Raw genomic sequence first — 72,089 nt, forward strand, 5'->3', positions numbered from 1 at the left:
CCAAATTTACGATTAACAATTATTTTTATTTTTTGCTTTATAACTTCGTATGTAGTGCTGTGATGTAGCCTACGGGGTGTATAATTATTCTCGTGATTTTTGTTATGCAGACGTTTTACTGACATCATGGCAATACAAATTGCAACGTTAAGTGTCGTTTATATAACGTCATTTTAGTGTCTGTTGACAACTTGACGGACAGCACACTACTGTGTATTGGTGAGAATGATTCATCTGGTTGTCTTTGGACCCCTCTCTGGGAAACAATAATATAATCAATTATGCTTAGAGTAATATCAAACTTCCCGCCGTGCTGTACTGGTAGCGACAGATCTCGTCTTCAATGCTACAAACCAGTATTCCCCAATCTATGGCACAGGAGTACATGTTCCATCATTATGGAGTTCATATAAAAGTTAGAAAGGTACTAACAAATATTGGTAATGGTCAAGATTGTGGCTAATCATCAGATGAAAGAGTAGAAATATTTTTAAAACTCAAAAGGCAAACTTGGCCTGAAAGTTTGGAAAATCACGAATGAAGAGAAATAAGTCACCTCTTCATTTAAGTGGAAAGGTTACGTTAATATGTCAACGAATACATAGGCAGTTATTTACTAAAGAAAATTTGCTTTTCAGATATTCTTTATAATACAGATCAAGATATGTTTTTACCTAGACTTGGTTCACTTTTTCTAGACAAAGTTTGTATTTAGTATCTGTAGAGTACAAATATTTAAGAACGACTTAACATTGTGACACATTGTTTCAAATGCTCAATTTGTTTAACCACTTGTAATTATTACTATTTATATAATAATGCTACATTTCCATTGACTTATACCTGTTGATTATAACTGTGTTTTTCACAAAAACTTGTTTATCAATATCTCTATTGTGTTTTTATCGCTTCTGCATAATCGACTTTTAACGAGATGCGTTTGAACATATCTTCTCAGTTTCCTCAGAAATGGAAACCGGTTTCTCTTTTAAAAATAAACAATATAGTCTGAAAGTTTAACTAAAGGCTTTTCGAGCTGGAGCCCCGGATTTTGTCATAGCCAATAACATTGCAGTGAGTTGAAAACCTAATATTAAAAAAAAAAAAAAAAATCAACTGTTACGGGGATTCGAACCCACAACCTTCGGATGACGCGTCGAGTGCCTTAACCACCTGGTCATCGCCTGCTGGTAACTGGTTTAATCTTTCTAAATGTCGGTAATAGCCGACGATGCTCCAAAATGTATTTTCAGCAGTCTTGCTCTGTATGTTTCAATTTCACAAAATATTAATCGCTTTGTACTTCTAAACAAAACTGACGATTTCACCACTCAACAACTTAGTTTCTTGTTCAAATATTAACATCCGTTTTATCTGAACTTTTCGAAACTTTTATATGTAAATGCATATGCGAATATATGTATTTTTTTATTCACAAATAAAAAATCTCGTTATATGTAACTATAACCATATTGACATTGTGGATTTTGTTTTCTATAACTGTTTTACCTTACCAAATAAAAAATACAAACTTCACTGCTGAATTAATACAATGCAAGTAATTTAAGTCACATACTTAAAAATAATCGATATAAATGCTAGTTTTAGACATCTTTGATTTCTAATTTATAGAAAAAAATATATCTTCAATCTTTTTGTATGAATTTTTAGCATTTTTTTTCTGTTTATTCGATCAGTTTTTGTTAGTGAATGTGCACTGCCACGAATACCAGTATATGATTAGAAGTATATCCATGTTTAATTAAAACTATTGGTTAAGAGGTTTTAAGAAACCTTTTGAAGATTATCGCTGTTTATTATTATTCATTTAAATTCTTAAGAAAATGGTTCTGCATTGTCAACATATTACGTGGAAGTAGGACTACTTTAAGTTACCTATATTGGCTGATCCTCGGCAGAAAATATTAAGATACTAGACAAAATATCGTAAATAACAACAGTAAGTAACTGATGGTTCAATACCTTCTAATCATAATAATGTTTTAGGTTTCTTGTGAATAGGTTTATGACATTAAGCTCTCCGTGTCACTTTGTTAACTAACATAACTTAGAATTACTTTGGTTTTAAATTTCTAATAACTGATGTTAAAATATTGCAGGAATAAATGCTACAAATCTGTCCAGAACCATAGTTTGTCCTTCTATTGTTAAAATACTAAGTTTATTCAATTATGTGGTATCTCCACAGATTCAGATTTGTAAAGTCTGTTACTGCCTTTGCAAATCATTTGTTTTAAATATTTATTTGTAAATTTTAATCTAATTAGGAAATATCGAACAAATTGGTATGCCAGTTGTAGGTTACATTCTGTTATGTATCATTATTTTGTTAGTTTAGCTCGATTATTACCTGTTGTCTTACATATCATAACTGATATTTCATTATTTACTAAGTTTATGTGCTAATTTATGTATCTTCATGTATCTCGTACATTTTGGTGAATTCTTAAGGCTTAATTTTTGCCGCTCGGCAGGTGTTAGATAAGAGTTTTTAAACATAATACTCGAAGTAAGTTCTTCATCGCATTATTTTGGTTAATTTAGACATATTTTTAATGCATTGAGCCTTTTATGAATTTTTATTAATTTGCTTATTTAATTGTTTTTGTGTGTATTTTTCTTTCCACTGATTCTATAACCGAATGGTAACAGTAAAATGCAAAACTAATTTAAAATACGTTGTCAGAGTCGAGAGATCGGTTTTCATTGGTCACTCGCTGTGGTTTGGGAGGATTACATGTAGAGAAAGATGCGTTTGTACTAACGTAACGCTTTACTGTGGAACCAATGACAGAACGTCAGGGTAAATAACTGGTTTTGTATGTTGTAAGTAAAAGATACTAAAATGTCTGAGGTAACTTTATTACTATTAATATTTATAAAGTTTGAGCAATAATTTAAACTTCTATAGACTAGACAGAAGGTAAATAATCAACAGCACTTCTTGCCAACTGTTGGGCGATTATAATCTGACTGGTGAGTGAGATTTGACTGTTACCTTTATATCGCACCCAAGTATCTTAACTTTACTTTTTAAAGCAACCTATTATTAACCAGGTTAATTGTTTAGAGAAATTATGAAAACTTGGTTTACCTGTAAGTAATACTAAAAAAATAATTATTGTATCTACTCATGTACGGTTAAGGGTCATTTATTTCGGAAGTTGTTATGGCTACAAAACCTGTTTCTATTCACGTGAACTATATTACAGCAATCACTACTAATGTTAACAGCGAGATATTTAACACGCATATTTAGAAATAAAATACTGAGATAGTTCTTTTATTTAAAAATAAAATTTTACTGCTGTTTCTTATGTTTTATAGTGCTTTAAATAATACCAATAATCAAGTTATGTAGCATTATTTAAAGCGCTATAAAACAGACTTATCCTAGTTTCTTCTCATTTGAACCACACGCAGTGTCACATATCAACTCTATGTATAAAAAAAATTGTGATCACTTTACAAGAACCTTTGTTGCGCTAAATTTTTTTGTATCGTAATTTGCCCTATGGGCACCATATAGAGGTTAGAATCTGTGCTAAGGAACTGAAAATAGCTATTCATTAAGAACGGGCATGAAAATAACTGAATAATAAAAAAAACAGTTCTAAGAGACAGAACATTCTTCTGTCGTGGATTTAAAGCCAACTGTACTTGATAAACATGTTTTTTAATTAAAATCTTCCATTATGAAAAGAAAAACACAAAGGAAATGTTTGATAGTCATTTCTATGGGGTGGAGGGGTGGTGAATGGAATGCAATAGAAAAAAAAGAAGACAGAAATTGGGCATCACTCGGTCATGACATTTGTGAAAAGCTATTCACATTCTTAAGTCACGTGAAAGAAGTGACATATGACATGGTAGAAAAAGCAGCATGGCGTTTGTCGAATTCTTTTTAAGTAATTAATTGCTACGTTGTAAACCTTAAAAGGACATAGTATGGAATCTTACGGTAGGTGTCCTGTTATCTTTCATAAAGTGGTTAACTTTTAAATTTTTGCGTTTTTACCGTACAAAGATGTTAACAGAAACGAAGAAAAAACAAAAGTATTCTATAAGTTTTTTGTTGCGAATTACGTATGCACAGAAAACAATATTAAAATATAAAGCAGGATATGTGAAATAAATTAAATGTTTACTGTAATTTCTAAACTTGGCAATTATATAACTGATGTTATATAATTAGATTAGAATGATTAGAGAGAAAATGTGATATTTAAAATCATTATTCTTGAAAAGCTGCTTGATTTAGAAGAACAAATGTTACAAGAGACACACTGAGAACAGTCTGTTTTATCCAAGGAATTTTGGACGTCGCGCAAATTGTTTCGAAACCATATTTTACTAAATACCTAAATCACTTTTTTCGCAAACTACCATTGTTTTTCTTTCTTTCAACAAAGCGAGATTGTGGATTATTCAGTAAAATATGTATCAGCACACAGGTTATTACTGCTTATATTATATAATATTATTAAGGGCAAATAATACTTGCAGTAATAGAGATAAGTATGATATTATGATTGGGAATGGCGGGTAACTGTTCAAGTTTTCTGAAAAACGAATATGATTCTCAGTGTGCCGCCTGTAGGGCAAGTAATTTAAAATATATAATCACTTTTAAATACAAGAATTAAAACTGCTGTTTTGGTATTATATTATGTTTAAACTTCTATTAAAACTGAAGTAAAAAGAACTGATGGTTAGGCTACTCGACCAGCAATCTGAGGGTTATGGAATCAGAACCAGGCTCCGAACGTACTCACCCTTTCATCAGTGGGGGCTTTATAATGTGGCGGTAAAGATGCCACGATTCTTGTCCACCAGAGTTGAAGTGGTTAATGCCGACAGACTGCTTTGTCTCAGTTTAAAATTAGAGAGTAGTTTTATTAGAAACAAAAAACAAACACTTTAAGCTCCAAAAGTTTTTAATAGTCAACCAAAATACGCTTTCACAATTGATTATACACACATATCTTCCATTCAATGACACTGCTTTTGTATATAGTGTCAACAGTGTCATTAAAAATGCTATGTATTAGTTTAGCGTAATCATAAAGGGGTTTAAGATGCTGAAACCTGTTCTTGTCATCAGTGTAGTTTTGATCGAATATCCTAAACGAACGACTATTCTGATAAAAGAAATATTGAAGAGAGAAGCTCAATCAGATATAAATATCACATACACTCGTTTTTAAGAAAACATGTTCAAGTGAAAGTAGATTTGGAAAGAAAAAGATAATTTGAACGATATTATAAACAAGTGAAAAAATGAATCTTTGAAAGATTCCCAATTAACAACAAGTCATCTTTCAAGTTTTCTACACGAATATAAAACCTCAGAGTACCATATAACGATTAAAAATATAGCCAGATATTATCATTAGATCTGCAGTAATAAGACATGTTATTTCATGCTATTTTGGGGCTTGAAATTTTACCACGAAATTACTAATTTCTATATGCTTTGTGTGATTATAATTAACAAAACATGAACGTATCATCCATACTGTGTCGCACGCCCTTTTAAGATTTTAACGTGAATATAAATAAACAAACCACTCCAGATCCACTGGAACTTGAAGCTAAGTAGTAACGCACATGGTTTTCATAGTGTTCAACGGTTTTTTGTAGTTTTTTTTGGGAGGGGTACTTCTTGCAGTTTATCTACAAAGTCTACAACCGCCTTGTAATAAATACCTTGTTCGACAGAGGTAATCACACCCTTACACAGCTTCGCCAATACAGGCCCAAATGCGTGGAGTTTGTGTCACCCAGATAGCTCCCGAGTTCAACAGTCTCATGCTAAAGCAGTAAGTGTTTGAGCACTTGTAATCGGCCTTATCTGTTGTATATGTGCAGAATGTTCACTCTTGAATATTAATTAGTCCCATGAAAGATGTGATAGCAAGCGTTTTCCGAGCCTGGTTGTATAACGAATTTTTCTATATGATTCTATGAAAATAGATTATACCCGTGGCTTCAGCATCGTGAATGTTTAAAATATATGAAATCAATCATCGCTCATTAGCCCTGTCTTCTAAATCTATGCTTCGAATACTTATTTCATGTTTTCAAGCCGTTATCAATAAAGGTATTAAAAGAGACTTATAAACGTCACCCTCAACATGCATGAACATAGCTTGAAGCCACAACATAGTGTTAGAGATTATTTATCAAAAAGAAATTCTTAGTCACAATACAAAAAACAAGCAACTGATAACACGGACCATTTTAGTAATATGTATGTACACGTTTAAACACAAGGAAGCTAACTTTCAAATTAACTTAATCCCTTATAGTTTTGCTATTAGAGAATGTAAGTTTATTTTTATCGGTCATAGCCGCTGTTTGAACGTATGTGTCATTATTTACAAATTTTTTTAACTAACGACACATTATAATGTCTACGTTTAATGCTGTGTCTACAGAGAAATAGTCTGGTGCAAATAAAATGGTTTTACGAATAACATTTGTTTGTTTGTTTGTTTTTGAATTTCGCATAAAGCTACTCGAGGGCTATCTGTGCTAGCCGTCCCTAATTTAGCAGTGTAAGACTAGAGGGAAGACAGCTAGTCATCACCACCCATCGCCAACTCTTGGGCTACTCTTTTACCAACGAATAGTGGGATTGACCGTCACATTATAACGCCCCCACGGCTGAAAGGGCGAGCATGTTTGGCGCGACTGGGATGCGAACCCGCGTCCCTCGGATTACGAGTCGCACTCTTTAACGCTCTTGGCCATGCCGGGCCTTACAAATAGCGGCCATATACATATATATAATCATTTTTGAATTAAAATGCTTAATATTCACAAGCTTTGGACTCTGTCACCAGTATTTCCCACTGCGTAGTAAGCTTACACTGGAAGCATTTTGATTTGTCACTGCCTCGTCAGGAGACTCTGTTTGGAAAGATCTTTGGAAAGCAGCTCAGTTTGAGAGGATCGCGCGAAAAGAAAGCATCACGGTTTAAGAGCACTACGTGGAAATAAAACAACAAGTTTTGAATGGATACTGATGTATTAAAACTACTCAATGTGCAGGGACATGCAGAATTTAAGCAAAATATTTTGAGGGGTCATATGATAATAAATCTAAACAGTTTAGGAGAATCCTGTGATAGTAAACCGACAAAGTTTGGGAGGATCGCACAATAATAAATCAACACAATTAGGGAGGATCATTCAATAGTAAATCGGCACAGTTTGAAAGGAACGTATAATAGTAAATATATAGTAAATCTACACAATTTGAAACAATCATTTAAGAGTAAATCTACCCAGTTCGGGAGAATCATCTAATATTGAATCGACACAGTTTGGAAGGATCATTTAATAGTAAATCGACATAGTTTCAAATGATCGTGTAATAGTAAATCGATATAGTTTGGAAGGATCGTTTGATGATAAATCGACATAGTTTGGAAGGATCGTGTAATAATAATTCGACACAATTTGGGATGATCATGCGATAATAAAGTGTCGCAGTTTGAGAGAATCATACCGTTAGAAAACAACACAAAATCATGCAATATTTGTCTTTTTTTATTAATTATATTCCTGTAAAGTTAACGCAATTATATGGACTTTTAAACTAATTATTGGTGCCGAAGTTGGTATTCAAAACTAATAAAGCCACCTATTGAAGAAACATTTAATTTGGTTGTTGTAATTAAGCGGAAAGCGACACAATAAGCTATATGCGCTTTGCTCACTATGAGTACTGAAACACGAATTTTAGATCGCAACCCTACAGACTTACCGTTGAGCCACCGGGTAGGGAGGTATTTAAGAAAAAGACAACATTATTGAAATGGAACTTAAAACTTAGTTTTATCGCAATTATTTATTTTCATACAGTGGAAATGTAGTTCTAAAGTTTCATCTCTTAATGTTTTGAAATGACTGGTACAACGGGCCTAGCCCACATTACAAAGTATTAAATTTTTAATGTATTAAGCAATAGTTGTTGAGATGATTTCTAAGCAATCTGAATAAACTTATTACAGATTTAAGTGAAGTGTTCAACAAAACGTTCAAATTAATGCATGGTTAGAGTAGAAGTCTCTCTTCAATAGGACATAAATAATATATAGATACTGTAATTAAATAACTTATCGTAGATATTGGAAAGATTTAAAAACATGCAGGAAAAGCGTTGACAAACCCCTGGCTATTAAACCTTTAACTATACAAGTATGTGATTTAATAAGAAAGTCTTATATAAATATTTTGTTTCACTGTTTTATGAAACAACAAAGATTTTGTTTAGTAAATACACTTCGGCAGTTATCAATCACAGTGTATGCGATGGCCAAGAAAATCCTCTAGATGCATACGGTTACTTTCACCTGTGATCTGCACCTGGCTCGTGCTGTGTTAGACCTTTGTGTGTGTGTGTTTTATCTGACACCAAAAGATATGGTTGAAAACGACACAATTGGTTGATTGTCCCATCAAACACTTTCCATCGCTCCATCAATAATAGACCAGTGTAAGCACTACTGTCATGGCGACCGTGTTTGTTTGTTTTTCTTATTATTATTATTTTCCTTTTTTTTTGCCCCGGGCACTGTATTCCGCGTTCCTCTTCAAGAAAATGACGCAAGAGATCTTGGAATATGATTGGTTGGGCACGAGTTTTTTACTGTTTTGTATAATGGTGAAGGAAACAGGTATAAAAGAACGACGAGTTAGCACGACAGACAGTAACGTTGGTTACAATATTTGTCATTGGAGAAAAGTTCGCTTCTAGGGTCAAGCAAAGTGCTCTTGAAATAACGGTAAGATGAAACACTAATTCCTTTAATGCATTTTGTGTACAACTGACATTAAAATATCTCAATCCGAAAAGTTAGCTTTGAGACGGGTAGAATTTATTTTTTCTCATGTAACTTATAACTGAGTGTTTTAAAACAATGACTCGAGATGCTTAAAATATTAATGTGAAACCTTAACATTTGTTTACCTTGCAAGAAACTACAGTTAGACTATCATTAAAACTTTATGAATGAGCAATTTCAACTACAGTAATAATAAGCCATCAGAATGGATGCTGGGGATTCTGTGTTTGATTTATAGTTTTCAAGGGCGTATACCAAGCTATATAGAAACTATGAACCAGATGAACGTTATTTTAACTGAAACAATAAATAATGTAATGGTGTAGTCAATATGGTGATATATTTGTACATAATCAGTATTTTACCAGATGTAACAAAAATAATTTTACTGCATTTTGTCATATCATGATTAACAACGGCTCTCACTTTAGTTTCTAAAACAACATTAATGTTATTTTGGGTTAAAAGAGTTTCGTATAAGGTTAATCATTTAAAATATCAACAAACTACTCCTGTATATAATCTATGAAACAAACAGAATCATAAGAAAACTAAAACCATGATTAAAACATCAATGGACTGGTAATTTATAAATGAAGAAAAATCCACTTTAAAGCAACACAGAAAACTCAGAAACCAAATAAAAAACTGTGTTAAATCCATTTTTGTGAAATTTTGATCGCGCAAATCAAAGAAATAATTTCAATACAAACTAAAAGCAAGTAATAAAGATAAACTGACATAGTTTTAAGTACCTACAGTGCTCTGTGTAAGAAACAAGCGTGTACGTAAATTTGTAAAAAGAAATCTAAGAGGAAAAAGTCTTATTTGAGTTGATTGCAAGTCATACAAAATGTTAATAGTTAAATAATATTAACAATATACGTGTATAAACTAAATTTTTAAATCAAAATACATATCACAAATAGTCCAAGTTATGAATTTTTTTTATTTTTTACTAACACATTTCTTTGCCTCAGTCTTAACCGTTTTAACTTTCTTTATGATTTCCTTGGTTTTAACGTCCGCTTTCTTATACCGTTAACAAAACAAGAGTTAAGAGTAATTTTATTCGCATTGTTTAACTTAAACTCATTATGTTAGTGGAATTGAATACTGTCAGAATTATATTCACCATAACATAGCATCAAAGCACTCTTAAAAAATTATACGAAAGTCGAGATAGACACGCGCTAAACATTTTTAAATGAAACCTTTGCATGGGTTAGTTTGTTATCGATTACAATTAAATTAATCATTTATTCTTTTAGCAACACCTTAAGTTTAGTAAATTGTTTTGAAAAGAAAACAAAAAACACATTATAAAAGTCGATTTATCTGGTAAATGAGAATCATATCAGCAGGATTTGAAATATGTATAATTGGTAGAGTAGAAACAAATTCACTTACTAAGTTTTGTATTATGACAACAATAATCATTATTTACCTTTAGAGCGTTTTCAATAAGAAAACATTTTAGGAGTTTGCTTTCTACACTATATGCCCCCCTTCGTGTTAGCGGTAAGACTACGGAGTTACAGATACGATAAGATCTGGGGTTTAATTCAGAGGGTGCAAAGAACCCACTGTGTAGCTTTGTGCTAAAACAACATAAACAAACTACACCGCAGTGCGAAATATTGCCAATAATCTTGGGTAACAAATGATTTCTCTCTAGGATATTTGTTAAGGATACCGACAATAGTCGTCAGTTGAAAACACTGTTTGGAAAGTAATACAGTTATTCACTTTTAAGCAAACTGAACGTTATAGTTCTTAATATATGTTAAATTGAAAAAATATTCTTTATGATACAAAGATTTTAAAGTTTGTAGTTATTATAAACTTTAAATTGGTACGATGTATAATCCTACCATTGTTGTCTAAATACCTTTTATTTAATTATTATTTTAAGACAGCTAAATCCAAAGTGAATTACATGAAAACCTCAAAAACTACATTTTAGTTTTGTTAGTGCTAAGTTATCTTGATTACGAAATTACTTCGAATTGTTATTAAGGCACTTTTATGGGCTGAGGAACCACAAACAATGGGGCGCGAGAAGACCCGGCAGTAGAGCTCTGCATTTCGTAGCTAACTAGCAGTGTTCCATTCTGTGCAATACCACAAGCTATTCCGTTCACCGTTACCTGTGGTTACTTTATAAGAGCACAGTCAATCCTTAAACGTATGGGGTTGCTGACTGCTTTCTTCAGAACTTAAAAATTAGGAGCGATGATAAATAGCTGTGGTATTTTTGTCATAAATACAAAATACCAGTATTAACTATCATAACCGGCATACTTACGCTTAGAAGTGTAGATAGCCCACGTGTAGCTTTGTGCGAAATTCAAAAATAAATCTAAAATTATGTATATTTAACAAATACTGTATGATCAGTTGGTGTCCGTTATATATGTTGGAACACGTTATTGTATAAATCACAATGAAAATAGATCCTCTATATGTAAGTTATATTAAAAATGGGGCCTGGCATGGCCAGATGATTAAGGCACTCGATTCGTAATCTGAGGGGCGCGGGTTCGAAACCCAATCGCACCAAACATGGTCGCCCTTTCAGCGATGGGTGATGATGACTAGCTGCCTTCCCTCTAGTGAGTCTAGTCTTACACTACTAAAGTAGGAACAGCTAGCGCAGATAGCCCTCGTCTAACTTTGCGCGGAATTCAAAACAAAACAAGTCAATCTATTAAAAATACTACCTATTTGTAAAAGAATAATATAAATATGGACTATGGATAATACGGACTCTTGTCTTGTTACACGTAGCTAAATGAGGTATTTCAACTAAATTTTCACTATTTTCTGTTTAATAACTCTGACAAAAACTCGGTGAAAAGACAATATCGTACTCGTAACTTTTGATTTACTTGTTTTTTATGTTTTTCACATTCATATATCATCAGTCTTCAACAACAAACTATCACAAAACATTAGACAAATGAACAAAAATTTACTCTGTATTTTAACTCATGTGTCTTAACTGAATTGGTAAGATTGCAACATCAGTTAGAAAGTACTACGATAATCTACAAATTAGTGATACTGCGTTCATAACTTGCTGTTCATGTTTATTCTGAGATTTCAGAGGAAGAATATATGCAGCATACATATTTAAATTCCTGATCTGAAGAATCTTTAGTGCTTCCAAAAATGTTCTTTACATTTTAACTTTAATATTTTGCCATAAGTATGTTGTGAAAGTGACTCAAAGGTTTTTCTGATGAACTAAAATTAATGTAACCCTTGTAGTAACAAATATTTTTACAGAAAAAAATATAGAGCAAAGCATTCATAACTGTTTTGCTTGTTAAATGCAACATTTTAATTTTTTTTTTTTTTTACATTACGTACACTCGTAACGAGGATCAATTTTAGATTTATTCACACTAACTTTGTTACTCTCACTTTAGATTGTTATTAAGAGCAGTAAGTCGGCAGGATAGTTGAATCCTGTCGTTTAGAATATACTTATTTCCACTTTTAAACTTGATATCATATAAACATTTCTCTATCTTTTAAAATACAAAATATTACAAACTGATGGAAATAAACAACCGTCTATGTTCATGATTATTGATCTGATAAGATCGAATTCGAGCTGAAGATGACTTCGATGCTTTGTATTTAGTTATGAACAATGTTATTAATTTATTATACACTGCAATATATTCATGTCCAGCAAGAAATTTGACGGCTTTTGATCCAGTCATGTGTTTTCAAATTGAAAAAAAGTAAATAATTTTAGAAAGCTGTATGTATTACCTGTTTCAAAGGCAATAAGCACAAAAAAACTGCAAAATAGGTTAATCACAATATGAGGGTGAAGAATTAATTTGCATTATAATACGTGAGGATAAAAGAATTGCGTCATAATGTAAAGGATTTCTCACTCTTTCTAACATAGAGTAATATAAAGGTTGTTACTAATACTTAAAAACATTGCACAGTTTATCTGTTTTGAAATTAGTAATAGTATTACTTGCAGATAGCTAGATGGGTGGTAATTGTACTTTATCACGATTTTCCACGGTAGTCCTTGGGATTTCTGTAGAACGAAGTATTTTCTTTTTTCTGTTTTCAATTATTTTATTAAACATTTCTATAGTTTTTTTTCTTAATTTTACAGTTGACAACGTAGTAACACAACGTATTGACTACTAAATTAGGCCTCCCGTCGATCTTCAATGTTTTATGTTATCAAATAAAATGGATGTGAATGAATCCTTTTGAACTTTGACCATTGCAATAAGTAAGTCTCGTCAATCACAGATAAAGAAAATGAGAATTTATATCTTTATTTAGTAACCGTGGTTGCATAACGAAACGATTAACCTTGTCTGTATTTAAACGCATAATATGTGTACAACGAGGGACTGTTTGGTCCTTGAAAAAGTGAAAATTTAGAACATCATTTATTTTTCCGGGAATCATTGATTCTCCTCTTTAACTCTAACAGAGTGCCTGCTACTACCAGTACCAAAGATAAAACATGACATAAGTCAATTACTCTATTAGAAAAATATAACTGTTTTAACTGTAGCTCACATTTTCCCAATCCTGTATTTTTTCGTCCTGTTGTCTTTAGAATATAGAACAAAGAACAAATAACGTGGTTAAATACTAAACATCAAACGCCTTTTTTGTCTTTGGAACTATAGTTATTTGTTCTTAATGATTACGTTACAAAGAACTATGTTTTCCGCTGGGACAGCAGTAAGTCTTCGGATTTACAATGCTAAAATCAGTGGTTCGATTTCTCTTGGTAGAAACAGCAAATAGTCTAATGTGGCTTTACTATAAGAAAACACACAAAGAACTAGTCGTTTATCTTATTATTACATGTTTGGTTAAATCAAGTGCAACATTTTAAACGTCACATATTGTGCTTTGGCATATTTCAAACCCTTTAAAAATAACTTAAATACAAAGATTCGTCGTGCTTTTTGAACTTTACACGACGAAGTATATAATTTAGATGATTTTAGAAAAATCATTTTATGTCAGTGAAGACCCATATTGACTCAGCGACAGGTCTGAAGATTTACGACGCTAAAAATTTGATACTTGTAAAGGGTAAATCGCAAATAGCCCATCGTGTAGATTTGTTCTTAAAACTACCAGACTTGCCACTCAAGTATTTAATTTAATGATCATAGACAAACAATAGAACGCGTAACGGAACATACTACATGTTTCAACAATACATTGGTTTGTCTTCTTGTGAAAAAACAAAACAAATAATGTTCTGTCAAAACACGTAAAATATTACATCATAAATAAATCCCATCACTCTACTTGTATGGTTAGGTGGTTAGGGCGCTCGACTCCTAGAAAGGGGAGTGTGGGTTCGAATCCCCGTCACACCAAACATACGCGTCATTTTATCCTTGGGGACGCTATTATGTGACGATTAATCCTACTATTTGTTGGTAAATGATTAGCCCAAGATTTGACAATGAATTTTCCTCTTGTCTTACACTGTTAAATTAAAGAGAGCTAGCGCAGATAGTCCTAGTGTAGCTTTGTGCGAAAATCAAAACAAACAAACAGCTTGCTTACAAATCGAAGTTGTGTTTCCTTATTTGAGTATTTAATTAAGTGTGAATGTTAAGAATATTATAAAGCAAAACTTACAATAAGTGGAAAACAAAACTCGAGAGGAAATTAGTTTATGAAGTTTAAAAAACTTATACAAACTAAAGCAGTTTATTTTAAAATTTGCAATATCTAAATACATTGTGTTATGATTGAAACAACATAATAATAATTAAATTTGAGAAAAAATACTTTCTATTTTAACAGCATTTTAGCACATTTTCGTGCACTTTTATACGCACTATGGGACGTTTGTTCTGAATTTTAATGAAACATCTGAAGCGAATAATAAATCTTACTTTTTATCAAAGGACTCGTTATGTTCGTGGGTGGTAGCATCATCCAGCTGTGCGTCTAACTAGAGAAATTCTTGTTTTCCGGGTCAGACGTATATTTACTATGTAAATGAAAAGGGTGAAGTTTTACTTCCTATCAGAAGGGTATTCACCTTAAATATAAAATATCTGCTCGTTTTACTACTTTTATCCATAAGGTTTGATTTCAACTGAAGGTACTAATTATTAATTTTATGGGTCTAAGATCTTCCAGCTTGCAACCCATTGTTGAACCCATACAAAAATTACTTTCAAGCAGGAATTCTTATCTACACTGGTAGAAATTCTGTGAATAGTTAACTGAAATATGCTCGACCCACTTATTCAATTCCTCTTTCTTTTTGTTCTCTCTACAGACTCTTTCTTCTCATCATTACCCGCGGCCATTTTGTAACTGGTAAACTGTTGCACTTGTACACTTTGTATGAATACTATACTCTGCAATGGAAGGTAAGCTAGAAATGGGTCATACGCCACTTGCAGGCTACTCGACTTGATATTTCTATTTCTTGCTACATGTCAATAAGGGGCACTGATCAAGTTTGTTTCTCACTTTTTTCTTACTACAGTATCTGGAGTAGAGTCCAACGGTCATCGACAGACATGTGGCGCCACATATCGGTCATTGCTCTATCTTGCTTAGGTAGGAATCTACACATGTTTTATATCACTGGCTCCTCACAATAATATTTAGAAAATTACTATACAAAACAGTGTGTTTCGAATTATAATAATTTGTGCCTTTAAAATATTTTTAACTTACTGTTTTATGAATAACCTGTCTCATAATATATCATACTGAGTCCTTGATCTCATGAGAATAGATATACTCGTATAGCAGTTCTAATAGGACGTTACAAAGTATTACCTTAAATTTACATTTAGCAATTTATTCACAAAAGATATTACAGAAAAATGTAAAATAAGTTTAAAAGTAATAAAATTAGTTTAGTAATTTGCATATGATATAAAGCATGAAGTAAATTTGTAGTATTTTTTATTTATGAAGTGAGTAGTTTCCTAACAGATATCTGCCACTTGATGGCCCAGAGGTAAGTTTGAGAATTTAAGAACTTTTCACGATAAAAGTCGGGGTTGGCTCTGTGATGAGCAATACACAAATGACCTAATGGTTAATTCTGGGGTTAGCCACAAAATACAAACAAGCAAAACAAATCTTAATCAAAATAAAATAGTTTTGATAATCAAAACTAAAAGCTTTCTATGGTGAAGATAAAAACCTGTAATACTTCGAGTAATTTTAAGGCATTTCTTCGAAGTTTCAAACCACGCTAAATTTTCATTTATTCAGAGGTAAGCATTTTACTATAAATTGAGATATCTACGTTACTAAAATATTGGGTACTTTTAACAAAATTCGTTTCCACCTTCGGTGTAAGGTGCTATTACACATTGGTAGAACGTTCGGTTTCAGACTTCAATTTCATGGCTCAAACCTGCAATATAATGCTGAACACTCCTCTGCACTTTTAGCTGATAAGTTTGTGATAAAAGTGACAATCATTCACATTATTCGGTTAAGAGTAGCTGTGTAGGCAACGGTTGATACTGCCTGGTTGCCCTACCTTTGGCCAGAGGTCATAAATCAGGGGCCCGGCATGACCAGGTGGTTAAGGCACTCGACTCGTAAGCTGAGGGTCGCGGGTTCGAATCCCCGTCGCACCAAATATTCTCGCCCTTTCAGCCGTGAAGGCGTTATAATGTGACAGTCAATCCCACTATTCGTTGTTAAAAGAGTAGCCGAAGAGTTGGCGGTAGGTGGTGATGACTAGTTTCCTTCTTTTTAGTCTTACACTGCTAAATTAGGGACGGCTAGCGCAGATAACCCTCGTGTAGCAATGCGCGAATTTCAAAACAAACCATACCAAACCATAAATCAGGAACGGCTGTACATGTACCGTGGGGTTTCTGAAAAAGACGTTTAACCCATATGTAACATACGGTGCCGTAGATTTTACAGTAGGCAAATGCTTAGTTGCAATGGAAAAGTAATTGCGTATTGTTTCGACCTTCATTGTAAGAATTTCAATGTGAAATAAAACTCATGAAAGCATTCCCATTTCGTAATATAAATATTAGCAGGTATTTTGAAACAAAATGTAACATACTAATTTGCATAATGTTTTTAGAAGTCAACACGAAACACTCGAAAATATTCTTGATGACGAGAAACACTCAGGAAATAATAATGTATCTTTGCAACTTTCTTTTTTGTTAACTTTAAGATGACCAAGGAAGGTCGAAACGTTGTTTTCTGCTTATCAATAAAAATGTTAATACCCATACCAACCGTTCTAAGATACGCAAGAAAATATTCCATAGTTACTCGATAATCCTCGTAAATTATTTACAGAAAAAAAAAATCACTTTCATCAGCAGAAATCAATCCACATACATGTCTTGACGTGGTTCACATTATAAAATTACAAATCGTCAACATTTTAAGTGTCTCATCATATTTTAGTAGGTCCTATGATGGGATAGCGGTAAGTCTACAGACTTACAACGCTAAAATCCGACGTTCTATCGCTTGCGGTAGACACAGCAGATTGTCCACGGGGGTCTCTGCTTTAAAAACTCAATTCTTTAAAGTAGATGAAACTTCTCCACTTTCCTCAACAGAACTTCATCCATCGTTTAATGAGTAGAAAATAATAATATAATTTGTTATTAATCAATAGTGCATATTTGTATGTCTCTTGTTTGGGGAAGGTAATTATGCTGATAGTTAATTTTATAGGTAAATCAGTTTGTATAAATTGATCTTTTTTATAGTATTAAATTAACGTTCTTTAAATCAATAGTACATCGATTTTATGATACAAGTTCGATCATTAATTAACATAAATTTAAATAATTAATGAAGAAATTTTCCATATGATTTTCCCTGAGTAGTATGACAACTCTACGTGACGTTTTTGGCACAACTGGTAATAACAAGATTGTTTAAACAAATTAAAGTAGTAAAACATTACCTGTCTCGGTAGCATTTTCGTCGTTTAAACAATGTGTTTAAATTATGTTCTCTAAAATGAATATATAAATACATGCGCAGTTATGTATAGCATTGGACAAATTAATAGTATTATGAATATGTTATGATATATCCCCAAGTATTATGTTATTTAATGAAAAGAACAAATAAAGCAAACCATCATTTCGATGTCAAACGTTATCATTATTTTCACAGAATAAGTTTGTAGTCCTTTCAAACTAACAATGTTACTTATGTCTTAGAAATAAAGCTCGAGGCTTTTACAGAAAACTTAATGATAAAAAATAATATTACGCTGTATATTCACAACGTCAGCTTACTTAATGACCGGTCAGCGTTCGGTAAGAGCGTTACAATTGTAATTGTCAATTCCACTATACGGTTATGAACAGTGATACAGGTGACTGTTGACTGGCTGATCTTCTTTATATCAAGAGTCGTACCTAAATTAAGGCTGAACTGGCCGTTAAGCCTTTTTTCAGCGTTGGTTGAAAATACCAAACTCAGAATCTGATCCAGCAGAGCAGCCAGTTTTTGGACAAGCGTCAGGCAACATTACAAAACGAACAAAATAATTTAGTTTTCTGTCCCTAGATCAGACATTTAAAAGATATAAAAACTTAATCTGTTTAAATATGTATCTTTCTTAATGAAGGTGGGAGCAAAATTAATAGCACAGTATGGTAAGCCTAGCATGTTTAATTATATAATGTCTTAAAATAGTGTTTGTGCGGATACATTAACAGCTCATTTATGCTCATATAAAAATTAAAAAAAAATGTGTACGATATTGAAGCTACTTTTTTTTAAACCTAATCATCGATGATGAAGAACGAATAACTTTGTTTAAAAATATACAGTCTCGAACAACACTCAACATATCTAACATCAATACACAGGAATTAGAAATGCATCGTTTTGTCGATTAGGTTTATTAATTGTGTATATTTTCTTTTCTTATAAAAGGTTGAATATGTGTATATTCCAAAATATTTTTTTTAACTGGACTAAAATAGTGTATATCTTCATTTCAGTTCTTGTAGTTGTGTGTGAGGTGTCTCTCAGTAGAGTAAGTATCCTTTTTATTTTTAAGTTTAAAAACAATACAGTGCAACTGTTGGAATAGATGCAACTCAATTTAAAGTGGATAAGAATACAAGAGTATAACAAATTATTTATTCCCATAAATTAATAATGTTAATAAATGTTACAAATTTGGTTTCTGACGTCATAGAATTCGCGATCAACGTGAACAGAAAAATATGAAAAAAGTGCCAAATTATCTCATTATTATAATTTCAGTATTAATAACTTAATAAAATAGACACAAATATACAAATTCCTAATCAAAATAAAGTGTTGTACCATGAAAATAATACTAAACGTATAGTTCATAAGGCTAATTACTTTGTAAATATAATTCAATTATATAAATGAAACAAATCGTAGTTGGTGAATATAACCGTACATGAAAAGAACTCACGACATTTCTAACAAGATCATGATCAAAATGCTGCTCTCTATCATATCTATCAATTGAAATTATGTAATCAAAGTAAATATAAAATAGAATAACTGACATGCAATTCGTACAGGTCCATATTCTGATTAAAGCCACATAAGATGTATCATTTCAAAGTGCTAACTTACATTATCTCCTAATTCAACATTCAGTAAAAAAAAAATAAAGTTATGATGTGATTTTTTTTTTCTTTCCAGGTTAAGAGATGGGAAGAATTTCCGGATGTAGAATTTAAGTTCGACTGTAGTAATCGAGCAGTGGGATTTTATGCCGACCAAGACTTTGATTGTAAAATATTCCACATGTGTGATGTATATGGTCGTCGGGTGCCTTACATATGTCCGAACAACACGATGTTTAATCAGCAGTACCGTGTGTGTGACTGGAGTTACAGCGTGGACTGCAGCCAAGCACCAAAATGGTTTTACTTGAACGAACTTACTTACGAACGTCCTCCCCCCAAACACGTATAAGTATCAAATCTGTGTAGAGTTTCTCTTACGATCATTTATCGTGTTACACTACTACTGCAGTACTGAATTATATGCGTCTGTTTAGAACTGCTTGAAATAGTTCAATTCATAATATTCTTGTTAAAGGCTGTTCTTTGGGAGGGGGTTCTACACTGTTTTATACAAATACTGAGAGAAATAGTTTAATTTGAACATCAGTATCGAGAAAAACAATCTAAATCCTGTTGAAACGGAAAAAAAAATAGCACGTGCTCACGTGAGCAGGCTAAAAGATCGTGTTTTATGTTCTAAGAATGCATGTAGTAGGTTTATATGTTTTCCAAGATGTTTCTTGTATATATCGCAGTCATCATATGAAATAAAACCTACTTCAGTTTGTCGAACCACTAAATAAGTGTGTATATATCTTAAGCTTGTATATGAAAAACGTGGTGCATATGTTTTCAAATCTTTGTAATAAATCGTTTGGAAATGTTAATGTAGTTACTTGAACGAAAAATTATTGAACTCACATACTATTTACCTGTACGTAACACAATTACCCTTATAAAATACATTTTGTTTTAGCAGTACGGTTTGTATGGGTTCTTTGTTAAACTGAAGATAAGCTAAGAATGTCGAAACGTTGTTCTCTGCTTTAGTAGTAAAAGTGTTAATACCCAATACCAGCCGTCTTGAGATACATTTTCACTCTAAGTGGGTTTATCGTCATCACGAGAATACATTTTCGTTAAGACTTAATTCTTCAGGTTGGTGGAATATTTTGATTGAAACATTGTTTGTTTGTTTTTTTGAGTTTCGCACAAAGCTACTCGAGGGCTATCTGTGCTAGGCGTTCCTAATTTAGCAGCGTAAGACTAAAGGGATTAACACGCTTGGCCATGCCGGGCCTGATTGAAACATATCAGCTAATGACACTAAAACGTTTTATAATATCTATATAAAGCTAATGTCCTCTTGTCCATGAAATTCCCACATTTAAAGTCCAACCTAAATTAAACTTTACACGATTTTTGTACATCATGAGTGGAAATTACCAACAATTTTTATTACAACTGGCTCTCTTATAAAAAACTTTTATTTAGTGCATATGTCCACCTTTTACGAGGTAAACCAATAAATATATCGTAATAAAGTGATAAATGTTATAAAATAGACCCTCAACAACATTAAAAAATAATAAGACATTATTTTATTACATTTTTTTCTCCTAAATCGCTTATTTAATTTAGAAATGGTACTTCTTTCCTTTTTTGATGATGCACATTAATTTTGGACATTTGACAATGTCAAAGAAATTAATGTCTTTAGTAAAAATTCTAAAACTCTAGTAAAGTTAGTTTAATGTACAATTTTAAAACTGGATCCTCCTAGTGGAGAGTTATTGTGATATTTCAAAAGAAACGAGAATTTTTCTGCTGGACAATCCGAACGTACATACACTATGAATTGAATTGTTCTGTGACCGAAGGAATCGCAAGTCCTTCGTACGAAGTTCGTTGCATACAAATTTGCAGTAACTCAATCTTCGTAAGTTATATAAGTCTTCATTTTTTACTTCAGTACGAATATGAACTGATGAACGACCTCGAAAATCAAGATAACAAAAATTGACAGAGGAAAATGTGACTTATCGCAAATAAAGTCTGGAACTTTGAAAAAGAAAATAAAACTTCGGGATACAAATTGCAGAAAGAACGAACGAAGAAGAAATAGCCTTGCTCAGCAAAACAAACTCGATTAAGAGAAGCACATGAAGTTGTTCGTCAAGATGTAGTTAGAAGAAGTCAGCAGAACAGTTTAACGACAAAGAAGCAAATCGTTCAGTTTACCGAGTTCCTGACCGAACAACCGCCCATAGAGCGTCATTTAAACTAATATATATATATAAGACAATAAATGCTTGGTTCCTGTATCAATGTGAAGTTCGGTTTTATGAAACAATACGTGTATGTGAAAAAAAATTAAAAAGATTTGGTTTGTTTTAAATTTCGCCCAAAGTTACATGAAGGCTATTTGCGTTAGCCGTCCGTGATAAGTAGTGAAAGACTAGAGGGAAGGCACTAGTCATCACCACCCACTGACAAATCTTGAGCTGCTTTTTTACCAAAGAATAGTGGGGTTGACCGTTATATTATGATGTTCTTACAGCTGAAAGGGTAAGCATGTTTGATGGGGCGGGGATTTAAACCCGCGACACTCAGATTTTGAGTCTAGCGCCCTAATCATGGACCTGGCCATGCCGAGAAGTCAGTTAGTCATCAGCACCAACTGCAAACATTTCGACTACTCTTTTACCAACAAAAATGGATGGCTGATTACAGTTTAATATTACTTTGATTAAAATTAATTAGGTTCATACTTAAAACTGAATCGACGCAATTGAAAAATACATGTGTTTGTTTGAAACCTGAGTTGCGATATTTCATCTAATATCGTTATCAATGAGAGTTACCAAAATCAAGATAGATTTTTAGTTTGATGTCATTTAGATATATAATATGATATACTTTTGGTCAGTTTCGACCTGGCATGAACTGGTCGTTAGGGCACTCGACTTGCTATTTGCCGGTCACGTCAACGAACAAGCTCAACCTTTCGTGGGAAAAGAGTATTCCAAGAGTTGGTGGCGTGTGGTGTTGAATAGCTGACTCCCCTGCAGTATATATATATATATATATCATATATATATCACTGATAAACGAAGGAGAGGCCTTATTCTTCACTCAACACCTCTCTCATACAACTGTCTCTCTCAGTTACAAATCCTCTACCATACATACTTGTCATTTGAGAATAAGCCATTCCTTTAGTTAGGAGTGTTCATTTCAAGTCACATACTCGAGATATCAAGCAAAGGATAAATATGATAGCAAAGACAGAAAACTCTTTGTGGTCACGATGCATAAGTTTCTCCTTTCTTTATGGTTTCCGATATTCTAAGGGTAAACTAATTTCTGTACAATTAACACATAGGTCTGCTTACAATAGGATATTCATGCAAAATAACTGCTGTGTAAATATAGATCTAAGTACGACTGAATTGAATTTTAAAAAGTAAGTAAAGTGTAAGTGAGATATTAAGTGTAAAACAACTATATTTAAAATGCTAACCTACAACACAGCATGCATACTTGCATAGACACTGGACAGTTACCTTCCTACTGCTTCAGTAAATAAATCAACACTTACAAGGTATTTTCCAACATTCAACTCACATCTCCAACCAAGTAGACCCTTTTGTAGTTTGACTAAAACCAATACTCAGTACATAAAAATAACACCAGCTTTTACCCATAAATAACAAGCAAAACCATGCGACCGGTTGTTCTCTTACAAGATCTAGTGAACGAGTTTGCTGTCAATGACCTGTTTTACACAATGTGTCAAGTTGCAACAATAATCACATTGACAAAGTAAATATCACCTACTAATACTAAGGAACAACAAAAAACACAAAGGTAACAAGAACGAAATAACAGTTATTCTGGACCAAGAGTTTATTCAAAATATTCATAGAATCAAACTAAACAAAATATTTAAAATTCCTTTGTTACAGATGGTGGAAAATGCGTGATGTGCTAAAAAATCCCATGTATAAGTTCGTCAAAGTTGTTTCAATTACCAGCACATAATAACGATTTTTTTATTTTAAGTAACACATTGTAATTATTATAAAAAAATCTACAATTATTTTATATGTTTTCAATGATAAAAATCAAATATCGTGTATTTTTATTCGCTTTTTTAATTGTTGTTAAGCATGGAAAATGATTTGCTGCAAGTTAGAAAAACCTTCACGTTTTTATACAATATTTAGATAAATATCAACCATAAAGATTCTCAGCGGCACAGCGATATTTCTGCGAGCATTTACTAGAAATCGGGTTTCGATACCCGTAGTTATTAGAGCACAAATAGCCCATTATGTAGTTTTGTGCTTAACTTCAAACAAAGAAAAATCAAACATAAAATTATGAAATCATCCGAGGTGTTTATAATAAATCTCATCATAATACAAAATTAAGTGTTATAGTACACACTATTAGTGAGCTTATAATTGTATAAACCAGTTGTTTTGGTTCGTAGTTGCCAATTTTTATTATAAGTAAAATAAATAAAGCGCGTAATTGTCTCCTTATCCACTTAAACAAACGACTATACCCTTAGCGTGTGTGTATTTTCTTATAGCAAAGCCACATCAGGCTATCTTCCGAGTCCACCGAGGGGAATCAAACCCCTAATTTTAGCGTTGTAAATCCGTAGACTTACCGCTGTACCAGCGGAGGACATACCTTTAGTGTTAATAAAACAATGCATTTTGCTTAAATTTAATTTGATTGTTTACAAACGCAATCACACGTATTTTTTTCAAACAGCCACAACTAATAACTATACTTCTTACAAACGACTTTATCTAAAACTTTAAATACATAAAATAATCCTTAATTAATTTACTATGAAATAGTCACAGAAAACACGCGAATGTAGAAATATCAATGAAAGTTAAAACTTTTCACTTTAATTGTAATTTACAAAACTGAAAACATTCCTTAACGTATACTGCGCAAATCACACAAATAAATGATTTTTCTTGGCCACCCCTGACTCTTGCTGTTAGTTAGCAATGTTATGATCTCTTGCATCTCACAGAAATAACGTCAGGTCTTGTTTCAACAACATACCTCACTCTCAGTTTGAAACATTTTTTGAAACGATTTTAGAGACTCGCCACATTCTTACAATCTACGATGTCACGATCGGACGTTTTCCATCTGATGACCATGAATATTGATAATAGTTTCCAAGCGTGATTTCGTTGAAAACGTTCACTTAAGACTGTCATGCCCAAAGTGTACTCTCCTCCCTAATTGCTTTTTATAATTCATCCAGTGTACGAGGACAATGTTTACCAGAGCCAGTTTCAATAAAGAGTCAAATCATACAGAAATCTATACATGCTACGCCCTGCTACTTCATTATAACAACATACATAGAGCAACATGAATACTCGTTTCGTTCTACAGCTGCTTGAGACGTGCAATTTCTGAACAGATATGTGGTTTGTTTGTTTGTTTGTTTGTTTGTGAATTTCGCGCAAAGCTATACGAGGGCTATCTGCACTGACCGTCCCTGGTTTAGCAGTGTAAGACCAGAGGGAAGGCAGTTAGTCATCACCACCCACCGCCAACTCTTGGGCTACTTTTTGCCAACGAATGGTGAAATTTTTTACTTGCTTATTCAAAATCATTTTAATAGAACTTACTCATCGTTCTGCGTAACCACAATTTTGCGTTAACGTATAGATTAGCAAATAACATCTTACAAACAGAAAATTAACAACGTCTTAGAGCTTCTTACAAACTTAACTTGAGCAATCCTCTTGTAATTTCCAATGTTATTTGGGATGCTAGATTCAGAAGTGAAGCTTTAAAAATCATTAATACTTTAACTGGAAGTTACACCAATTCAAACCATCCTGTACGTTTTATAAAAGTATCATATATGAAAATATTTACCTTCAGTAAAAGATAATAGCATTTTTTTTTGCATAATTTCTAAATGTTTAATTCTCTTACGCTTATTTTAATGGACATTGAATGATGTCATATTACACGATAAACTTATTGACATAAAATCAGATGCTGGCTTAGAGGCTTGTATTGTTGAAACTTTATACCTGACCATGTATTAAACACTATAATTACAAACAACGTTTATTTTAAAATGCAATCCACGCAGATGATATTGAGTAAATAAAAGAAGTTATTTCAAACCTTTGTGTTCATTGTTATGTAACTATGCATATATAATAAAAGTATAACGAAAAAACTTGCTATTTTACATCAGTCAAAAGTAACCTTTTTCATTGTTCACGCTTCAAAATAACCACTATTATTTTCAATGCAAAAATCAAGCCGAAATTTCTCTAGCTATTATTAGTCTGCTTGAGGTTTATCTAAAGTTGAAACTTAACATTATATTATATTAGGCATATTATTATAACAGACAGTCTTGCATTATCTCATTTACCTATCTGCTATGTCTCATGACACCTGTCTTCGTAACATTAGTTGATGAATATGGATTTTTAGATATCGTACTTTAAAAATTATTTCCTTACATTTTTTTCTATTTGTACTTCGAACGCGGTTTCCTCAGCAAAATGGTTCATAAGCAAATGCTTTGTTGAAAAAATTGAAATCGTGAATTACACCTGAAACTGTCTATGGAGTTGTAACGTTTAACTATTCCTCTCACGAAGACGTTCATAAACGAATTGAAATAAAGAAAGAACAAGGTCCCAGTTCGAAGAAAAACAAGAAATTGTTAGCACAACATGTAGTTACATATAAAATATCTATAAGACGTAAAATAAAATTAGCATCTTTTTATGAATTTACACTCCACGAAATGTACCATTTGTTTATTATAGAAATTTAAAAAACTTAAGGGTAAAAATAATGAAAAATATATTATATTAAATTGTTAGAAAAATAATGGCGAACTTTTATATCAAAATTTTAGTCATTTATAAGGACAAGAAACCTCTCTTTTTACCACATCATATATACCATTGAAAAACTAAAGTTTTCTTCTATTCATAAGTATTTTATTCTTTTCTAAAACTTTATTTCCAATATTTCAGATCCTAACAATTAATGATGGAAACAAATTATATATCATTTTTTGCTTTAATCTAAACTTGCTCATAATCCACCGCAAACAGTATATTTTCGCGTTTTTATAGCAAAGCTATGTTGCGCTATCTGCTATGTCCACCAAAAGGAACCTAACTCCTGAATTTAGCGTTGTAAATCCGTAGACTTACCGTTGACCCAGCGGGGGGACTCATCGCAAACAGCTCGCAATATCAACTCAGGATGGTGCGAAGGAACCATCTCTGAACGTACAGTCCAGAATATATGAGTTGGTTCCAAAAGTTTCGTAATGGAGATGCGAGTCTTGAATATAAGGACGTTCTTCTGCTATTGGAATCGACCAAATGGGCCCGACATGACCAGATCGTTAAGGCACTTTAATCGTAATCCAAGGGTTGCAGGTTCGAATCCCAGTCACACCAATCATGCTTGCCTTTTCAACCGTGGGGGAGTTATAATGTTTCGATCAGTCTCACTATTCGTTGGTAAAAGAGTAGCTCAAGAGTTTGCGATGAGTGGTGATTACTAGCTGCCTTCCCTCTAGTCTTACACTGCTAAATTAGGGACGGCTAGCGCAGATAGCCTTCGAATAGCTTTGAACAAACTTACAAAACAAACAAACAATCAACCAACTGAGAACATTAGTGAGAAAAAACCCACGCCAAACTGTTCGAGAAATGGCACAAGAACTGGATGTTGAAATTTCAACAATTTTGGACAATCTCGAACAAATTGGAAAAGCAAAAAAAGCTCGACAAATGGGTTCCACACGAACTCAGTGTAAATGGGAAAAAAATCGACATTTTAAACTGTTCTCTATACTGATTTTGTGCAATAGAAATGACACATTTATTGATCAAATTGTCACCTGTGATGTAAAGTAGATCCAAAACGACAACAGTAACTATCTGCGTAGTGGCTCAATTGTGACGAAGTTTTAAAACACTTTCCAAAGTCAAAATTGCTCCAACAGAGGATTATGGTCACTGTATGGTGGTTTGTGACCAGTATTATCCATTACAGCATGCTCAACCAGGGTCAGAATATCACTACAAAGATTTATTGTTTAGAATTGGAAGAAATGCATAGAAAGTTGCTTGAAAAATGCCAGCACCAGTCAATCGAAGAGAAATAATCTTGCTTCAAAATAATGCTCGCCCCTCCCCAGTGGCTCAGCGGTATGTATGCGGACTTACAACGCTAAAACCGTGTTTTGATACCCGTGGTGGGCAGAGCACAGATAACCCATTGTGTAGTTTGTGCTTAATTCAAAACAACAAGATAATGCTCGGTCACACGTTGCTCAAATTACAATTCAACAGCTAAACAAATTGGGCTATGAAACATTGCCTCTTCCTCATTACTCCCCAGACTTCTTCAAGCATTTGGGCAACTTTTTACAGGGCAAAAGATTCAAACACAGAGCAGCAGCAAAAAATGGTTTTAAATATTTTTTTTTTAGTTTTAGGACTTCATAGTTTTATTATCATGGCATAAATAATATTGTTTCCCGTTAGCAAAAGTGTATATATTCACTACGTTCCTATTTTAATTAATAAAGTTCCTCTTGAATTTTTTTATTTCTTATTAAAGTTAAAATTTAAAATCCACCATTATTTTTCAAGAACATCTTAAAGCGCACCGGTTTGGTTTCGTTTGTTTTAAATTTCGCGCAAAGCTACACGAGGGCTATCTGTGCTAGCCGTTCCTAATTTAGAATTGTAAGACTAGAGGGGAAAACAGTTAATTATCACCAGCCACCGCCAACTCTTGGTCTACTCTTTTGCTAACGAATAGTTTGATTGGCCTATTGATATTTACATTATAATGCCCCCACGGCTGAAAGGACGAGCATGTTTGATGTGATGGGGGAAGCGCACGTGGACAATTAAAAATATCTTCTTAAGTTTCCATTTAATCAGGCTATTATTTTATAACTATTCAAAAGCTGCTTTATTGTTTAAAATATGGGTGAAATATAATGTTTGAATAGTTGAAAGAACAATCTCTGGTCATACTTTCATAATTCAAAACCTTAAGTGACTATTACCAATGTAACGTTTTAGATTCTTCGCCGTTCTTGCAATGTTTTGACAGTCGATAACTTGTTTCTACAACCCATTATTTAGGAAATCAAACATTTTCCTCTCTTTTTTTTTTACATCCGTAGTCTACAATAATTATCAGTGATACTAAAAACACACTAAGTAGAGAAGAGCTGAATGTTTTGTTTTACTGTATACAACGGTGATTGGTATTTTCATATAACACAAGCAACTAGTCATCACCTCCCATCGTTAACTATTCAGCTACTCTTTAACAACGAAAAGTGGAAGTGCTCGTAACATTTTAACACCCCAACGTTAAAGGGGCGGGCATTTTGATGTGACGGGGACTCGAACCCGCGACCCGCAGGTTACGAGTCAAGCGCCGTAACCAGCAAGCCATGTTGGGCCATGTTATTAATTACAATGAATGTTGTAACAAATGTTAAAATATCTAGAAAACAAAGCAAAAGCTATGAGTAATTCTTATAGATGTCACCAATTATATTAAATCCATAAACTTATTTTTTCATAAAAGATTCATAAATAAATATAGCGAAATTTAACGATGTCGTAGATCTTTTACGCTTGAATTTCATTATATTTAAGTTCCCCGCAAATCATTTCGTGCAAATCTGCTTAGATTAAATATGTTACAATTTAACTAATTTTACAAGGATTACATTTATACATTAGAGACAAAATAGGAAATGCTACAAGACAACATTAATTAAATTAAAGTACAAATACACTGAGTAAGAATGAATCTTTAGTAGTTAATTAAAAAATAGTGCATTGTTCCTTTTCTTGTTGGATCTTATTGTTAATGTTTCTGTCTAAAACTCAGTAGGGCGGGAATTTTTCATAAAATACCAGTTGTAACGATAGTCCAAATCCTTTGGGTTAATTTTATTAAAAGATGAAGTAAAGTTCTTTAAAAATCAAAATAATTACTGTAATCTTAAATCGATTTCAGTTATAATATATACATGTGTGTGTGTACTTTTTTCGCCAAATTTACGTTTATCGTTTTTCGTTTCTCAGTAAAAATTAATTTGGTAAAGAAATGAATTATTTTGCTGTTAGGCACAACAGCTTTCAAATAGGCGAGTAAACTCATATCATGGAAACGTTGTTAAATATTTCTCAGCTTAATGATACTGCGAGATGAGTTAAAATGAATCAGAATTATTTAAGGTTTACACAATTAAAGATATTCAGGTAAGACTTTGTTGTGTGTATTATTTTATGACAAGTATTTGGTTTAATGACTTAAACAATAACCTCAATATACTCTTTTTATATCTTAAAAGAGACATAAATAAACGTCATAAATAAACGTTGGAATTATTGTTATTTAATGACAGGCTATATCTAAGTTGAATGGCAGCAGTACCGTCACTGATCTTGCTACATAAACAAGAAAAAGGGGCGACCTTGAGCGGCTGTCACGTGTAGTACATATTAGGGATTGGTATTACATTCCTTCATGAAGCCCAAACAAAAGTACATAAACACGTATTAACTATATTCCTGATCCGCCTTGGTTCTAAAATTGATGATTCGCTTCCATTGAATTAAGATTAACTTAAAAGTATGTAAGAAGCTATAACTGGTTCATTCGATACTTTTTTAGGCTAAAATACAAGTTACAAGAATTTTGTCACACCCTTTGCTTCTATTTTTTTTATTACACCAGAAGAGGAGACAGTTAAAGATAACCCAATTAAGTTTTTGTGATCACCTAATTTTTATTAGCAATGTTCAAAAAGCTAAAAATATTTGTTCTTTATCTTTAATGCTTTAAGAGCAGACCTTAGTTATAAACTCCAAAACATCCAGTTGTTCGAACAAAGATAATTCCACATGGCTGAAGTTTGTTTAATTTCGCGCAAAGCTACACGAGAGCTATCTGCGCTAGCTGTTCCTAATTTTGCAGTTAAAAGCTACAGGGAAAGCAGCTAGTCATCACTACCCACTGCCAACTCTTGGGCTACTCTTTTACCAAAGAATAGTGGGATTGTTCGTGACAAATAACGCCCCCACGGCTAAAAGGACAAGCATATTTGGTGTGACGGGGATTCGAACTCGTGACCCTCAGGTTACTAGTCTAGTGCCTTAGCCACCTGGCCATGTCGGATCGTGCTGAAGTAACCAATAAACAAAATTGTAACTTTTTAGTCAGTAGCAAAAGCTCCTTGAACATTTTGAGATAAAACAAAGATATTTTATATATTTGTACCCCAGAGGGACAGCGATAAGTTTACAGACTTAAATTGCTATAATCTAAGGTTCGATACCTGACTTTCGACACAGTGGATAACCCCATACAGCTTTACTCTGACAAAAAGTAACAATTTCGTTTTCTTGAATCTGTTGAGTTTTTCATAGTTTAGTTCTGTTTATTTTCGAAGATAAGAAATCAAAATTAAAACTGTTGTAGTCACTTTATTTGTCTTTATTTTACATCACCATATATTTTAAAATCTCACCACTTTCTCTTGTATCTAAATGTATAAATTATTAATATTCTCGATAATCTGGAAAGAAAAAGAAAAAATAGAGCATAAAACTTAAGTCAATGATAGAACTGATATAAATTTCTTCGCCTGCAGTGTGCTGAGAATATACCAATCTACATAGTTCAATAACTTTCACAACTAAACAGTTTTTCCAAACGTGAAATACTTTGCGAATATGATCCTCTTAAGATTTTATTTCTCAATAACGCGTTATTTTAGTGCTACCCTAAAATGTGAGTACAGTGAATATTCTAAATAATGTGCCTAAGATGTTGGATTTGTTTGTTTGTTTGTTTTGGAATTTCGCACAAAGCTACTCGAGGGCTATCTGTGCTAGCCGTCCCTAATTTAGCAGTGTAAGACTAGAGGGAAGGCAGCTAGTCATCACCACCCACCGCCAACTCTTGGGCTACTCTTCTACCAACGAATAGTGGGATTGACCGTCACATTATACACCCCCACGGCTGGGAGGGCGCGCATGTTTAGCGCGACGCGGGCGAGAACACGCGACCCTCGGATTACGAGTCGCACGCCTTACGCGCTAGGCCATGCCGGGCCTAGAAGATGTTGGAGATACTAACGCATGAACCGTTTGGAAACTAAATTAAGCTTCTTGTCATCATCTACATGAGGCCCGACATGACCACGTGGATAAAGCATTTGAAGCGTAGTCTGAAGGTCGCAGGTTCAAATTCCCGTCTCACCAAACATGCTCGCCCTTTCAGCCGTGGGGGCATTATAATGTTACGGTCAATCCCACTATTCGTTGGTAAAAGAGTAGCCCAAGAGTTGGCGGTGGGTAGTGATGACTAGCTGCCTTTCCTCTAGACTTACACTGCTAAATTAGGGACGGCTAGCGCAGATAGCCATAGTGTAGCTTTGCGCGAAATTCAAACCATTTTTATTTTTTACATTACTTTTTAACAAATGGTACATACAGAACGTTCAAGTATTATGTAACGTTTTTTTCAAATGACATAACTTATAAAAAAAGTATGTCAATGCAATGTGTAATTAAAACTCATTGTGAAGAGCAAATTAGGCTCAAAATATCACATAAAATAAGTTCTCGGACGAAATTTTGTTTAGGAGACGATTACCATGAGGTCTATGGTGATCGATTACCATGAGGTTTATTGTAATCGATTATCATGAGATTTGTTGTAATTAACTATCGTGAGGTTTATGGTAATCGATTATCGTGAGGTTTATTGTAAACGATTATCGTGAGGTTTATTGTAATCAATTACCGTGAGGTTTATTGTAATCGATTACCGTGAGGTTTATTGTAATCGACTACCGTGAGGTTTGTTGTAATCGATTACCATAAGATTTATTGTAATTACTATCTAGAAAATTATTGTGAAATTATTACAGTATCAATGAGCAGCAATATCAACAACAGATCGTTATTAATGTATTAGAGGTTGAAGTGTTAATATTACATAACATTCCTAAACAAAATTTAAATCATTACTGATCCTGTGAAACCAATCACAATCCAATAGCTAATATCATATGAAAGCATTCACAGGATTGTCTGCCATAGTGAAATCAGGTGCAACATTCAAAAAATGAACGGAACAGATTTAACAAAGAAAGGCCTTTGCGTTAAGGTTTAACCAAGTCCACAAGAATAATATGAGTTAACAAGTCTTGTTTTTGTTAATTTATTTGTTTTATTACTCGAGACGAAATATGTATTCGATCAAAACCTTACACTCTATGCTTTTTATGCTAGTTGTTTAACGTTACGGAGTGTGACTCCAGGTGTTCACAGGCCGTCTGCAACAAAATCAACAACACCGTGGGTAAGTTATAAGAGTAACAATCAAATCCCACAATTCGTTTAGAGTAGCCTAAGGGAGGGTAGAAGGTGCTGTTGACCAAATAAATTTCCTCTCGTCCTTAAAAACAAAAGCAGGATGAATAGGGCAGAAAGACCCTGTATTTCTTGGTGCAAATATCCGAGACAAACAACTTTCCAGTTTAGATTCTTTTCCTATTATAATAATAACTCGACAACGAAGACAAATGTCAGCTATTCCAATCGTCAAAACATTGTATCTGCAAAAAAATAAGTATGTTAAAAAAAACTATGATTTATGGTTATTAAACAATGTTCTGTCTGTGCAATTCAAATGAAAGGCTGTTCAAGCGAATTAAAAAAACAACATGTATTTTGATTTTTCATGAGTAAAAACTAATCAATCAATTTTTTTTCATTTCTTGATTTTAGTGAAGAATTACTCCATTTAAATTCTAATACGTTATTTTAAAGTAGTTTTCTTCTATTTTACGGTAAATATCTGAACACTTCTCTCTCAAGTACACGATTTTCCTTAAGATATTATTTACTCAAATACGTGAAATAAAATTGTTAGGGGTAAGAAAAAAATGATTAGAAAACTATAAATAGATAAGCCTAAGCGAGTTTAATTAAGTATTAAAATTGTATTTAGAGTTTAAATTGCTCATTGTAGAAGGCGTAATATTTTATAGAGGCATAAATGTGTTTGTGTCTTTTTATAGTAAAGCCACATTGGGCTATCTGCTGAGTCCACCTTGGGAAATCGAACAGAGGCATAAATAAAACAAACCAACAATGATTGCACTGTTCATTTATAAAAGAGTCCGAAATTCTATAAAGTGTGCTTCGTCTGTCAAGTTTTTGTGTAGTAGAAACTATTAAGTGCTTAACCCCCCAGTGGCACAGCAGTATGTCTGCGGACCCAAATCGCTAAAAACCGCGTTTCTTTATCCATTGTGGACAGAGCACAGATAGCCCACTCCGTAGCCTTGTGCTTAATTATAAACAAACAAAGTGCTTAATACATTGACGATGTATTTGTTGTCTGTTTATGAGGCTTTTTATTTATTTGTATTTTTTAAATGCGACTTTTTAAATCAAATATATTTGAATTCTTCGAGTACTTATTTTATTCTTATGAACATTCTAACGACGTTAGTAACGTTTTTGTCACTTTTTACTTACTGCTGAGTTATCTATATATTAAAAGTTTACTTTGCCTTAATTTTTAAAATTAAAAATTAAAATTGTGGAAAATAGCTTTGTGCTTTTTGATATATGTTTCAATTTTCCTATAAATGAATTTGTATATCTTCCTAATGCAACCCTTTCTGTACTACTATTTTAGTCACTATGTAAACTGCATTTTCTAGGTATCGTGCAGCTATGATGATGTATCGAATGTCTTGCAAACTGAGTGATAAATGGACATGCCTGCAGGTGGTGTGGCAACAGGCAGTTTAAAAACACTGCCAACGTCCTTTGAATATCGTATCCACCCTGAAGACGTCTGCTGGTTAATGTGGTTTAGATGCACACCTAGTAAGCCTTAATCCCCGAGCTTCCCCTTGCCCCTGTCACATTTGTAGGGTGTGTCAACGTTAATTTATCCATTGTTGAGCGCCTTCGAGCTGTCTCACAAGATTAATTATTACCCAGTAAAAATATGCAATGTATACATTTACTAGAAATATTAAAAATACAGTAGTAATGTGCAAGAAGAAACACTTTTAAGTGCAGTGTCTAGTATTGTTTTTATTGTTTAAACTAAGCTGACATTGGGTTGTTTCAAAACTAATGCTCCAAACTGTGTTTAAAAAAAAAAAAAAACTTGTTCATTAAGTGAAAAACTCACTTGAGAAGAGACATGTTATTATGATTCAGTTCTTAGTATTGTTAAGCACATGTTGAAATCTGTCATCAACGTTAAAAGGTCTATTTATTACAAGCTTATTACACCTACATAAAGTGATATTCTTAACTAATATTTCTATTTCTCACAAAAAACATAACATTAGTCAAAGTTTTTTCTTATTCTTAATTTTACTTTTTTGAAAACAAAATAACTTCGAAATTTCTTTTTAAAAAAGTAGATATATATATAAGGTTCAAAGACTTTTCCGAAGGACTTTGAAAATTTCTTTAAAAAAGTATATATATAAGGTTCAAGGACTTTTCCGAAGGTTATAGTGAAGGTTAATCGTATTTTAAATGGACTGCAGCTTTGAGGGTATGTTTTAGCAGACCAAAAGCACGCAAGACTGCTATCATATTGATTGTTTGCTCGTATTTTTCATCAAAACAGATGATGATTTTAGACGTGGCTAGAAAGTCGCACGCGAATTGTATCAATTACTTGAACATCATTAAGATTCTGTATTTCAACTTTAATTAGTTTAAAAATAACATTATACAAATATCTTTCTTTCGAAGTGGATATGGTATGGTTCTTAATCTCAGTCCTATCTATCCTAGAGATATCTGGACTGTCGAATGGTCGGAACTTTGCCATGATCTAAATATATATAGGTGCTAAACTTAAAGCTACAGCTCACACCTAGGACGGCATGCTACTGCAGTAGTTTACACGAGTTGTTTTTATGTGTGCAATTTTGTTTTCGGGTTTTAAACTTGAGCTTCATAATGAGAAGAAGATTATGAAACAAACAAAAATAGTAATACCTTCTTTTCAAAATTGAAACCTACCTTTGTTTACTTGTTACTGAGCATGGAATAACATAATGGGTTATGTTTTTTACTCGTCGTGAGCATCGAAATCCCATTTTTAGTGTTATAAGTCCTCAGACTTGCTGCTGAGCGATCGTGTGGTCAGTACCCTAGATGAATTGCTTTTTCTTTTTTCATAAGAGGAAACATCATTATTTTTATAACATATGCCTCATAATTATGTATAATTATTACTTTTCATACTTATTGAATTATCTTTTTATTATTTCTACATCTAAGTCATTTAATTATATGTCTACTGGTTTGTTTTAAGTTGTTTTGAACTACTGACCAGAGGGAAGACAGCGATCAGACCCACAACTATTCTTATGCCTAAGACACTTGAGTAGGGCTGACAGTTACTGTCAGGCGGTGTGTCGAGATTTTGAGTATCTGATAGAACGTGCTGCATCCTCAGCAATGGTTTCCAAGGTAAAGCATGGCCATATCAGTGCAGACAAACTGGCCCCAAATAACGGACTGGAGATCCTCTGGAAATGAAACATGGGATTTAAGTTGTATGTTGTTCATCCATTTTGTTGATTATTCTTAGGAACAAAGTTACCGCAGCAGCACAATGTAGCAGAAATAAATAACACTATCTAACACAAATTTTGTTCCTGTATAGTATGTATTATTTCTTAATTACTTATGTTGTAAAAGTACAAAAAATGGCCATTATTTCCTTCAAACTTCACTTTTGTGACCTGGATAATGAAATTTAGAAATTAACCTATTTTCTTTGTTAAAACGGGCAAATTTGCACATTTTTATTTACATAAGGTCTGAATAAAACAACATATGAATCAAGATTTACATGTATTTATACTAAAGTTATACAAAAATGTTTAGAAGTGAGTAGTTTTTCGAGATTTGTCACTTTAATATAAATCACGTTCAGGTATCAGCCCCCAAATATAGTCTCCCATCATGTTTTCGTTATATGCTCCTTCGTAGCGGCGTTCATGTTGGTGGAAGCGCTCACCTTGCTTCTCTGATTATGCTTCCATGTTTTCCTTAAATTTATCAAGATGAGCGTCAGGGATAATGACTTTCAGGAACATCCTGCAGCCCATTTTGCCGTAGTTCTTCACCAGAACCTCAACCAGTTCCACATAATTTTCGGCCTTGTGATAACCTAAGAAGTCCCGAACCACTGCGACAAAGCTGCCCCAAGCTTTTTTTTCCTTCCTACTGAGTTTCTTAGGGAATTCTGTGCACTCCAGGATCTTCTTTATTTGTGATCCAACGAAGATACCAGCTTTGGCCTTTGTCTCAGACTACTTAGGAAAGAAGTCTTGAAGGTATTTGAGTCCTTATCAAGAGCTGTGACAAATTGTTTCATAAGACCCAATTTTATGTACAATGGTGGGAACAACATCTTCTTGAGGTCTACTAGTGGCTCACACTTGACACTGTGCCTCCCCACAGAGAACTCGGTCCGTTGTAGCCAGTGCTTCCTGTTATAGTGCGCTACGATGTTCCTGCTGTTCCAAAGGCAAAGATAACAGGAAAACTTGATAAAGCCTCCTTGAATAGGTCTAGTGTTCACTTAGGCCTAGAACTAAACTGAAGTGGTGAGTGATGAGCCCCTGTATATATATTACTATGGAAAGTTCTAGAAAATTCTAAAAGGTTCTTGAAAATTCTCGTAAGTTCTACAACATTCTAGAAAGTTTCTGAAAATTTTTGTAAGTTCGAGAAGATTCTCTATCAGCTATTCAGCACTGAATCTACGTAGAATTTTCTGGAAAATGGGTAAATTTGAAAATTTCATTACCCAGGTGACAAAAGCAAAGTTTAAAGAGAAAAATAGGTCTTTTTCCATTAACTTTAGGCACAAGCAATTGGGAAATAATACTTTCTGCCCAGGAGCAAGAAAAAGTAAAAATTTTGTTATATAGTATAATCGTCGTCGAACAATATTTCGCCACCCAAGTAATCACAAAACTTCACAACGAACTATATGTGTTGTGCCTATCATAACTACCAAAACTCCATTTTGGCGTTATAAGCGGCCCATGGCCAGGTGGTGAGGACACTCTACTCGTACTCTGATGGTCACGGGTTCGAATCCTTGTCACATCAAACATGCTTGCCCTTTCAGCCGTAATAGCATCATAAAGTTGGGTCAATTCCACTATTCTTTGGTAGAGAGCAGTCCAAGAGTTGGCGGTGGGTGGCGATGACTAGCTGCCTTTCCTCTAGTCTTACACATGAAAATTAGGGACGGCTAGCGCATATAGCCCTTGTGAATTTACGCGAAATTCAAAAAACAAACAAACATTATAAGCCCTTACGCTTGGAGCTAAACCATTTAAAGCAGAATAGACCTATTGCACTTACAACGCTCGCATATCTAAGAGAATGAATATATGTTCAGAGCATAATATAGCTCGAGACTTGGACTATTCAATCTACAGTTTAACACACTAAACACTGGGATACGTCCGACCTTCACTTTAACAATATTAGTTTATTTAACAAAAACAATATTAGTTTATGTAACAAAAACGAAAATATTTAATAATATTAGGAAATAGAGTAAACTATGTCTCCTTAAAATATACCCAGTTAAACTTATATTTCTGAAAGCTTGCTAACTATCTGTCTTAGTATTCCTAAATGTCATTTGTTTAACAGCAAATGATGGTTAACGATATTATGTTTTAAAAAATACAACAGTAACCTGATAAATCATGCACTTTGTATATATATTGCTAGTAATATTATAGCGGTACAAAACTTTAGCACTGCATTATTAGATTGACAGTTATTATCACGTCCACTTTGCATTATGCTTTTTGTGATTACAACGAATGAGAAGTTGAATATGCACTGAAGTTGTAGTCAAAAAGTATAGATGAAAACATCAACATCAATTCAAAAATTCCCGCTGATTACCTTATTGACAAAAGGAGGTCAGGTCACTGATATTTAATGAGTGAGATGGAAGCTTTTTTTTTAAAGCCCTCCAGCTTAATTAAGATATATATTTAATAATTCTGTTGTGACTGTCTTATCTATATTACACAGAACTTCATCTGCTAAATAGAAAAAAAAACATAGGTGAGGAATTAGCCTTGTAAAGCTTGCAGAACGTCGCTGGTAGCTAAGTGAACGTATGTGTAGTTTTTTATACATCATTCATACATTTTATTTTGTGCACAATCTATAATTACTAACTTACATCACTTAGACATTTTATTAGCTTTCGTGACGTATAAAAATGTAACCTAAAAATAACTAAAAATAACTTAGGGTCTTAAAGTTTTATTATATGATCCCTCGTGATCATTTGTTTAAATCGGCTCGTTCTTTTTTGTTTGATATTGTTTTGTTGTTGGTGTTTTTTTCTTGTTTTTTGTCTCTTTGCTTACTCTGCATCACATTTTTCTACTTCTCTTGAAGTTAATGCTTAATAGTTCTCAGTGTTTAAGTTCTAATGCGATGGCATCGTCCTCTAGAATTGGTCATAAATAAGCACTATTGACTTATAGTATGAATAAAGTATGCTATAGTTGCTGTGTAACAAAAAAAAAAATTAATCAGGTTTCAAAGACGAAATAAATTTTGTTGTTTGTTTCTTTGGAATGTACATGTGATTCTGCTTAGACTCATTTTTATTTTCCTTTGCTTTGACTGATGGATTGTGCAATCAGTTTTACAGTTCATTAAACACTGTTTTCAAAGGTAATTCAATTTTGATCCGAGATAACAACAGGTATTCGAGTCTAGGGACCACCAGTAGGCCGAATCACAGCGGGAAAGATACTAATCAACAACACTTACCTCAGATGTAAAGTAATCTCAAAAACGTGAAGGAAAGATTATTATCAAAGTCTGTTTTATTCTGCCGCATGGTTATAAAAACAAATTTAATGGGAAATTTGATGCAGTTAATCCGCATAGATATATATATATATATACATAAAAATAAGAAGTATTAATCTCCGTGTAAATAACCACATTGCTATTTAAAGTAACAATAATAACGTAACAGTTATGAAGCCTCTCTGACTTCAAACACCATCTCAATGTTGTAAACTTTACGTCACCAGTTAAAATAGAATATTGTTTGTTTGTTTGTTTTAAAGCAAAGCTACATTGTTTCTTTGTTTTGTTTTTGAATTTCGTGCAAAACTACACGAGAGCTATCTGCGTTAACCATCCCCAATTTAGTAGTGTAAGACCACAGGGAAGTCAGCTGGTCTTCACCACCCATTGCTAACTCTTGGGCTACTCTTTTACCAACTAATAATGGGATTGACCGTAACGTTATAGCGTCCTCACGGTTAAAAGGGTGAGCATGTTTGTTGTAACGGGAATTATAATCCGCGAACATCAGATTGCGAGTCGAGCGTCCTAACCACCTGGCTATGCCATGCCACATTGAAATATCTGCTGTGTTTGGAGTTCGGCGGAGGGAATCAAATTCTGAATTTTAGCGTTGCAAGTTGTAATATATACCGCTGTTTCATCGGTGAGCCTCTCAGTGACACAGTGGTATGTCTTCAGGCTCACACCGCGATAAATCGGGTTTCAATACCCATGGTGAGCAGAGCACAGATCGCCTATTGTATAGCTTTGTGCTTAATTACAAACAAACAAAGCCGTCGATGAACAACAACAAAAAACAGAAATACCAACAGCTCTTCTGTTTCAGAATTTAACATAAATATACATAAGGGTTATTTGCGTATCTAATCTAGAACTAGTAGACTAGAAAACAGGCAGTTAGTGAAAATAACTCATTACCTGAATTTGACAATCACCTTTACAGCGCACACCCACGGTCACAAAGTGCGGATTGCGTTTTCAAAGCAATGAAACGTGAATCATGGCTCCTAAAATTCACAGTCAAAAAATGCTAACTACAAGATCCTTACAGCAAGCTTAAATATCTAAAAAAAAAAGTTAAAGTAAATTGAAATTGATTTTAGTTTGTTTCAATGTTACAAAACAATAGCATTAGGCTTAATGTTGATTTTTAATACTGCATTATTTATTCAATCCCTTAGGGTTTTTTTCCGAGAATAATAGTGTATAATAATATTTCTAGCTCATTCAGTGTGTCGACAACGCGTTTTGCTCAATTCCAGAACTCATCAGACCGGTTGGGATAGAAGAATCATCGTACCAAATGCTATTGTATCACTCAGCAGCCGTAATAAGAAAGAAATACTATTGTGTTGTTATAAAGCAACATTGTCACTGATAGACAAACTGAACATGAATAACGTGCTTGCACGAGTCATGGAAAAATCCATTGTTTATTAACTCCTGCAAGCTGATGAAAGAAGTAGCACAAGATAGTTTATTTTGTCTCGTAAAGAGGTATAGTTGTTGTCGTATTCATACTTAACATAAAAGTATTGTATTTATAACAAACAAGGGAACATACATATATATATGTATATACTTATTTATTACATTAGTTACTCTGTATTTTGATAGTTTTTATTTCACTTGGTTACTTGACTAAAATTTGTCGTTGCTCTAATATGCCTCTCTTTACATACACAAAAATAGAATATCTGATTGGAAATAAGAAGATATAGTTATATATGTAAAACCGGCTGGTATGGATAAAGAAGGCACTATGTGGAGGAGCGAACAATGTTTTGACCTTCTTTGTGAACCTGACGATGACCGAAGAAGGTCGAAACGTTGTTCGCTCCTCTACACAGTGCCTTCTTTATCGTCACGGATTAAGCAGGAATATTATTTCATTTAATCGCACTTTAAAATAAAATAATATATTTCTTTGGGCACAAAAATTAAAGCCTTAGCTGCATCTTTTTCTGATGAAAAAAACACTCGGTCATGATATATTTGACAACGTAAAATCGTACATGATGAAGATTCGGTAATATCTTAACGTGGATTTCGGTAGTAATCACCCCTGCTGTTTAAGTGCTTTAGCCTTTTGCAATCAAGTATCGAAACAATTAATCAAAATCAGTTTACAAAGCCACAATTTAACTATTACGATGGATTTACTGACATGCAGTGACTGATTGACTACCAGAGGCAGATTTCCATTATCTTCCTTCTTAGATCTCATCCAGGTCGTAGTCTCTACCGAGGCGACTTATGTAGCACACGTATACATAGATACAACACATTTTAAAACTTGACAATCTGTAATTGTTTTACATACTGCGAAAAAAGAAGTAAAACAATTAGCTCTCATTCTACGTTGCCATATGTTTCCAGTTTTAATTGTATTTTTCTTTAGTGTTTTAATTCAATTTTATCATTGTACTAAGCAATGGCATTTGTTACTAAGCCTCAAAAATATGATCTTTATGATAATAGCAACCCAATATTAGGAAATGTATAATAATTTTCTCATGGGAAAGGTTAAAAATGTAAGAATAGTTCAATCATCCATACGCAAAAAGTATGATAGATGAGGTTTAGAAATCGTGTTTGACCCTGTCACCATCTCTTGTGTACTAAATTACAATATTAAATGCTTGATTTCGAGTTTTAATATCCGTAAGGCGGTGCTTTTTGTAACATTATCGAAATATAAAAGGTAGAAAAATATCATCTGGTGAACCACCCGAAACGTGCTTAGAGTAATATATCTCATACGTTTCGTGATTGCACGTATGATTATGCTAAAATTGATTACCATGCTGCTCTATATGTAAAACAGTTTCCATTGAAAGCTTGTGATGATTTAAGGGCTGGTGATGAGAGAATAAAAGTCATATTATGAAGACAGTGTGCTACTTACCATAGGCAAATATCATAACTGTACACTAAAAAAAATGTCTATGTTATTTTCTATTGAGATGTATTAAGTAAAATATCGGGCCCGGCATGGCCTAGCGCGTAAGGCGTGCGACTCGTAATCCGAGGGTCGTGTAGCTTTGCGCAAAATTCAAAACAAACGCTTTTTTTTTTTTTTCTGTTGTTCTTGAAAACGAGCAGTACACTGATCAGGGAAGGCTTTCAAACGTAACATGAAATTACTCTAGGACACTTGTATAAAATTATAATGGCCTGGCATGGCCAAGCGTGCAACTCGTAATCCGAGGGTCGCGGGTTCGCGCCCGCGTCACGCTAAACATGCTCGCCCTCCCAGCCGTGGGGGTGTATAATGTTACGGTCAATCCCACTATTCGTTGGTAAAGTAGCCCAAGAGTTAGCGGTGGTGATGATGAGCTGCCTTCCCTCTAGTCTTACACTGCTAAAGTAGGGACGGCTAGCACAGATAGCCCTCGAGTAGCTTTGTGCGAAATTTCCAAACAAACAAACAGTAAAATATTGAGTTAGTCAATTTATCAACAAAAATTTTGAAACTTTGCGACATTGTTAACCCTGCTATATAGGTATATAGTATAAACGCGTATGAGGATGTATCTCAAACATGTCTTTTCCTTTATTTGTTCCTCAACCTACAAGAGAATACTTTATATAGATGTTTCATTTGATTTTCTAAATCAGAAGTATTTACTCATTCTACTAGATGTCGCTACAAAATGTGAAATTATATATTTTCAAATGAAAAAGGTGTTGGTAAGTGCAGACAGCACTGTTTAAGGGTTTTTCTCTCATGAATTAAGTTTTTCTTGTCGTAATGATTCATATTAAAGCTAAGAGCAATATATTTCTTGAGTACATTTGTAATTTAACTAAGAGAGGGTAAAACAGTTCAGCAAAAGTTATAATACGTTTGACAAGTGTAAAATGTATTAACTGCCCTAGACATTTGTCATTTGTTTTTATGTTGGTCTAAGCTCTTATTACCACATCCTAAACACTGAATATTATAATGTTGTACATGTGTTCAATAGCACTTAAAATGTTTTTATGTGATATATCTTCCCTCAACATACGGTTTATATATTTTGTTTCGCTAAAAACTAGATATATGCTCGTCAATAGATTAACTAACTGCATAACATTTGAATAAGCCCGACTTCAATAGTGAACCTATTTCGTTGAAAACGTATATTTGAATGCTGTTGCTTGTCAATCATTCTACTTATAACAAGGTTATGTATCAAAAAATGAATCAAAAAAGATTTTTATGTTAGCAAAATACCTAGGAAAACGCTAACATTTTTATTCTACATTACGATGAAATTTATTATAGTTTATTATAATTAATATTCTTAGAATTGTCATTGTTCGTTTTTACATTTTGAATAAAAAAAAAGTCGTCTTGACCTGAAAATGTCCTGAGGAGGTCGAAACGCTGTTAGTTCTCAACCATAACATCAACTTGTTTTTCTTTACTCATTACAAAACAGTAAAAACAGGTATATGGATTCAAGGTTTTATCCAATTTGAGAAACTTATTTTCGCTTTTACAATTTTATCACAAAAACTAACGACTTCATATGATACTTCTGAGGTAACAAGCAGATTGGGTTACTTTCATAAATAACTTGATAATGTTAAAACTACGTTTGAGGAAAATGGTTATTTTAACGGATTCTTTAATAAAGCATGTGAAACTCGATTTTTAAGCAAGTGAAATAGAACTTTCGAAAGTTACTACGATCAACTGTAAGGGAAGCATCACAAAAGTTAATCCCATATTCACTCTGTGTTCAATGTAAATTTAAACACTCGTAAGAATTAAAAGAAAGTTAGCTCATTCAGAAGATTTGACCTTTTAATCACTATGTGAATTATAAATACTTGACTTCCCTCAAATTAGTTGGTAAATGTTGTCATTGGCATTATTAGATGTTGCTTACCAATTTGAACGTGGTTACTGTATGCAACACTCTATAGATAAAATAAATGGGTGGTTTTAGACTTGCATGGTTTAACTTTTGAGTAAGAAAGTGAGTGCAAGATGAAAACTGTTGGAATATGTTTTAACAGAGGGTGACTTATTGAACAAATAAGACCAATGATGAACGGAATCTCAGGTAACTGAATGCATTTTATTTATAATGTAGTTGTCAGAATATTATGTGAATGAAGAATGTTTTTATAGCCGGAAGTATTAATATATATAAATATCGATAAATAATTAGAGTTAAAAATGGAAATAAATAATAACATATGACAAATCCCTACTCTAATTCTGATTTTAAATGACTAGACTAAAATTCGTAAATATTACGTTTCACTTATTTGAACTAGTTTACCGTATAACGGTTGTTTATGCAATTGATTATATAAATAGCGCCTCAACGTTACTATGTCTCTTGTATTACACAACCAGCCTAATGAGCCATGGTATTGGATACAATGTCTAATCAGAACTGGACCTGGAAGATATGGTGTGATTAATTTATTATTATATATTATTCTTTGTTTCCACTCATAAGTTCTTAGAATCAAAGTCCGACCATTCTCCTTTTATTGTCTTTGTCTCTCCCGTTTAATGTTCATTCATGTATACATCTGTAAAAGTATCAATGTGTGAATTTTCATCTTCATCGATTTATTGAATTGTAATATTGTTTTCACTTCTTCAAAAGCAGTAAACCTATTATTTAATATAGATCCTCGGCGTCAGTGCTCATTGCAGTTAGCTAGCTTGAGCACCTGCAGTTAACTTGTTCGATAATATTTTTATATCTATTGATCTTCCAATATTTTGACTGTTTTTGGTGTTAAACGCTAACTGTTAAGGTATTATACTGAATTTTAAAACAGCAAATAGCATTTAATTGAATTTTTTGTCTCTCATCGTTCAGTCCAACTGATGTGTTCTAGTATTGAACGAAGAGCTTATTTGGCAAACGACTTCTAAGATATAAACAATAAGCCTAAAATGCTGTGTTTATGTTGTTGTTTTTTATATAAATCTCTGATTTCATGCAACAAAAGTCAAATTAAAACATCTGCAGTTAATTGTATTTATATTCCTCTTAATTTGACTTTTGCTGCATGAAATCAGAGATTTATATAAAAAACAACAACATAAACACAGCATTTTAGGCTTATTGTTTATATCTTAGAAGTCGTTTCCCAAATAAGTTCTTCGTTCAATACTAGAACTCATCAGTTGGATTGAACGATGAGAGACAAAAAATTCAATTAAATGCTATTTGCTGTTTTAAAATGCAGTATAATACCTTAACAGTTAGCGTTTAACACCAAAAACAGTCAAAATATTGGAAGATCAATAGGTATAAAAATTGTTATCAAAAAAGTTAACTGCAGGTGCTCAAGCTAGCTAACTAACGGCGAGGATCCATATTAAATAATAGGTTTCCTGCCTTTGAAGAAGTGAAAACGATATTACAATTCAATGAATCGATGAAGATGAAAATTCACACATTGATGGTTTTACAGATGGTTTTTAATATTTTGCCAACTTTCGACATTTAAACCATAATTTACAAAAGTAAAACTATTAGTTTCAACGAGCTTTTGATATCATTGTTTACAGCAGTTATACGTAGTTTAAGCTTGTTTTCACACAAAGTAAACTGTTAGTTTTAAAGGCTTTCGACATCAGTTTTGACCACTTGCTCTTTACAGCATTACGAGATTGTATATTTTAAGATTACGTAAACACCTAATACAAATACCCCAGCCATGTTTTTGTTTTTACTTTAGTGGCGTTTTAAAAGTTAAATTATTTTAGTTGAGATGAAATATTTACAATTTCTAATTGCGTAGAAAAAACAAAACGTTGTTCTTCTGTACCATATTGAAAACAAATAAAACTTATTTTTTTTCAATCTCCGTTTTAAATAATTGACGTGTAAAACCTGTTGAAGGAATAGGTTTTTGTAATAACAACTAGTATCTGTCATCTAGCGTTACGCTGTACCTGGCAAACTAGCGTTTAACACTAAGTTATGCGGGTGTGACTCAAAGAGCTAGTTTAAAGATGGTGACTTTGATTACGCTCCAAATTATAGCCTGTTTATCGTTGCTCGAGTTGATAGCAGATCATAAATTGCATCTGTGTTGAAGGTGCTAACCTGGCAGCTGTGCACGGTTTCGGAGTCATGTTATATCTGAAACACGAGATGTCATTGGTAGAATTCGTTGTCTCAACAACTAGGAACGTGATCTAAAGAAGCAGAAATAAATGAAATTATTATAGTTAGTTGATGTGAAAATCTCAAACAGGTTCCTATAAAAGAAAATAGCGCCTAGATAACATATCGACACGGTGTTTTAGACCCATTATTACAGCAAAGCTGTTTGTCGCTAACAGTAAGACTATTACAACTGTTCTATAGTTAGAACTAACGATTTTAAAAACCAATAATTATTACTTGTTAAAAATTAACCATAATATAACACCAAGAAACGGCAAAATAAACGCATCACATTGAGGTTAAATAGTGTCCAGTATAAAGTTGTTTACGATTTTGTAATAGATCAAAAATACATTAAACTGGTTGTTTAAATATATTCTACAAAACCTGTACATCATAAACGTAAACATTTATAGCAGTAAAATACGGCTGTAAATTTTAATGTTTCGTATGTTATATAAGTTGGTTATAGGTTTCATTTGGTTTATTTCGAACAGTAGCTCAAGCTACGTAAGTGCCATCTGTGATACCCGCCGTCCCTAATTTTAAATTGAAGGCATAATCTTGTCAACGGTGTCCACTGCTTACTCTTGTGCTACTCTAATCAAAACATCGCGATGCACGATTATACGGCAAGGAGACGCGAACCAATAGTTCATACTCCGTCATACTAACCGCTAAGCCGTGCCAGGCATTAAAATGAAACGAACATATGCTTTTGATAAACGGTCCATAGCAAGGTATTATTCAAACCTGTATTTATTGCAGCAAAACATACATGCAACAAGAATATTAAAACAAGCAAAAGACACAGTCAGTACTCTATGTCTATGCTTCGTATATGTTAATAAGGTGTATATGATAAACGCGTATAGTGATTTAACTTTTTGCGTCTCTCACGTGCAGTATAAACAACTACTCTAAAGCTAAGATTAGCGTCATTTTAAGGATTAGTAAAAATTTCTGACACCTGACACAATACATGATTAGTTCAATCAAGATAGTCAAATGAAATGGAAGTTCTATCAGTATGTGTGTGGGTAAGTGCAAGGTATTAAAAGTGGTCCGACACTTTATATCCAAGTTTAATCCTGAAAAAGAGGATGTTCCATCAATAAAGTTGTTATACTTTGCTCAAGCTCAGGTTCTACGGTAATTTGAATATATATATATATATATCTTGCTTTTGTACTGATATATTATGATATTGTGCAGGAAATCAATCATATCAAACAGTTGAACGATACTTACAAAAAAAAATGGTATTTACTTTTTAGGGGCAAACTACTGATTAACCTAATGTTCAATAACAGTAACTTAAATTTACAGTCATCCATGTTGATATATTTACAGTCATTCATGTTGATATATTTACAGTCATCCACGTTGATATATTTACAGTAATCCATGTTGATATATTTACAGTCATCCATGTTGATATATTTACAGTCATCCATGTTGATATATTTACAGTCATCCACGTTGATATATTTACAGTCATCCATGTTGATATATTTACAGTCATCCATGTTGATATATTTCGTACTGTTGAAATATTTAGTAGATTTCCTCTACTTTCTTAAAACATCTCTTTTTTTCTCAAACCCAAAGTTTGGGAAATTTATTGCTTTGTAAGTCAACGCCCTCCAGGTCTGCGTGAGATTCAACTGAAAAAGGTTGCATTTCTGTTTTCAATAAGTAATCACAGATATATAGAATTATGTCTGTCATTGCCGTATATTTTCGCAAGATAGAAATATGGTTGTGTTTAATATCTCTCTGGTATATTAGATTTGTTTTGATTTCACTCATGAGCTTTATATTTGCTTTCTATCATTCCGTGAAACATTAATTAAAGTGTTTCCAGAACTTCAAAGAACGCTAGTATCAATTTGTTTCCATAATGTGTTACATACAGATGGTTAAACATTTTCAAACGGATTGGTGATATCAAATGGGCTAGAAATATTTCGGCACAAATTTAGCATATAAAATGTTGAATATTGCTTGAACAATCCACTACATTAACTTTCATTAGATTCAGACGATAAACTACTTAAAAGAAATTTTAAAGAAAATTAATTGTTTGTTGTTGTTTTTTTAATTTAATACAAAGCTACATGAAGGCTATCTGCGCTAGTCGTCCCTAATTTAGCAATGTAAAACTAGAGAGAAGACAGCTAGTCATCACCACCCACTGCAAATTCTTGGGCTACTTTTTTATCAACGAATAGTTGAATTGACCGTAACATTATATCGCTCCCACGGCTGAAAGGCCGAACATGTTTCGTACGACGGGGATTCGAACCTGCCACCCTCGGATTACGAGTTGTGCGCCTTAACCATCTGGCCATGCCGGGCGGGAAATCAATTATAAAACATTTAGTCTGGGCAAAACTGAGAGTTAATTGTAGTAATTGTTTAATGATTTTGTTTGTTTTAAATTTCGCGCAAAGCTACTCAAGGGCTATCTGTGCTAGCCGTCCCCAATTTAGCAGTGTAAGATTAGAAGGAGGGCATCTAGTCATCACCACCCACTGCCAACTCTTGGGCTACTCTTTTACCAACGAATAGTGGAATTGACTGTCACATTATAACGCCCTTACGGTTAAAAGGGTGAGCATGTTTGTTGCGACGGGGATTCGAACCTGCAACCTAAGGATTACGAGTCGAACGCTTTAATCCACCTGGCCATGCCGAACCTTTGTTGAACGCACTTGGAAGTCTGGTAGGGTGAATTATTTGTTGGTGATACCCTTCAACTCTACTCAGTGTTTCAATCTCGGAATCTGGCAAGCTATTATTGTAATCTTTACGCATAGTCTAGTGTGTTAACTATTACTTAAAGTTATTTATTGAGCAATTCACACAGAATGTATACAAATATTAAGTGCTATTGTTAAACTTAGAATAATCAATGGAGTCTGTATAGATTTTGAAGCACTAAGCACCTCTGCAGTGGTTATGTTTTTGTATTTGTTGGTTTATAAATATTCTGTGTCAAATTCTATATAATGTTCAATATAACATGTCATGTTCTATTTTACGTATTACCGACGAAAACTTTCAGTGTTTGGAACGCTTAAAGAGCATTTCTTTATTATATATTTGAATGACTTGTGACGGTGGAATCATGTCAACTCTTGATTCCCTTCAATTTCTTATAATAAACAAGTAAGTTTATACAAAAAACTAAAAAGAAGTACATATATAAATATTATACAGCGAATAACTTGAAATGCTATAAATTTGGAGTTTAAGTACTACATTAAAAGTATTAGGAATTACTGTTGTGCATACACACATAGACAGGCATATAGATATATATATACCTAAATATATTTTTACCGAAATATAAAGCAAACGTTGGTTAACATGTTAAAACAGCTAAAGAGACATTCAGTTCAACTGTCTTTCACTGCGTAGTAGTGAATTTCTAGTAACCCATAAAATAAAAAGCAATAAGATCAAAGTAAATGTTTTGTATAGGATAATCTTATATATTTCACTACTTGCAGAGTGATAAGTGTGAGAGTTTGGAAAGAAGTAGGACCGGGTGTGAACAAGTGGGTAACGTGCTCAAAGTGTGGATCCAAGGGTTGATGTTTCGTGTTTATTTGTTGAAACAAAAATCGAGCTTCACACTCTGGGGCGCTATAATGGCGAGCGCAGATAGCCCTCGAGTAGCTTTGCGCGAAATTCAAAACAAACATTCTAGTGTTTTATAATTTAGCGCAACGGTACAGAAGGACGATCTGTTCAAAGCCTTCCCTAATTTTGAACTGATAGACTAGATTGAAGGCAGCTAGTCATCACCACCCACCGCCAACTCTTGGGCTTTTCTTTTACCAACGAATAGTGGGATTGACTGTAACATTATAACGCCCCCACGGCTGAAAGAGCGAGCATATTTGGTACGACTCTCAGATTACGAGTCAAACGCCTTAACACGCTTGGCCATGCCGGGCCACACTTGAAAGTAAACAAAAAACCAGCCTTACATTCTTTACCTAAAAACAATTTAAAATTTATCGAAGTTTCTTAATGGCAATAAATATATATTTCTCAACAAAGGAACACAAAAAATATTTGAACAACTTCAACTCCACCCGTTGAAAGCGTTGTACTATGTGCACAAGGCGTATAAATTATTCTCTGATTGGTCATCAAAGCATTACGGAACACGTGGCGATTGGGTTTCTTATAAATGCATAAAACAAGAATAGTGTGTGTTTTCTTAAAGCAAAACCACATCGAGCTGTCTGCTGAGCCCACCTAGAAAGATCGAACTTTTGATTTTGGCGTTGTAAATCCGTAGACTTACCGCTGTACTACCGGGGAACAAAACAAGAATAGCTTCACTAGAATCTCCAATAGAATAGAATACAACATTCAACACATAAGTATAAAATAAAACCTGTAACGAATCCATTCAATCTGTAGTTCTTCTGGAATGTTGCTAGTCCTGCTCAAAAGGTCAGTCCCCCGACCAACTTTTCCTTCTGTTTGTTTAGAATCAGCTTTCTGGTTTTGTTATTTTAATTTTTAATATAAAAATAAAAAAATGATTACAATGTTTAGTTTTCCTCTTATCATAATTTTTGAAAATATATGAAACAAAATATATTGATTTTTGCCATAAACCACCATAAATAACAGCTGACTAGTAAAAGTATTGCAATATAACGCGTTTAACCAGCTTTCATTATAATCCAACCCACAGAAAACAAAGTCAGGTCCATTCTCATTAATAAACTCCATAGTGGTACGTTTTATTAATTTTTTTTCTGGACTAAATTGGTAATAATCAAAGCTTTTCTTAACTCTTTCATATTTAACAAAAGTTTGTTTGTTCTAAATATTCGTGAAAAGCAACAAAAGAGCTATCTACGCTATCCATTCATAAGTTGAACTGACAAATTGTAGAAAAGACAGTTAGTTAACAGAACCCACTTCCGAGTCTTGGACTTCTTTATACTAATAATAAGATTTGACTGTCACTCTTATAACGCCTTAACGGCCACAAAATGTGAAGCATGACTTTGCTTCAATGTGAAACAGGCGACTGATCCTTAGATTCAAGGTCTTGTACGTTTATCTCGGCCCTTTTGTAAAATAAACTCAGTTAAGTTTCTTAAGTTTTTTTAAATTTACAATCAGTTGGATTATTTATCAATTGATCTTTCAAAAAATGTACTTACGACAGCTTAACAGCCTTACCTGCTATATCTTCCAGTCAATGACACCATAAAACTGATTCGATATTATGGGTACAACAACATATCGGAATTATCCTGTCTTATATTTGTATAATCCACTGAAAACAATATACCAACCCTGTGGTATCTGGGGTCATAACTAATTACTGGAGAGCTCTAAGTTATGTGTGCCCTCAAATCAGCTAACCTTCTTTTAGAAATGACCCAAGGCGTTAAACATGCTGTTCTGGTGAATTAATCTGGTCACGTCTACGACTCTATAAAATAAGTATTTCGTGATGGGAGTTGATCATATTACATCTCACAAGAAAAGATAAAACTCTTGTCTATTCCCGGGCTCTGATTATTTTTTTATGATATAATCTTCTAGGAATTTAATAAGCTCTTTTTCTTCTCAAGCATATGTCACACCTATATTATGTTTGATAATTTAAAGCCACTAACAATAATACCCCAAGCGATTGTAGAATATTTCAGAAACGATATGTTTGCCTTTGAAATAATGTTAGAAATTAGACAAATACCTTACAATACTGTACCCGTTTACACTCTTGTCACTAAGACATGTGCCCGGCAACGGTCAGTTGCAAACTCTCTTTGATGACCTAAGAAGGTGGACACATTATTGTGTACTTTATTTTAATTAAAGTTTTAGTACCCATGCACATTTATACTTCAAGTGGGTTTCTCGTCCTCACCAGCAGTACTGTATAAAGACAATAGTGTTAAAACAAAAGTTCATCGTATAAAGAATTATTCTGAATTTTAACATTAAATGTCGGCATCGTCCACAGATTGGTCTTTTTAACTTTGATATCAGTTGTCTCCTCAACTGAACAACTCTTCTATAGCTTTTACATCATCATTTCACTATAGTGATATATGTTAATTTTCCTCATCAGCCAGGTTAGATGCGTGACTGTCTGTCGAGACAACATAAAATCCATTGCATATACTTCGAGTGGGTAATTTTCTCAGCATGCATTAGCCAAATATTCATCCAACAGGTAACAAGTTTCTTAAGCTTTTATCAAGAATTATCTTGTTTGATTTACAGTAAAGAGTGTTCTTCACTGACTCTTCATAAAACCATATTTTCTTCTTTTACGTACACAGCGCAAAAGCTTTTCGTCCTTTGCAAAGTTCTATAAGTCTTCTTAAGTTAGTGATTCTCTCCACAAAATCCAGATGCCTAATCAGATCTACAATCATGGTCATCATCAAATTTCGATCGTTGAAATTCACTGTTCTCTTTTAATTTTGAGTAAAAGGCTACACTCTAAGTGCATCAGCCACTGTTACCAATGGTGTTTTTCAGTACATGTGTGTTTTACCTTGCTTTAAGTAGAAATTAAAAATAATCAGCATGTACTGGTATCCATTTTCAGTGTAACTTATCAATGATGCAGCTTACTCCTCCTTTTCCAGTCCTTTGTCTTGCTTTCAAGACTGAGTAAATAGCTCTCAAAATTATTTCATGATTTGGGCTAATAAATATGGTCTTGAGGTAAACTTGAGCTCTTTGAACATGTATTAACCTCTAAGATCACAGATTCAGCTAGTTTGCATGTCCATCATACGGAACCTCTTTCTTGCAACTACAACTCATGATAATGTGGCAAAAATTTCGTATTATTCCCTGTCTTCTCCTAGTTAGACTAAATGTAAAATATAAATGTCGCACTTGTTCAATTTTAATTATCCTTAAAATGCATAAGTCTTCCAACTGAATATTTCTACATTTTTACTAATTTTTTTTCTAAGAGTTCTATTTGTTTCATTTATAACTATCACAGTGTGTCTTTCCTTCCTTGATGTCCAACATCTGGGTGTTACAGAAAAACATTGCCTCACCATCCATAACATTGGGGTATTGCAACCAACATTATTTCATTGGATGCTTGTTCTCATCAACGATACTTTTGTCTCTGGATGGTAATAAATAAATAAATAATTATTGTGTAATCCAGTAATGCTGTGATCTCTATTTCTCCCTCTCTTTCCTGATGATCAATTAACACCTTAAGAAAGTCCACGAGTTATTATATGTCTAAATTATAGCCAATACAAGAAACAACTGTGTGGATTTACAAAAACAAACAACCACTGTCAACAATTCCTTATATCTTATACAGTAATTTGTTTGATAGATTTAGTGTCTTAATGGTTTACCTTAAAACCTTCGCGATTCTATGTTAATGATAAACCGCTCAGGGTTCTTTGTTATTGGAATCCATATTCCAGATAAATATGATATGAAATACACATTCATATGTACATAAACCTGGTTGTCACTATCGTTAAGTCTACTGCAAAGGTTTAATATTAAACTGAGTAACTTTTGAAGCTTCATATTTTTTATTGACCTTTCCTTGCTTAGTTTATTGTGACAGATATACATAAACTCGTAATTCATTCTCATCGTAAATTCTCGATAAGAAGTCAAGAAAGTTCCAGTCCTTTAAGAATAATTTATATTGTTTGTAAGTTTGTACACTTTGGTATATTAATCATTATTTTATTAACTATTTTTAATAATCGTTGTTATAAAATGTATTATTATCTGTCTGTTAAGATAAATTTGTGTTAATAAAGAAAACTGTAGGTATAAATCTTGTTAGTAAATACTATAAAATGAATATGTGTAGAGATTTATTTAATGTTTAAATTGAAATTATCATTTAACTCAGTTTTAGGCTATTTAAATCGCAATAAGTAACAATAAACTGGGGGCTCATGTTCGAGATCTGAATTAAAATTTGATCTAAACTAAAATTTAAATTATAATTCAATTTATATTTATCAGTGCTAACAAGATTTGATCATGTCTAATTATCAGACTTTCTTGAATCACACTCGCTCAAACAACTATAAAGATGTAACAAAAGTGAATTGCTTGAAAATGTGAAAGTTTTATAATCAGAGGTTAAGAAATCAATGAGAAAAAAAACTAGAAAAGCAAATTATTGAGATACTAGTCGGTGGTATTTCTGTTGTCTGAGAAAGCATGAGAGAAATACTCTAATGTCCTCACTCACCAGTCAACGTTAAGCGATAAAGATAACTTAGAGATCCAGCTAAAACTCAAGTAAATTGAGTTTGAACGAGCTCGTATCGAAGCTGAACAAGAAAAGAAACAAACTCGTATCGAGGCCAAACAAAAATTAGGCTGAAAGAGATGGAAATTAGACTGAACTCTGATTGACTAAAGCAAAATGACAACTTTGAACTTAATTGACATGTTAAAGTACCACTATTCAATGAAAATGAAATTTATGAATATTTTCAAAATTTTGAGAAGGCTGCGTGTGTGCGTTTTCTTATAACACAGCCACATTAGGCTATCTACTGAGTCCACCGAGGAGAATCAAACCCCTAATTTTAAATCCGTACCAGCGGGGAACAATGAGGAGGATGTCCAAACTGTGGAATGGTCCACCGAAAAAATGTCATTATTATAAGAAAGAACTTTGTGCTACTCTCATTTTAGAAGATTGTGCTAATTATGATAAGGTTAAAGCAACGTGTTTCAAAGCATACGAGTTAGTATCGAGATTATCACAAGTAAGATAATCAAACTTATATGGAATTTGCCCAGAAAAAAGAGGTTTATTTGAGCAATGGTGTAATTCTATACATATTGGTAATAGTTTTGACAATTTAATACAATTATGTCTAATTGAGGAAGTTAAATGCTGTACAAATTACGACCTCAAGACTTACTTTGATTTAAAGAAAGTTGAAACACTACAGGAAGCAGTGCTCATTCTGATTATTACACTTTAACATATAAATCCACTTTTCATGAAAAGAAATTTCTACTATCTCATCACAAACCTGCACCTGTTCAATCCACTAAAGTAAAGAATTCTTATAAAAAAACGTCCAACTTCTCTATTTCTAAATCATCAGACAGTCTGGATAGGCCCGGCATGGCCAAGCGTGTTAAGGCGTGCGACTTGTAATCTGAGGGTCGCGGGTTCGCATCCCTGCTCGCCCTTTCAGCCGTGGGGGCGTTATAACGTGACGGTTAATCACACTATTCGTTGGTGAAAGAGTAGCCCAAGAGTTGGCGGTGGGTGGTGATGACTAGCTGCCTTCCCTCTAGTCTTACACTGCTAAATTAGGGACAGCTAGCGCAGATAGTCCTTGAGTAGCTTTGTGCGAAATTAAAAAAAACAAAAAACAAACAGTCTGGATAAAACTTTATTACAACCATCAAGGCCTGTCTGCCATTTTTGTAAAAAACTTGGTCATGGTGTGTCTGATTGTTGGTGTTTGGAAAAAAAGAGAAAAGGAGGCAACACCCAGTGCGTTCGTGTCAACATGTGAACGTAGTTTTACCAGATCATCTGATGTTGTTGATGTAGTTAGGGAGAAATTTAGACCTTTCTTGTCTGTTGGTTCTGTGCCTATGACAAATTATACTGTTAATCTCATACCTATACATATTCTACGTGATGCTGAGGTGACTCCATCATTGTTGTTAGAAGGTATATTGCCTTTAATTTCGAATTCTGCCACTGATGAATCTGTTATTCTTCAGGGTATTGAGTGTGGCTTTATTAATATTTCTCTTTATAACATTTCTTTAACATCAGACCTAGATTTCGGACAAGTTGAGGTTTGAGTAAGACCTACTCTTTCAAATAAAGGTGTATCATTATTGTTCGGAAACGATTTGACTGGGGGAAAATTGTTGCCGAATCCAAGGTGGTTAGCGACCAGATCACTGTCTTATCAAAAAATCATGCTGTTATTGAGGTGAATACAGATATGCTTACCTCATGTGTTGTAACTCGAGCTCGGGCTAAGAAATTAATCCAAAAACAAATGATAGACACGTGTTCAGTGGACGATATTATAGATTTTTTGGATACAACAGGGATTTTGTTGCAGACTCTTCTAATGGCGATCCTTCTGAGAGTGACAGTGATAGATTTATGGGATTTGGTTAACCTGGTGAAGTTAAATTTACTAAAAAGAAAGTGATCGCTGAGCAAAAACGTGATCCACAGATCTCTCCACTACCTAAATATGCACTCCCAAAAGATGAACTGGAGAAATTTCTAAATGTTCGTCTTTTTCAAAAATAGTGTGCTCATGAGGAAATGGAGACCAACCAGATATACCAGCTTCAAAGGACAGGGCTGTAGTTTATAAAATCTTTATTCTGAAACATTGAGAGCTGGCCATGAACACCGAAATTTTTGCTGAAGTTTCCATGTGCTCATGTGCACTTATTTGTATTTGACGTGTAGTTTTACTACTATAATTAGCTTTACTTCTACCACAAGTGTATTTATGTACGACCTAAGAGAGCATAGGAATGAGTTGTGTTTCTTTGGTTTTAACATATTTATAATTCTACGACGTGAACAGAAAGCGTAGCTTAATTTGTGTGTGATATGTTATGATTATTTCTTAAATTTGTGTCTCAAACTTTGTCAGTGAAAGGAATTATAAAGAACTGGTGTTTATTTTGAGGCAGTGTGTTTTTTGTTTTTTATCTTATTGAGAGTTTGTATTTTATTAATTAAAAATGTTTGTGTGATAGAGCGTAAAAAAGTAAAGGGATAACCATTACCTTGTATTATATCTCAATTTTTTTAAATTTACAAGTAAAGACAAAAATAGAGCAGATATTATATGCTCTGTTTAGAGGCTTTAGAACAACGTTATGTGTGAATGAATTTGGTATGAGCCTCTAGAAACATGTGTAATAAGCCAGTAAATGTTGCTTGCGGTAAATAAAGAGATAAAAGATTATTTATTTTGTTTACTTGAACATTTAAGATAAGTTATTGTTTTCTTTTATCTCATGTGTAAAGTTTATACAGATGTTGCGAGTTTAGGTATTCTAAAAATTTATTGTTGTGATCAACGTTTTGAAAGAGTAGATAGTTGTCACTAACGTACCTTCTATGTAATACTGGTTGGTAATACAAAATAGCACTTATACAGCCGTTTACGTTCGTGAAAACATAGAAAAATCTTTGCAAGGATCAGTCCTAGAGGTGATCCCATCACCACTCTCTCTTTCCTCTCATAAAGATGTTCATTACAAACGAAGTAATTGTCTTTGATAGCTACTTTAAGAAGCTATTCGAATATTTATTGGCTAAATTTAGAGTAGAGAGCATTTTTGGTAGGGAATAACTATTAACTTATTATTTTAATTGCTTCCACAAGTGAGATATTAGTGAATAAGGACTGAAATTGAAGCTGGCCATAACGAACTGGTCTGCATTAGGATACTTATATGTCTCTTGATCATAGAGAAAACAAAATTTAACAGTAAATGCGTTCTTACTTAGTAAGGTGAATACAGATACAAGATATTTAGTAAGTGTCGACGTGATAACCAAGAATAGATAGAATAGATCTGAAGGGAAAACCATTTCTGTGTATTTTTGGTAAGTCATACATAAAACCAGGGCAGCAACCTGTACGTTTAAGCTCTGTAAAAGTGGTGTGAGAGACAAGTTTACAATTCTTAAAATATTTTAAAGTCCTACTGAAGCTTTTCCTCAAACTTGATGGAACGTTTAAGCCAATCATTGTTCAGTCATTTAAACTCTCTATTGTTTTGGAAATATAATCATATCTGTTTAAAACAACGACACTTGTACCTTTATCTGGTCGGATAACAACAATCTGTTGCTGACAAGCTTTTTAAGAAAGAAATCTCAATCTGTGTAATAAAATAAGGGATTTTAAGGGATAAACTTATAGAAAAACAATATCACATTTTTAAATTTAGTTTTGATAAAGCATTCTATATTTGGTTTGTTATGTTTGTTAAAACTAGGAAAGGATTTAAGAATTCTGTGGATACGTTTAAAAGGAAAGAAGTATCTTCAGAATCTTAGTTCACGGCTAGGTAGACAAAAATTTAAACTTTTTTATAAAGCACTTTAACACTGTTCATTTAAGTTAAGATCGCTATAATGGAAAACAGCATTATCAGGACTTATGTTACTCCATGTTCTTGCTGGAATTAGTTTTCTAAGCTTAACATTCATGTTGAGTTGAAGTCTGGCGATGGTTTTGTGGTGTTGATTTTCAATCAGATTGGTAAGATGATGAAATTCGATCCACGAAATGTTCTTAAATTCAAGACTCGCTGCATTCCGTTAGCTAGTAAACTGTCTTTTCCAGTGATATGAACATTTCAATTATTTTACCGTTTTCTTTGACAGCAACGATCAGCAGACTTTGGAGATATCGAGAGTCATCTTGAAGTTCATGAATTTTGGAATAGCTTCATGGTTTTTACGTGTGGTTAAAACCTGAATATCAACAGAGACCTTTCGAGGTTTGAGGTCAAGCTTTTGAAGAGTACACAACCTACCAATAAGTCACACACACTGTCTCAAAATGTCCACCTGTACCTATCATTCCTTTCACTGGGAAACAAAGTTTTAAATTTTAAAAAATAATCAAAACATATTACCCACAAATTAAGTTATGTCTAGCATTTACGTCAGCATTTATAATTTAAAATATTTTAAAGACCAAAGACACTCTAACCATTCCTTTGCGCTCGAGGGTTGTATATAAATATACTTGTGGTAGCTTTAAAACTACCTATATTGGTAAAACTACACGTCACTTACAAATATGTGCACACAAGCACATGGAAATTTCAGCAAGAAGCGGGTGTAGGCTAGGCAAACCATCGAGTCTTGTAACCAATTGTACGGTGAGAATAACAGTCACCCCATACTTCTAGAAAACTTTAAAATTCTCGAGTTGGGAACCACATATTACGAACTATTTACCATATTAAAGCCTCTCCATTTTTAATGATCACCCAACACTAAATAATAACATCAACTTTTTTCTAATGTCATTAACATAATCAGTTCCAAATTTTCAATATTTTATTTAATATTTATATTTATTTTAAATATACAGTGTTTATAGTTATATTTAAGCCTTTGTCTAAAATACTTTCTCATAACAATGTTATTTATTAGATACGTATATGCCGCACGTTTTATCAGGCACGCCATAGTATTATCACCGTTTAAATTTCTACTTTCTAAACTTTCGAATGAACGCAAAATCTCGTATTATGTTAATATTGTATTTTGTAGTTCAAGTATTATGTACTAACTTTTGTGAAATGTTAATGTTAATGATGGAGTTTAAGAAAATTCCGAAATGTCTGTATTAAGGATGTTTTTTTTAATAATTCTTTTATTTGAACAAATTTTTTATTTGTTTTTAATATTTATGTATAGTATAAAGTAGTGGTGAAAAACTCGTTGCTTATAGATTTCTGTGCTTGCGATTAAAACATAAATATCCAGGACACGTTTCTCCTTATATCGTGTGTCAAGGTCATCTCGAAAATGTGGCTGAGTATTTTGACGAGTAAACAAATTAGATTGTTTTCATTCATTCTACCCGTAATTATAGTCATTACATAAGTCACCAGGTTACAGACAGAGATCCACACACAAATATAACTTACCAAACCTCACTCTTTTGAAAGGTAAGTTTTAATAGCACATTTGTGTCTTTAAAGAGAAAAATAATCGAAATAAATACAACCGTATGTGCGATAGTAGAAGCTTTTAAGACCTACATTATAGTAACAACCAGCTTTATACGTTACAGATGGCTGTATATGAATAAACCTAGTCCATATATCTTCGAGCTGCCCTTACTAATTATATTTCTATCCAAGTTACACTTATAATTAACATTTTCTTTGTTTATTTGTTTAAAATTAAGCACAAAGCTACACAATGGGTTATCTGTACTCTGCCTATCACGGATATCGAAACCAGGTTTTTAGCGGTTTGAGTCCAATAGGCATACCGCTGTGCCACTGGGGGTCCATAATAAAGATTATGATAACCCATATGCATTATCTTACATTTGTTATAATTAAAACCCATCTGCTATTTATTCATTCAACTCACTAAGTAATCTAAATTCTTTTGTAAAGCATCTTCTTCACAGTTAGGAACACCAAATATCTATATACAAATATAAGTAATTTATTGGCCCATTCCTTTATTTATGTTAGTGATATAGAGCAGAAAGAGCAAAGTTCCTGAGACTGAACCCTGAGATACCCCACTTGTGACATTAATTCAGTATGGCTAAACTCCATTTATAACAACCTTCTGTTTTCTTCCATCCAGTCACTCTTTTATCCAGTAAACTAACTTATCTCCATATCTAGAGAGATAATGTTTTGCAAGCCTTTTATGTGGCACCTTGTTAGATTCTTTCTGAAAATCCAGATATACCAAATCTACACCCTTAATCTCATCTATATAAACAGTAACGTTTTCAAAGAATGTCAAAATATTTGTAAGGTAAGATATTACCTCAGTGAAACCATGTTGGCAATAAAAAAAAATTTAATGACTTTGCAAAGCATCTTTTATCAAACTTTACAAAACTCTTTTTCCGTAACTAAAATAAGACTAATAGGCCTAGAATTATTGGGTGATAAAATATTATAACTGGTAATTATTGGTTTTAGGTAGTGCTCTGTTATCATAATGATTCCATAAAGTTAATCTAAAGTTACACAATCATTCGAATAATTTAACATAACAAAGTGATTTGAAGCCAAACAGATGGGTGATTAAACACCTTCTCTATACCTTGTCAAAAGCCACATTCTGGTTTGTTTACTTGTCAAAATGAACGTGGCAGTATGGCCACTGAACCGTGTCTTGGTGTGTATACTTTTGTATTATTCTGGAAATCACATATTTAAAGAAGTAATTTTGCAGTAAATAAACTAATTTTACCGCATATGTTTTGTGGGTCTCTGCTAATCTAGATACAAACATTATTCTGTTTTATTTTGTATGATGTATCGAACAGATGTCCTACATCAGGAAGAAAATACCGTGTTACATAAATGTCCTTGTTTGTTTGTTGTTAGGCACGAAGTCACAAGAGAGGTATCAAATCCCAATTTTCAGTATTATAAGCCCTCAGAGTTATTACTGAACCACCGAAAGGAAGGGGGCGTGTTGCATAGAAACTTGATTATGAAAGAATTGTTGAGTGACTGGGATATGTAAACATCATAATTAAACACATTATACGTGTTACAATTTCAAAAAAAATATTGGTTTAGAAAAAAAAACATTTAAAAAAAATGTGAAATTCATTGTTATAGCAGCTGCAATTAATTTTTACAAAATAAATACATATAAATACAAAAAAGTAATAAAAATAAAAATATTAATACACAAAATAATTAAATAATAATTAAGTGAAATATTGGAGAAAGACAAGGTCATGCTGAAGAGAAGGTTTAACAAGGAAATAGTGAATGGTAGGTACAACATGTCCATATAAGAATTTCTTCGAATAACAAATTGCTGAAAGTATATATATATTTATCAGTTTCATCACAAAACTTGGTGTTGACTTGTAAGATGGGAAAATTTTCTAGGCTTCTTTGTTGTAACGTTTTGAGAGAAGCAGTTCTGATAACGAAGATTTTCTTGTCGCAGGCATCATTATGGACAAGAGAAATAAAGTGACTGGGAACTGGGAAGACATTGGATATAGTTCGTTTCAATCTATAGTTTTCACGAAAAATATCACCGAATTTGACGGTTGTTTCTCGTTACGTATAGTTTCTGACACTTACTGCACAGAATACAGTAATTGACGTATTCTGACATATAGCTGTAATATCCCCTAACATGGAATGTGACACTTTAGAAACGTGTGGACAGATAAAACAAACATTATTAGTACATTGGTAAGTTACAAGAGCAGAATAGATGTTTTGTAACTTCAAGTGCACAAAGTGGCCTTTAAAGTTTGGATTATGTCTTGAGTAAATGAAAAATATTGCTTAAGATTTGTAACTAGCAGTTAAAGGGATAGTATGTTAAAATTAAGGGGATTCTATCAGTTTGACTTTTATCTTTAGGTTATATGACATTGGTCTGTGTTTGTTGATTGTTTATGAATTTAGCACAAAACTACTCAAGGGCTATCTGTGCTAGCCGTCCCTAATTTAGCAGTGTAAGACTAGAGGGAAGGCAGCTAGTCATCACCACCCACCGCCAACTCTTGGGCTACTCTTTTACCAACGAATAGTGGGATTGACCGTCACATTATAACGCCCCCACGGCTAAAAGGGCGAGCATGTTTGGCGCGACGGGGATGCGAACCCGCGACCCTCAGATTACGAGTCGCACGCCTTAACACGCTTGGTCACATTGGTTTGTGACATTGTATATATGGCTAAGATTTTCTTTTATGACATCAATCGCATGCAAGCGGCCTCTGTTGCTTCGCTGGCTTTCGGTGTTTAAACCATAAGTTATAAATATAATATTATACCACTAATATAAATGGTATTTCAAAGAAACTCTTGTCTTCTATCGTCCACACCAGCTGAAAAATTCTAGCATTTAATGAAAGAATCCTTGGACAAAGACTTTGAGGACACAAAAAAATAGATGTAAACTTGACAAATGTTTTTATCAATTAACATTTTCGTTAAAGTGATCCAATGTGTGTAATGCAAACGCATATATATTTTAACTCTTCAACGATTTTCTTTAGCCTAGTTTTAACGTAACACAATATTTAATGCCTAATCAAGAGCATCTTCCAGAAATGTTCCAGAAAATGGAAAAAAATATAGCTTTTATTAAAACACCTTGTTCGAAAAATGTTCCTACTAACATCTTGCGGAGCAACAATTACTCAATAAGAACTCATACCTAAACGATTTTATTTTCTGATTAATTAAGCTTCGAGCTCACCAGTAACACAGCGGTAAATCTGTGGGCTCATACCGCAATAAACAGGGTTTTGAAACCCGTGTTGAGGAGAGCGCAGGCAACCCATTGTGTAGCTTTGTGTTTAATTCCAAAACAAAGAAAATTCAAGCTTTGAATCTAAAATAATTAAAAGACTTCATCTGTTTCTGATATAAAGACTTTCCTACTGACTTTCAAATCAATAAAGTAGATTGTATGGAAGTGTTTACATGAAAAACATTTACCAACGAGTGATATTTAATTTACCCGGAACATAAGTCATTTTATTTTCAAAACGCCTATGATGCTCCAGTCTGGAGTCTCATATCTCCAAGACCCGACATGGTCAGGTGATTAAGGTATTCGACTCGTAATCTGAGGGTCGCAGGTTCGAATCCCTGTCACATCAAACAGGCTTGCCCTTTCAGCCGTGGAGGTGTTATAATGTGACGGTCAATCCCACTGTCCGTTAGTAAAAGAGTATCCCAAGAGTTGGCGATGGGTGGTGATGACTAGCTGCCTTTCCTCTAGACTTACACTGTTAAATATTAGGGACGACTATCGCAGATAGTCCTTAAGTAGCTTTGCGTGAAATTCAAAACAAACCAAACCAATCATATCTCTGATCAAAATTAAAATTAATATTGTTTTGGCTACTCTTTTACCAACGAATAGTGGGATTGACCATCACATTATAACGCCCCCACGGCTGGGAGGGTGAGCGTGTTTGGCGTGATGCGGGCGCAAACCCGCGACCCTCGGATTACGAGTCGCACGCCTTACTCGCTAGGCCATGCCAGGCCCTAAAATTAATAACAAAAAATACTGCATAATTTAATTTTTTCCACTCTAAGGCATCCAGGTTAGTATGAGTTAAATTTTGGTGACAGCAAAGAATAATTTATATGAACATCAAAACTCTAACAGTAAATGATAGAAATATCTAGAGTGAATCATGTTATTCCAACTGCTACAAATTGCAACGATGCATCACATCAAAATAGAGATGCGTTGTTTTCATGGACTAGTTAGTTCTGAAAACAATGCAGCACCTAAAGTTTATGGCTGAGAAATGATAAAAGAATAACAGTCGCGTACATTCTATGTACATAAAGTTTATGGCTGAGAACTGATAAAAATATAACAGTTGCATACATTCTATAATGAAGAAATATTCAGTACTCCTTAAACAAAACAAAAATATTAACAGCAATGATATCTGCTTCGTTGCGTTATCCATTAGCTTATATTTTAATATTTAAAGCGATAATTCAAAACGCTCTCTTTGTTTCACTAAATTGTATAAGTTTTCTTCTCCAGGCAGTTGTTTCTATAAAAAAAACAAACTTAGAAGTAAAAACAATTAAAATTAATTAATGATATGTATATTTACAGACATAATCAAACACAAGTTGCAGCTGAGTCTTATTTGAGCGAAGTGTTTTTTATGTCTGCAACTTCTACACAGTTTCTTTTTGTTTCAGTTATAAAACTTCGTTGTGTTTCAATCCAGTCACCTGTGCAGCTAATTCTTAGAAAAGAAGGACAATACAAGGTTAGGAGTGTAACCGATCAGAACTTATGTTCTAGGCAGTGACTATTAGAACTAGTTGTTGTTTATACATCTTCCCAGAATCGAGAGATGCATAAATATATTTTATTAATTAAACATTTTAACATACATGGAATCTGCTGACATCACAAGTATTTTCTGGGAAATAGACACTCAAAGCACAAAGACATCCTTCGAGTATGTTTTTCATAGCTAATAAATATATTAATGCTCTTAGTTTTAAAAAATAGATTGCATTGTTTCATCACTTGGGTTTCTTCAGTGTTAATAATATATTGGCCGTAATTCCAAAATCTCACGAGGTTCGGCCAGCTTAGGAAATGTTGGTTAATCCTAAATATACATATATATTAAGCTGTTGTTGTTGTTGTTGTAGTTTTAAATTAAGCATAAAGCAACACAATGGGCCATCTGTGCTCTACCCACCACGGGTATTGAAACCCGATTTTTAGCGTTGTAAGTCCGCAGACATGCTGCTGAGCCACTGGAGGACATATATTAAGCTCACACTGCAGATCAATTTCTATAATATAAATAAAAAGTAATAACATTTCACATTAAATTCTCTATCCTAAAATTTTAACTAAATTAACAATAAAGGAATGATAGAATATACCTTACTCTCAGAATAAACAAGTACTATCAGCCGGCGTTATGTATTGTTGCTAATGTAAGGGATAATAAAGCATACAAACTTTTTTTAGGAGTATCCTGAATTAGTACCCTGAAAGTGTGATTTTTTTTACTATTTTTCTAATAGTTTAGAGCCATTAAGGCATAATTTCATTTTAAGTTTTCGAAAAACATCTTATTAAAACACGAGTTATGGTGGAGTTCGTTACCATGTAGTTCAGATTTGCTACCATCTTGATGACAATAGTTGATATGGATTTTGAATTAATCACGTATATAATGTCTTTTTCTTTCATTTTCGTGAATATACAGCACCAATTCAAGTTAACTTGGAAGTGTTTATATTCCCAAGTTTAATTTCAATCATACGATGAATGGATGAGATAACGTAAAATCTTAACTAACGTTATCTCTATCTTCAAGGCAATTAGAGTGTAATACTGAGTTATATCAAATAGCATAGGAGCATTTGTCGCTTAAATTACTGAAGACACAATTTTATTAAGAACTTTCAAAATAAAATAAAACACCACTTAAAACATTATCGATGTCTTATTTTTATCTGTTTTAAGTTGTTTATTTATTTTAATTTTTATGTTATCAGATAGGGTTAAATTCGTTCAGCATTGTTTTATATTTTAACTGATTGAATTCTAGTAAACTTTGACACAAAATGAAATTCCTTATTTACACGTTAGACAATGTATTCTATTTTAACAGACGAAAAAGGAGCTAAAATATTCCTCCAAATGTTACCAGCTCTTGGTTCACAGTTGTCACAAGACTAATATTTTTGTGGTCATGTTTGCCAGCATTACTCTACCAAAAGAGTCTTTTAATTAAAATAAGTAAAATTTTGGCATGTTAAATTTGTTTATCACAAACTAGTTGTTACTTATCATAACGCCCTTATTTTTAATTTATAAACAATGTCTCAATTTCGTCATCCATGCGCAGCCTCAGAAGCCGCATTAAATTTGTGTCGAAATATAAAAACTAGCTGTTACGTAACACCTATGTTAACAAAAAAGAAAGAATAGATAAAACTAGTTTACAAGGTACAGATCTCATTATGAAATAAGTAATACGTTGTTGGTACATGACTAAAAAATTCGTCAACATTGGATATAGCAGATTTAGTTTCGTCAACATACTAGTATTTATCATAATTTCACTCGTAAGTTCTAGAATTACCCTTACTATTCATAAATAATTTGTGTTTTTCGTTTGTTTGTTGTTGTTTATTTGGGAGGGGGTACATTCTTTTCTTAACACAAGAAATCGGTTTATTCAAAATACAGTGTGGTACAAAATTATCTTTCCTATTTTAAAATACAATAATCAGTTCCCCGCTAAGACAACTGTAAGTCTTTGGACTTACAACGCTTAAATCAGGGGTTCGATTCCACTTGGTGGACACAATAGATAGACCAACGTGGCTTTACTATGATGAAACACCCAATCTAATAATTAATTAACCAAGGAAATACAATGATGTAGTTTTTAATATCTTGTAGCCAAACTCAAAAGGTTTTGTCTTGTTGTTTTTTTCACTCCAGTGAGTAGTGTTACCCCGTAAAATGGTAATCGTGAAAAGGAAGGCTCAATGCATCATTTGGCTTGCAGAGACCAACTCAGTGACTGTGATGCAGTGAAATGACAGATACAAGTACAGAAAAGAATTATTGGGGTATGTTAAGGATATCATGTCTTGCAAACCTATAGTAAACATCATGAAATTAAAGATCAGGATAACGGAAACTAATGTTAATTTCACTGTTGACATGTTGCTGCAAGCGTGGTCTGAAATCAAATATCAGTCAAACGTGCTGGAAGCCATTAATGATGGACATGAAGAATTCTATCAACATTTCGATAAAAACTGTTTGAACTGGAGTGTAAGACATTGAAAACTACATGATTATATTTCCTTAGTTAAAAATTAAATAGGCTGTCGAAAAGCGCTAGCTTAAAACGTCATCCTTCTTTAAATAAAAATTTTAACAACTTAGTAACTGTAGAGATCATTTCGGACAACCTTGTAATTTGAAGTTTGTCAGTTTTCATATATTTGAAAAAAGTCTCTAATAAAAAGCATTGTTCATAAACAACAAATTTGTTAAACTAAAGGATTGCCCTCAGTAGCTCAGTGGTAGGTCTAAACGCTTATGATGCTAAAAACTGTGATTCGATACCCGTGGTGATCAGAATACAAATAAACCCAATATAAAGCTTTGCACTTATTAACAAACAAATACAAAATCATGAAAGGTTAATGTTCTTTGTGCAGCTGGTCATCATAGAATCTTGCTTAATTAAATTTGCCATTGTAACCCACGAAAGATCTTTCGAAGATACTTGTGATACCTCATAAAAAATGTTGGACAAATTAGAGAAAAAATAGTACAGATTGAGATTATTTCTGTACTATGAAGGCTATAAATACAAATATAATAGCCACTTAGCTGTAGATGCGATGTTAACGTAATTACAGTTTAGTACATTAAATGTGATTATATACTTTGTTAAATTATTTAGTTTGTCGGAAGAAAGGTTAAAAAAATTAAAATATATTTAAAAAGTTTCCAAGTTATAGATAAATTTTGCCACCAGACATATAGCAAAAAGTTCATATTCTGGGTTGATTTTGTAGCATTTAGACGATAATGAAATTTTCAATATTTCAAAAGCTACAAAAATGATGGTTACAAAAAATTCTAAATTTCTTTCTGTGAACACTGATTATTTCATGTTCTATCTTGATGAGTTGACTTGACCATATGGCTTGATGAGAAAGAAATGTATATCTTCAAATTGAAGTCTATTCCAGTAAAGTCAATTAATAGATAAAAATTCATCAATGTATGTGAGTGTAGCAACTAAACCCAAAGTCATTTGTTATAACAGACTATGAGATACTATGATGACAAGGGAACAGTAGATTGTATGGCTATATGAGAAACCTACCAAATAAAGTTAGATTAATTAAACGTTGGTATGTAAATGAGTAAGAGTAAGTTTCTGAAACTGATCCTGAGGCAAATCTTTATAACCCTTAAGATAGAAAGAAAGAGCAAATCAGTGATTAGTCAACTTTAATTATGTAAAAAAGATGTGTAAAAATCAAATGTTTATACAACACATTCCGTTTTGTTCTGTTTTGTAGAAACAAAAATAATAAAATAAGCTCTAGCTTTCACACTAACAAACAACCTTTTATCAGAAGCACAAAAATTTTTCTGTCCGTTGTGTGAACTTTAAAACACTCCCAGCTCAAAACGCTACCATACTGCTTTAGGCCTAATTTCAAAACTAATAGAACGTAAATACAGGTGGTTAGGACGCTCAAGTCGTAATTTGACGAGATTTAATTCGAATTCCCCACCACCGCATATTTTCATCCTACATGGTTGATGACTGTGCTAGCTAGCAAGCGTGAAAATTCTTGGTTTACAAATTCACCGGCCGACCCCTTCTTTGATGGCACTAACTTTAAAATGGGAACGAAACAAAAACTAATTTATAGGAAAATACGTTTCGAATATTTTCATGTATCCATATCATTCCAACGTTTGTTTGTAGAAGAAATACGTACTTGTTGCTGAGGTATAGAGGAGCTTTGAGATATTAAAATACGTTAATTTTTTAAAGTCTCATCAGTATGTAGTTACATTAAGTTTAACGTGGGGTTTCACCTACTATAAAGAATAAGATATACAATTATGGATCTTTTATACCAGTTACACTTTCAAAATAGCAATTTATTAAAATTTCAATTCTGAATTTATTTCTAAAATTTACTATTAAAAGTTAATGAATACTAAATGTCTTTTGTAATAATGGTGTTACGATTTATAAAAGTCAAAAATGGATTCTTATTTTCGTTCAGAAATTAAACAAAATTTAATAATCTCAGAAATGTATTTTCAGGATGTGATCAAAATCGAATTAAATTAATAAAAATAATTATTTCTAACGTCTACGCTCTAGCAACTCCATAGGAGGGGACTTTTTTTCCAAAAACACTAACTGGTCCATCCATTCTGAATTAAAAGTCATTTTAACTTAATGTCCTTTTCTTCATGCACTTTAAAAAACAAATGTTTGAGATATTTTCGGAATTTCTTTTGAACTAATGTTTTGTTTGTTTATTTTGTGAGAGAGAAAATTACTAAAGTAAATGTTCGAATACGTTTTTAGCTATGCATCCTCATAATATATAAGGAAACCATTTCTGTAAACCAAATACAGCAACAAAAGATTGTTTCAAAGTTATGTAGACAACTCTCTTGGAAGATTTGTATTTAAATTTTCTTTTATCGACAAACTGCATTTAAGTTCCATAAATCAATTAGTTTATGTGACAAATAATTTTTCGTTTTTATCCTATTTTCCTTAGTAAGTTTATTGTTAAGCAAAAAACTACAAAATAACTTGAGTCTTAAGATTCTGTAATTTACACATTAATATCTTTCGAAAGTTTTATATCCAGTTAACAAAAGTGTAATTTCGTGAGACAAAATCATTACTGTAAACTTTCTAGTGATATTCTTTGTTTTCCTTTGCAAAAGATGTCATCAAAAGATGCTGGTCGTTCTTTATTCGTTTGTTTGTGAATTTCGCGCAAAGCTACACGAGGGTTATCTGCGTTAGCCGTCCCTAATTTTGCAGTGTAAGACTAGATGGAAGGTAACTAGTCATCACCATCCACCGCCAACTCTTGGGCTACTTTTTTACCAACTAATAGTGGGATTGAACGTCACATTATAACGCCCCCACGGCAGATAGGGCGAACATGTTTGTTGCGACGGGGGTTTAAACCTGCAACCCTCAGATTATGGTCGTTCTTTGAAGTAAACCGATGTTTTGAACAAGTTAATCTTATGTATCTCAGAACAGCTGGTATGGGTATTAACATTTTTACTGATAAAGCAGAGAACAACGTTTCGATCTTCTTAGGTCATCTTCAGGTTAACAAAGAGAGAGTTTGCAACCGAAAGTTTCTCGGTTTGTCATCGAGAACAAGTTAATCTTATTTTTTCTTAGTTATTTGACTTTCCCAGTGGGACTGATGCTAAATAAATGTTTGGTTAGTCTTCGTATATCCTTCTCCTTTTTAAATAAGTTAGATGTTATATTTCATCCTTGATACACAATGTCCTGAAAATTATGCTTAAAAAGTAATCTTTGTTGTGAGGGTCAGCTTATGTTGTCTCCAGTGACACAATATATCTGCAGACTTACAACACTACAATCAATATTTCGATACCCCTAGTGGGCTGAGCACAGTTAGCCCATTGTGTTACTTTGTGCTTAAATACCAACCAACTAACAGCCTATGTTAACAAAATAACCTCTAATCAAGCGACATTTGGACTGCAGTAAAGAAACTTATATTATTATAAACGTGAATCCAAAATGTCTAGAACCTCAGGTTCTTCTCTTAGTGTTTGTTAAAAGGTGGTTCTTTTGCAAATTTCCAAGAGAGTCACGAGCTGTTTACGCTAAGTCATTTTTTTTAAGTACTCGAAATGTCTAAAAAGTGCACATATTACCTTTGTTATGAACCATGAAGAACACTCGCCTGACAAATAGAGCTGAGAAACAATGATCTCTCCTAAAGAAAATTTAACGTGTCTTTTTACTGGAGACAACACAGGTGTAACCCAGAATACTAGTTTAAAACACACGTCCTGAAATATTGATCACTGCCACCCACTATACAAATTGGAATGTGGCTATACTTTGTATTAGAGATACATTTATGAACTGTATTTTAACTGTATATTACAAACATCTCAGATTTCTCATAATATCCAACTAAACAAAAGAAAATACATTGTACAAGTTAGAGTGGATGTATACGTTCTTCATTAAAACCAACGTTGACACGTTTGATTCCTTCCGTCAGCTGATATAAAATGTTAATACGGTATATTCTTTAATATGTCAAATCGGTATGTAATTACTACATCAAAGTATCTTCAGTTTTATTTAAGAAATTAAATAGTTTAAGGAAAGCAACAACTTTAAGTACATGATAATTACTAACCCAGTTAAATAAAAAAAACATAGCTTACTAGTAGGTGTTTTGAAATAGCTTTAGCCCAAATAAACGTAGTGTAATTGGCCATAGAACAACCATACGTGTTGTGGAAACATAATACTGACAGTAAAGTAATGTAAAGTCAAGGCTTCTGAAAATATTAGAAGATCAGCGTGACTAACAAAATGTGACTTGAATTTAGCACTGGCTTAAACATAACCAAGAAATGCGTTTAAAGTATTGCCTTGGGCAACAGGTTTGATT

At 33.1% G+C, this 72,089-nt stretch overlaps 1 protein-coding gene across 2 annotated transcripts; it reads left to right on the forward strand.

Moving 5' to 3' along the window:
- Window positions 1-2,923: 2,923 nt before the first annotated feature.
- On the forward strand, window positions 2,924-20,235 carry LOC143237626 (U-scoloptoxin(01)-Er1a-like). Of its 2 annotated transcripts, none has more exons than XM_076477090.1 (4): window positions 2,924-2,997; window positions 15,400-15,473; window positions 18,881-18,915; window positions 19,566-20,235. In XM_076477090.1, the coding sequence occupies exons 2-4, from the start codon at window positions 15,434-15,436 to the stop codon at window positions 19,839-19,841; spliced, it is 351 nt and encodes a 116-aa protein (XP_076333205.1). In that variant the 5' UTR covers window positions 2,924-2,997; window positions 15,400-15,433; the 3' UTR covers window positions 19,842-20,235. The 2 variants fall into 2 exon arrangements, with proteins under 2 accessions (XP_076333205.1, XP_076333204.1); XM_076477089.1 differs by lacking the exon at window positions 2,924-2,997 and adding an exon at window positions 8,693-8,816.
- Window positions 20,236-72,089: the final 51,854 nt, after the last annotated feature.

The sequence above is a fragment of the Tachypleus tridentatus genome, chromosome 13 (assembly GCF_004210375.1).
Source record: "Tachypleus tridentatus isolate NWPU-2018 chromosome 13, ASM421037v1, whole genome shotgun sequence".
NCBI lineage: Eukaryota > Metazoa > Arthropoda > Merostomata > Xiphosura > Limulidae > Tachypleus > Tachypleus tridentatus.

Excerpts from the sequence above, each read along its gene's own strand:
- LOC143237626 (XM_076477090.1), top strand. The coding sequence starts at position 15,434 with ATGTGGCGCCACATATCGGTCATTGCTCTATCTTGCTTAG. Across the intron at positions 15,474-18,880 it reads CATTGCTCTATCTTGCTTAG|TTCTTGTAGTTGTGTGTGAG; the intron begins GTAGGAATCTAC and ends TCTTCATTTCAG. Across the intron at positions 18,916-19,565 it reads GTGAGGTGTCTCTCAGTAGA|GTTAAGAGATGGGAAGAATT; the intron begins GTAAGTATCCTT and ends TTTTCTTTCCAG.